The 72089-nt window shown below is 39.7% G+C and overlaps 2 protein-coding genes across 2 annotated transcripts in view; both read left to right on the top strand.

Annotated features, from left to right (window-relative positions):
* The window catches only part of EAF1 (ELL associated factor 1), a 49892-nt gene extending 43167 nt beyond the window's left edge, over positions 1 to 6725 (top strand). The window contains exon 6 of the mRNA XM_053714280.1: positions 1015 to 6725. Within this exon, the coding sequence (XP_053570255.1) occupies positions 1015 to 1061 (47 nt within the window). The 3' untranslated portion in view covers positions 1062 to 6725. The remainder of the gene's footprint in view (positions 1 to 1014) is intronic.
* Positions 6726 to 23252: 16527 nt separating this feature from the next.
* On the top strand, positions 23253 to 40598 carry LOC128659371 (receptor-transporting protein 4). Its single transcript, XM_053713026.1, has 2 exons — positions 23253 to 23502; positions 39477 to 40598. Exons 1-2 carry the CDS (start codon positions 23360 to 23362, stop codon positions 40480 to 40482), a joined length of 1149 nt encoding a protein of 382 aa, XP_053569001.1. The 5' UTR covers positions 23253 to 23359; the 3' UTR covers positions 40483 to 40598.
* Positions 40599 to 72089: the final 31491 nt, after the last annotated feature.

Here is a 72089-nt window from a genome sequence, read left to right as displayed (position 1 = left end):
ATAAGTAAGGATGAAATCCGTGGACTCGTCATATCTTGTAAAAGAAAAGGAAATTTATGCTTACCTGATAAATTTTATTTCTTTTACGATATGACGAGTCCACGGCCCACCCTGTCATTTTCTAAGACAGGTCTTTATTTTTGTTAAACTTCAGTCACCTCTGCACCTTGGCTTTTCCTTTCTCTTCCTAACTTCGGTCGAATGACTGGAGTGGGAGGGAAGGGAGGAGCTATATATACAGCTCTGCTGTGGTGCTCTTTTCCTCCTCCTGCTGACCAGGAGGCGTAATCCCATAAGTAAGGATGAAATCCGCGGACTTGTCATATTGTAAAAGAAATAAATTTATCAGGTAAGCATAAATTTCCTTTTTAAACAAAGAAAGAGATGCCAACAGATGCAGTTTGTTGGGCAGTTCTGAAAACAATCAGCACCTTACATTATTGTTTGCTTTAAAGGGACATAAAGCAGGTTGAGATCTATGCATATCCTAAAAGGGCTAATTAATTAAAAATAGTTTGCATAAAATAATTGTTTAAAAATTGCTGGCAAGAATTTTCAAATAATTTTCAAAAATAAGGAAAGTGAATTACATAGCTTAATTGCCTGGAGCAGCCAACTCCACCCCTCTTATCAGTGTTTAGACACAGGCCTTGTATTTCAACTGAGTTCACAGCTTCTAGGCATGCTCCAAGAGATAATCCCTATGCATTTTTGCATTCTACCAAAACAACAATATATATAGATACAGCCATAGAAAGAAATGTGTGGGGGGAGTTAGAGCTTTACAATTCAGAAACTAAAAAGAAAGGGTTAATGGTGAGGCACTGCAGTGTACATTTGCAGGTAATAAAAGTACATATTATTATATTTTGTCTCTATCCCAACTTGTTTTATGTCCCTTTAATTCAGTAGCAAGTGTTGCAACAGTTGCTATACATTTTTAAATGTCAGAATGTTCAACGCAGAATGTGCAATATTTATTGACTGTTTTTGTTCTTTTCTGTTTTGCTTTAGGAAATGATCTGCAGTTAAGCGAATCGGGCAGTGACAGCGATGACTGAAAATGTGGACCTTTTAAATATATTTTTTTTTAGCCAATGTATATAAAAGCACAGTGCACTCAGATCTACCACTGGTGAAGCGGAATTGGGAATGAGGTGCCTGCAGTAATACATTGACGCCTTGCTAACATGCACTTCAATAACATGCAATCTTTAATGGACATCTAAACAAAGCTATTGAACTGTAGATATTCTGTGATCATTGCAGTCTATAATTCCAGCTTACACCAAACACAGTACAGTAGTAGCATGTATATCCATAATTTAACATACAGCATAACAACATGTTAATGATAAAGGAAATCAGTTTCTTCATGCAGTTTTATAGAAATGAATTCAAGTAGGTTTTCTTTATACAGTCTAGTGATTACTAAGCATGCTCTATATCTTTAAATTACAATGTTAATGTGTCTGTTTAATAAACATAGACATTTGTATAGCATTCTAGGAAGAAAGTCCAGTAAACTACAAGGTTGATGTTTTCATAAAACTTCAAGAGAGCATGTTTGTATTTTAAGACCTGCAGCAACTAAACTTAACTCCAAGTAGACCTGATTCTCAAATATGCAAAGTCTGCCAGTTAATTTGTGGGGGGGGGGGTGTTGTCTACTGGTTACCTAAGATTTTTTTTTTACTTCTTGTATAATTTAGTTTACCACCCTCTCAAAGATTTTCCCAAATTAAGCTTGTGGCAGAATAAATATTAACCATTCATCTAACATACCTTCATTGATAAAAGAAAATCTTATGAAAATAACAGTACATTTATATTAACCCCATACTTTATTGTTAAAATAATAAGTCAAGCTTTTAAAATGCAGAAATTGTCAGCATTACTTAAGCCTTAAGTATGAATATCCTTCTGTGGAACTTATGATAGTATCATATATCAGTATAATACACGTGTAACTTATGCTTATAGTTAGTAGTACATGTATGTGCTGATGCAGGAGGTAGCACAATTTAAAAACACTTGTCACAAAATATATCTACCAAACAAAAAAAATCATACATATTAAGAGAGGATTTGTCTTTATTTTCAGCTTTCTGGTGTCTCTAAGTGTGCTCTGTGTTATTGTATATCTCACTAATATGTTGCATGTGGCGTGTCTATCTGCACAACACACTGTATATGTGTCAGTATCATAGAATACACACGTGTGTGTGACCACTGTAGGCTTTGTTCAGTATCTGAGTCTAGTCAGCAATCTAGTGCTTATGAAACAGACCTTAAAGGGACAGTATACACTCATTTTCATATAACTGCATGTAATAGACACTACTATAAAGAACAAGATGCACAGATACTGATATAAAAATCCAGTATAAAACTGTTTAAAAACTTACTTAGAATCTCACAGTTTAGCTCTGTTGAAAAGGTAGTTGGAAAGCCCCGTTTGCATATGAAAAGACCCTTTACACAAACAGGAGCAAGCTGGAGAAGAGAGCTGACGGTATTCACATAAAACTTTGGGGCTTGGTTAGGAGTCTGAAAATCAGAGCAATGTTATTTAAAAATAAGCAAAACTATACATTTTTTTTAAAAAAAAACAACTTTATGGGCTATATAAATAGATCATCTGCAAAACATTTATGCAAAGAAAAAATGAGTGTATAATGTTCCTTTAACAGTGAGTTCTGTAAAGGTAGATACAGGTGCATGAGGCCAGTATATGTAGGTATATGACTGCATTTCAATTGTGTAGAATTGCAGTTTGTTTTGCTAATTTTCATGTTTCTATGTACAAACATTTTTGGTTATTTTATTTATTTCTACTATGTTAGAAGCGCTTTTGTACAGTTTAAAGTGGTAGGATAGGATAACAGCACTTTACCGTGAAGCTTAATAGGAAGCGTACTAAGTGGGTTCAGCTCAGCATTTTTTATTTCCTTGGTTGTGTAGTGCTCTTGTTTACACCCCTATTTATATTTTGAAAGCATTTTATCTATACCATATCAATTTCTGTAAAATAGGTTTCTGTAAATGTGGTTTGTAATTGTAAATTGTAATCATTTTTAATTCTCAAGTAAATAGATCATTAAAACATTTTGAAAGGGGCATAACTCTCGTGTTTTTAGTATGTATGAAGATAAGCATGGTTTTATTGTTTTATTCTATTTTTTTAAGTCTGTAAATATTAAAGGGACAGTAAATACATGGAGATTTATTTTACCCATTTCCTTCTCATTTGGGTCTGAAAATTGTGGATTTTCCTTTTCTCAGAACTGGAAATGCACATTGCAAACTTCTTAAGGCTTGCCTTGCTATATATATTTCCCTAATTGGCTTTAGCAGATAAAAAATGCAAAACAATACACTTTATGCTAACATAGTGATTGTAGCTAGTCTTGTTGTCTGCAGAAGCAAGTCCAGATTGGCACCTCCAAATAAGGCAATTAAAGTAAATAACTGAAGTAAACGGGACATTAATGTCTCATATTTACTGTTCCATTAAAGGGCCATTATATTTGAAAAATGGCATGCTCTAATTCCTTAGAGCATGTAAATTTATAACTAGTGACCCTGCACCCCTGTACATTTAGCTCCCAGAAAGGGGTTTTAGAAGTACCTCTCAGAATTTGCAGAAAACTACAGGTACCGAGGGGGAAATTGACGCTGATCCAGTCAGCAGCACTATTCACACGCCCTAGCTATGTAACTAGCGCTGCTGATGTATCAGTGGCTGTTTCCGCTTGAGCCTGCAGTACTTCTTTTAACCTCTCTTTATGGGGGTTAAACACATAGAGGTGCAGGATCACTAGTCTTAATATTAGTGCTCTCTCAAATTAGAGTATGCATTTTTAAAACTATAATGGTCCTTTTAAGTGCTTGTGTTATACCTGAGTAAAAGTATCTTTTGAAAACCCTAGAAAGTCCTTCTGTTAAATCCATATGGTCCTATTCAAGCAGTCACTTACACAATTCACAGCAAACCAGTTGAATTTAAAACAGATATCAGTAATTCTAGACGATCTTGTAAAATTACAAACCATTTCACTAAATACACACTTCATACTAATTAATTGCTTATGATTTTCCTTTACACACACTTATTACACAGTTTTGAACCATAGCCACAATGTGTAGAATAAGATAAACAAGCATTAATTGTTTAATTTCATCTCCAGACCCACATAATATTTAATAGTGTGTAATAGCCTTTTGTATGACTTTAATAAACACATGTCCAGGCCCAGATTGAGCACCAGGCATCCCAGGCAAATGCCGGTGGGCTTGGGGCCGGTTACTTTAGCACCGCAGCACAACAAAAAAATAGCCCTTCTTTGGAAGTCGGTCCGGCCCTGAAGATACATATCCTTCCACGCCTGCCTCCTCTCTCTCCCTCAAGAGAGAGGAATCTGACTTTCACCTTCCTGCAGGTTGCAGCTGCCATTCTTAGGCCCGGCACCAGCCAAGCACCATGGTAATGCCCCATGGTAACTAAAATTATTTGAGATATTCATGTTCACAGTAAAGCATTTTACTTGTTACTGGAATAAATTTAGAAAAACCTCAAAGCAATAATAAGAGTGAATGTGGCAGCACAATAATCGCCATAGCAAAAACATCACAAGACTAGGGGGCCTATTTGACAAGGTGCGGACGGACAAGATCCGATATTGTGGATCATGTACGTCGCAAATCGATAAATGCCGACAGCGTACGCTGTCAGCATTTATCATTGCACCAGCAGTTCTTGTGAACTGCTGGTGCAATGCCGCCCCTTGCAGATTTGCGGCCAATCTGCCACTAGCAAGGGGTGTCAATCAACCTGATCGTATTGGATCGGGTTGATTTCTTGCAAGTTCTGTCCGCCTCCTCAGAGCAGATAAACAGGTTATGGAGTAGCGGTCTTTAGAACATGATAAATATGCCCCCAAAGTGGTACGCAGCCTCTAGACACGCGTGCAGAAGCTTTGGTTCCTTTCCTGACAAGTGCATTAAATTTACAAAAGAACAATTATATAATTAGAATGTAATTATAATTAATGAAATAAAATATTGAATAGAAAGAAGATTAATATATTTGCCACATATAACAACCTCAATCATACGAAGTAAGTATATCACTTCAGAGAAATTATCCAACCTGTCATTTTTCTTTGTCAGTCTGGGTCTTGTGCCTTCTTGGTAGCCGGACCGGCCCTGAATATACATATTCCTCTGTGCATGCATATGAGTGTGTTTATATTTGTAGTGTGCATGCATATGAGTGTGTGTATGTGTAGTGTGCATACATATGAGTGTGTTTATATATGTAGTGGGCATGCATGAGTGTGTGTATGTGTGGTCTGCATGCATATGAGTGTATATATGTCTATTGTGCCTGCATATGAGTGTGTTTTATATGTGTAGTGTGCTTGCATATGAGTGTGTTTATATGTGTAGTGTGCATGCATATGAGTGTTTGTATGTGGGTGTGTGGTGTGCGTGCATATGAATGTGTGCATGTGGTGTGCATGCATATGAGTTTGTATATGTGTAGTGTATGTGTGGCGTGTGTGCATATTAGTGTGTGTATGTGTGGCATGCATGCATATGAGTGTGTATGTGTGAAGTGCGTGTATGTGGGGTGTGAATACATATGTGTATGTGTGGTGTGTGTGTGTGCATATGAGTGTGTGTGTACATATTATTGTATGTATGTGGGAGTATGTGTGGCTTGCGTGCATATGAGTGGGGGTGGTTTGCTTTGCCTTAAAATTCCAAGGCCTATTTTTGGTTCCAGTCCAGCCCTGACACATAATTCCCACATACTGCAGTTCAAGGGGGATATTTATCAAAGGTCTGGCGGACCTGATCCGACAGTGCGGATCAGGTCCGTCATACCTCGCTGAATGCAGAGAGCAATACGCTCTCCGTATTCAGCAGCTCACAAGAGCTGCTGGTGCAACGCCGCCCCCTGCAGATTCACGGCCGAATAGGGGGTGTCAATCAACCCGATTGTACTCGATCGGGTTGAATTGTGACAATGTCTGTCCGCCTCCTCAGAGCAGGCGGACAGGGTTATGGAGCAGCTGTCTTTAGACCGCTGCTTCATAACTGCTGTTTCTGGCGAGCCTGCAGGCTCGCCATAAACACGGGCCCTCAAGCTCCATCTGGAGCTTGATAAATATGCCCCCAAGGGTAAACTCTGCATTTGCTTATTATGATTGGCTGTTTAAGGATTTTCAAAGATGCCTTTACTCAGAAATTCCAGATTATTTACTTTACAATACTTATTTTATGAAAATAAATGTTTTCATATTGAGAAGTCACTGTGTAACTCATATGTTGTTTGTATGATGCAAAAAAATGAGGACCCTTTGATTTGTGACAAGCTTGTAAAAAAAAAAAAACAAGAGGTAATTTAATTTGTCTAAATAGATATATTTTTGCTATATTCTTGTTAATTAACATTATTTTTTCTGTTTCATTGTTGGAACATACTAACGACATGTGACTTTTTGTCAAAGTCAAAATCGTCATGTACAATGTTTTGTAAATTTTATTTAATCTGTTGTTGTTTTTTTTTTTATTTCTTGCTATAATATTTCCTAGGAAGTTTCTGTAATCTCCTGTATAGCCTATAAAATCTAATACAAAGAGGTTTCTTCAGTGTTTGCGGTTTTTGTGTGTTTATTTTATTTAATTTCTAAATAAATCCACTTTACATTTGTCAATGCATCTTATTTTGAATTTGTACACAAACACCTGAGTTGGGCATTGTTGTTTACATTATTGAAACAAAATAGTGAAATGACATGAATGATTTACTGTTCTTTAAAGACATATGCAGGAAAATGTAACTTTTCTTGCAAATTTAAGTTGACCTTTAAAATGGGTGGTCAATTTTCCCGGTTTTATATTCTCTGCTGGAAAAATAAGGCAAATGCCTGTGCAGGAGATAAAAGAACAGGTGGAAGATGGTGGAAATGATAGCGAGCCTGTGATATGTATGAGTTTTACTTTTTTTTTTTTTGATTACTAGTGGGCTGCATCTTACAGGCCAAAATGATTATAATCATATAATATAATTCAGAACTTTGATGTACCCTTATGAATGACTTGTGACATTCAAAACACTTTGAATGACAGGGTTAGCAGCTACAGGGAATGTAATAAAATGTATTTGTTACTCATACTGCTCTCCATATATGCTATGGTAATTGACACGTTGCATGTTGGCAAATTTGCATAGTCCAAAAAGCAAACGTTATCAGAAGAATTGTAAAGAATTTGAATAATAACCCTATATAGGCCAATAAAACCAAGAACCTTACAAATTAAGAAATTCCTCCCAATATAGTTAAGAAGTGGTGACTTAGGTCCCGATTATCAAAAATGTGTCTGCATGTAGAGAAATCACACACAAAATAGCTTTCAAACAAAAATTTGCCTTACTAAATTTATTTGAGGGACCTTGCAATACTGATTAAACATCTTATATATCCCCACCAGAACAGAGAGCTTTAGAGAATCAGACCCTTAGTATTAAGGTATTTTTCCTTCTTAGAGTAGGTATAAATGCTCTTACAAGTTTTCAGGGCTGCCTCATTCCTAAATATATTCCTGTCTGCTTCAGTTGTATTCCTATCTATTTGGAATTAGGTAGAGACAGAGTGCAGCTTTAAATAGTTTATTTTGTACAAATGAAGACTACACCTACTTCTGTCAAGTTTGTCTATGGGGATGTGTATTGGAGTTTACAAATTGTTTTGCCTGAATAACTCTGAAAGGGTTAAAGATTATCCTTTCTATAGACAAGATGCTGGGAGGGTCTGTAAGCAGTGCAGAGACTGCAGTTCTAATAGGATACAGGTGTCTGATAATTAGTTAAAACTACTTAAAGGGACAGTATACACTCATTTTCATATAACTGCATGTAATAGACACTACTATAAAGAATAAGATGCACAGATACTGATATAAAAATCCAGTATAAAACTGTTTAAAAACTTACTTAGAAGCTGTCAGTTTGGCTCTGTTGAAAAGGTAGCTGGAAAGCCCACTGCAAGTGGCAAATAAGACACTCCCCCCTCCCCCTTCTTTTGCATATGAAAAGACCCTTTACACAAACAGTAGCAAGCTGGAGAAGGTAGCTGGCAGTATTCACATAAAACTTTGGGGCTTGGTTAGGAGTCTGAAAATCAGAGCAATGTTATTTAAAAATAAGCAAAACTATACATTTATTTAAAAAAAAAAACTTTATAATGTCCCTTTAAGCCATCAGCCTTGCTTTCAGGTTACCACAGACAGGGGAGAGATACTGAACCTGCAGGACATGTGGCTGGGAGCTATAAGCTACCTGGTCTCTGAATAAAAGAGTACTGTTTTGTGGAAAATTACAAATAAAAGTAATTTTGATTCACTTAAAATTCTGTCCTTCTGAAATAAACCCTGCAGTGGCACACTATTACATATGGTGGCAACGGTGGGATTGGTCAGTGCCAAGGTGAGCAGAAGCAGTGATACAGAGGAATCATAATTACCAACAACAGCAGCAGCGGGAATTCATACAGCAGCTGATTTCCCAACAGCAGCAACAACTGGCACAGCAGCTAACGGCACAGCAGCTAACAGCCCAGCAGCAGGTTATGCAGCAGATCACCTCCAGAGTAGCACATGCAGAAAGTGACCCCACTCCTTCTGGTACTGGTAATCATCCATATGATATAACGTTATCAAAAATGGGAATGGAGGATGAGCCAGAAGCCTTTCTAGCTACTTTTGAAAGAGAGGCAAAGGTCCTGCAGTGGCCCAAAGAACAGTGGCCCCACAGCTCACTGGAGAAGCCCAAGCTGCCTACAGAGCTTTTGGAAATGAAGATGCAGTGAATTATGATCTGGTGAATGCAGCCATACTGGACTGTCTTGGAATCTCTGAGAGCACCGATAGACAAAGGTTCAGACAAGAGAAATTTCTGGCAGGGTCTCTCCCCTGAGTTGTGGCCCAAGTTCTGAGGGATTTATGTTGAAGTTGGCTGAAACCAGAGACCAAGTCAGCAACAGAGATTGCAGAGCTGATTATTGTTGAGCAGTTCATCGATATCCTGCCCTCTGGAGAAAAAGAGTGGGTATGTTGTCACCAAGTTTCCAATATTTCTGAGGTGGTAAAGTTAAAGGGACACTGAACCCAAACATTTTCTTTTGTGATTCAGATAGAGCATACAATTTGAAGCAACTTTCTAATTTACTCCGTTTATCAAATTTTCTTCATTCTCTTGGTATTTTTATTTGAAATGCAAAAATGTAAGTTTAGATGCCGGACCATTTTTGGTGAACAACCTGGGTTGTTCTTGCTGATTGGTGGATAAATTCATCCACCAATAAAAAAGTGCTGTCCAGAGTGCTGAACCAAAAAAACAGATTAGATTACTTATTTTTCAAATAAAGATAGCAAGAGAACAAAGAAACATTGATAATAGGAGTAAATAAGAAAGTTGCTCAAAATTGCATTCTCTATCTGAATCACGAAAGAAAAAAATTGGGTTCAGTGTCCCTTTAATGGAAAATTATTTGTCTGCAAAAGAGTCTTGTTCTAGCAATTTAAAAAAAAAGGGGTTATGAGCAGGGACTGTCTAATACCAGGGCCAAAGTTGCCTACCGCTCAGGAGCTTGCTTAATTTTTTGCCTGGGAGGTATTCCGTTTACATGGATTACCCAAGGAGATAGTGTCGGACCGGGGTAGCCAGTTTGTCTCTAGATTTTGGCATTCCTTTTGTGCTCAAATGGGGATCCAGCTTTCCTTCTCCTTGGCATATCACCCTCAATCCAATGGGGCTGCGGAATGGTCTAATCAAGCTCTGGAACAGTTCCTCCATTGCTATGTCTCAGATCACCACAATAATTGGTCTGAACTGTTACCTTGGGCAGAGTTTGCTCGTAATAGTGCTATTAATGATTCCTCCAAGTTATCACCGTTCATGGCGAATTATGGGTTTCAACCATCCTTGTTGCCCGATTCATTCATGTCTCAGGGTATTCCCTGAGACATGAATGAACTCCGTTCCATGTGGGTGCAGATTCAGGATTGCCTTCATCGTTCTATGCAGTGTCAAAAGTTCCAGGCTGATCGTAGGCATCTGCCCGCGCCTTCCTACCAGGTTGGTGAGAGAGTTTGGCTGTCCTCCCGCAACTTCAACCTTCGTGTGCCTTCCAATAAACTGGCTCCCCGTTATGTTGGTCCTTTTAGAATACTCTGACAGGTCAATCCTGTGGCCTACGCTCTTGACCTTCCTCCTGCAATGCGCATCTCCATGTCTCCCTCTTGAAACCATTGGTTTGTAATCGGTTTACCACTGTGTTGCCTCGTCCCCGTCCTATCTTTGTTGACAACCATAAGGAGTATGAGGTCAGCAGCATTATTGACTCTTGTATGTCCAGGGGCCGCAGACAGTATTTGGTTCACTGGAGGGGCTACGGTCCGGAGGAGCGTTCATGGGTTCCCTCCTCTGCTGTTCATGCTCCCGCCCTCCTACGTGCCTTCCTCAATAAGCCTTTTGTCCTCCCGTGGAGGAGGGGTCGTTGAGGGGAGGGTACTGTCAGGGTTTTTTCCCTGTTTTGTTTGCCATGTGCTGCTGACAGCCATTTTACTAACCACTCTTGCTGACTCTGGTGTATACTGTGTGATGCTGCTCATTTCCTGCACTTCCTTTTATGGCCAGACTGGTGTACATCATCCGTGTGAGACAGGATGCAGTCTTAGAATTGTGATGTCCTCACTTATTATTTAAAGGGCCTCTATTCAGTATGCATTTCCCTTGTGTTGTCTCAGACCTGTTTGTGAGAGCTCCTGTGTATTACCTGGCTGTCTGAAGTCCCTCCTGGTTCCTGAACCCTGGCTTGTTCCTGACTCTGCTGTTCTCCTTGTTCCTGATTCCGGCTCATCTGACTACTCGCTTTGGCTCCTGACTCGGCTCATCTGACTACCATCTCTGGTTTTGGTTCCTGGCTTGTTTTTTGACTTGTGGACTTTTTATTATTTTTTTGCTATTAATAAAGGTGTGATTATTTTTGCACTTCTCGTCTCAGTCTGATTCCTGGCATCCTGACACCACCTTCTGCAGGACCCCGACCTCCTCTTCTGCCCAGCTGGCATAGTCTGCAGTGCCATCTGCATCCAAACAGTGGGCGGCGGCTTGGTAACATCCAGCAGGAGTCCTTGCCCACTGAGCCGGACATGCCCGTTGGATGTGGCCCGTCTGTCCGCACCCATAGCACCCCTGGAGGAAACTGGGCCTGGAGGGGTAGATAGGTGCCGGTCAGGTCTGGAGGCACTGAGTAGGTGCCGGAGGGCCGGCAGGGGTTGGAGAGGAGCGAGTCACTGGTCGGGGCTTATGGTTGGTCTGACGCCGGGCATCCAAGTACTGATCAGCCAGGATGGCTGCTTGGTCTGCTGTTTTGAGCCCCTTATCTTTAACCCAGTCCCGTACCTCTGCTGGGGAGTGGTTGTAGAAGTGCTCCAACAAAATGAGCTGGGTAGCTTCATTCAGGGTAGTTAGGTGGCAGCCTCTGAACCAAGAGTCAGAGGACTGGGTGAACTGGTGGGTCCACTCTGTGAATGGCTGCCCCTCTTGCCTCTTTAGTTCCCGGAACTTCAGCTGGTGAGCCTCCAGCGGGAGACCATAACGATGCGCTACTTCACCCGGTCATAGTTCTTTTGGTCTCCTGGGGGCACAGTTTTGAAAGCCTCCAGGGCCTGTCCAGAAAGCTTTCCAAGCAGGAGGGGGACTCAGTCAGCATTGGCAACACCCTGCAACTCACACTGGGTCTTGAACACTTGGGGGTAGCTTCTTTGGTCGGGGAGGTGGGTCCAGGTGGTCCGCCATAGCTCCCCCCATAGACTTATGGACCTCCAACATCCAGACCCGAGTGGTATCTGTGATTAACTGAGTGATAACCTCCTCAGGTGGGGCAGTCTCGTAGAGGGATAGCCACCACTGGAGCTCTCTCTGGAGTTCAGACATCAAGGTCTCTCTGGTTGATGCCTCGATGGGCCGTTCTGTGTCCTGGCTGCTACCAGCTTCACTAACTGGCTCGCTAGCCCGATTACCTTCCATGAGTTCGGCTATGATTGCTGATTTTGATTGTTTTTATACACAAACTGGTCAAGATAAAGAGCCTTATCAGATCCCCAGATCTCCCACCATTCCCACCCCTTCAGACAGGCTGGCGCCCCCATAGTGTCCATTGTCCCATAGATTCCCAGCAGTACAGTGGTGGCTATTCCGGGGTGATCTTTGGAAAGCCCTCGGTCTCCAGATGCTACAGTCCAAAAAGCGACGTGATCTATGGCTGGGGGCTGATCAAATGTACACTGGGAAGGTGAAATAGGAGTTGTAGGGGTGTCCAGAACCCCCAGTTTCCAAGGGAGCTCTCCTCCGGCTATCACTCCACCTCTTGCCCTCCCTAGGGAGTACCCATCCCCAAAAGAGCAGAGCTCTGGGGTGAAGGGCTGCTGAAGCAACCTGGTGTAAATGTCAGTGGGTATTTAGGGAGGCACGGCCAGCTGGTAGTTTCAGGAGCCCCGCCAGCCAGAAAAGGGTTAGGAGGTCAGAGATCAGCTGTTCTGGGAGGGTGTAAAGCACACAAAATAAACAAAACCAAGCATCTGGGAGATTGCCAAAGCTCTCCAAAGTCCAAATCTGGTGAAAAAAGGTGAGGGGCTAGATAGTAGGGGGTGGAGGTTTAACCTTGGCAGCCTGGTATTCGTGACACTGCTTCCTCAACAAATGATACCAAGAGATAGAAGCAAATTTTATAATAGAAGTAAATTTGAAAGTTGTTTAAAATGGTATGCTCTTTCTAAATCATGAAAGAAAAATGTTGGGTTTCATGTCCCTTTAAGGCCTAATAAATGGTAACCATCAATAATCACCTAATCAACCCCCCATACAGGTATGGGGGGTAGTGGTTAGGAGATTAAGGCCTAAAAATACTAAAATATAATCATCTAATCAACCCCCATACAGTTATGGGGGGTGGTAAGGAGATTAAGGCCTAAACCGCCAACCGCCAACCTCCCAACGCAAACTAGAACTAAACTAACACCTAACCCTCCCCCACTAAACTAACCCCCCCTCTAATCTAAACCCACCTCTAAACTAACCCCACAAAGAAAAATATCATTATACCTAACACTCAACTACATGCCCCATAAAATAACATCCCCAATAAAAAAAAACCCTAACACTAAAATAAATTATAATAGCCCTTAAATTTTTATAGGGTATTGCCCTAAAATGATCTTAGCTCTTTTGCGGGGCACCCCTCCTACATTAAAGAAACCCCCCCACCCCCAACAATAACAAATTCTAACTGTAAAAAAACTAGCCTATAAAATAAAATTAAAATAGCAAACCCTATCTAACCCCAAAAGTGTTACTCACAGTTGAAGAAGACTCCGGCTCCTCTAGAACCGACATTGGGCCCTCTTCATCTAAGGTTCAGGTACGGGGGGGGGGGCTGAACCTTAGATGAAGAGGGCCCAATGTGGCCTCTTCTGCAACCTCCGCTCCTCAATCTTCTTCAACGCCGGAGCCCTCTTCATCCAGGCACCGGGTGCCCATCTTGGCGGCAAAGGCGGACTTCTGCGGCCTCTTCCGCCCCCTCCACTCTGCAATCTTCTGTTCTTCGGGTCTCTTCAGGGAGCCCTGGTCTTCATGCGGTCGCCGCCGCACACTGAAATCCCGAAAGGACAGAACCCCAATATATAGGGGTACCACTTACTTACGATTGGCTGATTTTAAATCAAATAGCAATAACTTTTTTTTAAATTTTAATCATCCGGGGGGCGGAGCCAGCAGCAGCAATGGAAGCTGTGTAATCTCTGAGCTCCGGGACCCAGTTCCATATATCAGCTCAAAACTACTCGCAAAGCCCTAGATTCCACTAAATAACATGCCCTCATAAATGCTCTATAGATCGGGAGTCAGGAGACACCATTTTTAAGCAGACCCAGCGGGCTTACTCTCGTCTTAAAACCTCACCGCATCTCTACCCGATAACGCACTAACTTTTACCCGGCTCGGAGCCAACCTTGAATCCGGGACTTCACTACGTTTCCTGACCATCTTGAGGAATCCTTCCTCTCTCTGATCGCTGACCCGGACTGCCCTTAGCTGTAACTACAGTGTCTCCTACCTACTCCTGGGCCCCACCGCCATTACTGGGAGCGAACCGCACACGCAGCATAGAGACCGCAGCTGCACTATAAGAAGCCGGAGGTCACTTCTTTTACAGGTAAGGAGAGGGGATAGAACGGTGCCCTACACCACCCGGGCCCTAACTAGTGACAGGGGGAGCGAGTGCAGACAGGCACACTCATAGTGGAGACCAGCCGCTTATCCAGAGGCCTGCTGTACGGGGCCTAAAGATTTTAGCCTGCACAGTTAACCACGTGGCAGAATCACCACGCGGCAGTGTACCAACTAACACTACTCAGACCCCAGAGGTACTTGGGCTCTGCACCTGGCCCTTATTTCATCCCACTTTATTGGACATCATCATACTAACAACAGATCTGGTTCAGGCCTTTCCCTTTTTCTCTTCTAACCATAACTGCATAGGAAAGGGTATCTGTAACATTCTTTTACAACTTCCCCCTGCACAATGAATGCAAAACGCACTTCGAAACTGAATAAACCCCCTAAGATGCACAACCACAGAGACAGCATGGTCGCTCAGTTTTTCTCGCCCCCTGCCTCAAAAGTGGGTGACAGTACTGAACCTGCCAAGTCGCCAAAAAAGAAATTACAGTCTTCGCAAGTACAAGAAGATGACACTGAGGAGAGCACACCTGTCCCCAACACCATCCTCTCTACCCTAGCATCCAAACAGGATATAGCGGATATCATTCGCTCGTGTATCAGGGAAGAGATAGCAGAAATAAAGCAAGACCTTCACTCAGTGGGCAATAGAGTGGAGGCCTTGGAAGAATTCACGGACCACCTTCAAGTGGAAATCAATACAACTCAGGATTCAACAAACCATCACACAGCTCTTATAGCAGATCTCTTCGACAAAATCGAGGATCTGGAGAATAGGAGCCGCCGGAAAAATCTCAGAATCAGAGGTGTTCCTGAGTCGGTATTACCTAAAGACTTTCCAATCTATCTCCCAGCTTTATTCGCACATCTCAGAAACACCACTCCCTCCACAGATATCCCTTGGGTTCGAGCCCACAGAGCCCTTAGACCGAAACCCCCTGACACTGCCCCCCCAAGGGACATCATCATGAAGTTTAGAGAGTTCAACGAAAAGGAGGAACTCCTAAACCTCTCTCGTAGGCACCAGCCTGTTAAATTCAGGGGGGTTGTTCTCCAATTTTTTCAAGACCTCTCCCAACGAACATTGCAAAGGAGGAGAGATCTGGCTCCTGTAACATCCCTTCTCAGACAGAAGAAAATCCTCTACAGATGGGGATTCCCCTTTCATCTCTATGTTCTTCATGGAAATAGAAAGTTAATTTGCAGAACCCTAGAAGATGTCAACGCCTTTTGCCAGGCCTTGGAATTGGACCCTCCAGAAGAACTCTCTCCAGAGAACTCTCACGAACCCCCTAGAAAGAAATCTACAGGACCTGTCATGAGAGACTGGCAGCGTATTCCCCCCAAACCTCAGTCTAAGCCGCAGGCCAAGCCCCCCGGCTTGCTCTCTAAAGTCACAACTTAATCAATTATTTTGTATCTTAGCTATCCCTACGAGCTGATCATTCTACTAGAGACTTTGCCCGGTGCTACAGCTTGGTCGCTGGGTAATGTATAGCCACATTGGCCATAAACCTTTTACTGTTAAACGACTTCTGATCTAGAAATAAGTAAATTTAGGAATTTAGGAATTATTGTATTGTACTGTTAGAAATATTTTACCAATGTAATTGAGCATTAGTCATCCCTAAATGTATATCACTTGCTATGGAATGGGTTATAATCCCTCCCTCTTAACACTAAAAGTTTAATGCTTGCATTAGTATCTAGATTTTTTATGAGAAAATGTATGTTTTGTTTTATGTTCTTATTCATGTTTTTTTTGCTATGCGACAGAGATACAGACCCTAGGGCATACTTAACACAACCTTCTTTCTATACTCTACAACCACACATGCATGCCTATCATTTATTGCAGTCATCTAATCACGGACACCCGTCACACCAGCACCATGGAAGGCCACACTAAAACTCTCACTTTACTGAGTCAGAATACCAAAGGCTTGAATTCTGCACAAAAACGCTCACTAGCCATGAGAGACCTACGTAGGAAAGGGGGTGATATTCTTTTCCTCCAAGAGACTCACTTTTTAAAAAATAAGGAACCTAATTATTTTGGAGGTTTCTATACTCAAAGCTTTCACAGCTCTTTTGACCACAAAAGGCACGGCGTAAGCATCCTAATCAGCAGACAGATCCCTTTTACTCACATCCACACCTACACTGACTCTGAAGGCAGGTTTTTATGTGTAACTGGCACCCTGTTTGGCTCCCCGGTGACACTGGTCAATCTTTATGCTCCCAACACCAGACAGCTCCCCTTTTTCAGGAAAAGTTTCGCCAAGATTCTAGACCACACAATAGGTGCACTATATCTAGGGGGAGACTTCAATCTCCCCATTCAACCACATTTAGATTCCTCGAACCCTCGACCCACAACTCCTAAACACACAATCAAGCAACTATGGAAACTTATGCTAGACCAAACTCTATTTGACATTTGGAGATTCGTCCACCCTGAGAAGAGGGACTATACCTTTTTCTCTGCCCCTCATAGTTCATATAGTAGAATTGATTACCTCTTTACTAATCAAAGAGGCCTTTCCAATGTACTATCCTCCAGGCTTTCACATACCGTTTGGTCAGACCACTCGGCTGTACTAACAACACTCAAATGGCCATCAGCACCTGGTGGCAATTTTCAGTGGAAACTAGACGAGAAACTATTAGATTCCCCAACTCTAGTTCCTAACTTAGAAAAGCTTCTACAGGAGTATTTCAGATTTAATTCCTTACCGGAAACAGATCCTTTCGTTGTCTGGGAGGCTCATAAATGTTTTATCAGGGGGGAATTAATTAAACAACATGCACAAGCTAGAAAGAAAGCACGGCAGGTATACAAAATATCCACTGACCTACTAGCCAAACTTGAATACGACCATAAGCGAAATCCTTCCTCCCCCCAACTATTAGCAGACTTAATGAAAGCCAGGAAAACTGTACATGACTTACAACTTAGTGAAGCTAATGCACTGGCCTTACTGACTAAACAAAAATTCTACTTTGAAAGCAATAGAGCAGGAAAACTCCTAGCACGCTCCTTAAAACTGAAAAAACTTAAAACCTTCATCCATGAAATTAAATCTCCAACGAACCAAACTGTCAATACCACTTCTGAAATACTTTCCCAATTTGAGGCATACTACTCTAATCTTTACAACCTCTCTAACCCTGACCGCCCCCCGGACCCCAGTAATGCCATAAACAACTACCTTCTAAACACCCCTTTACCACAACTCTCTGATGCACAAGCGACAGAACTGGACGAACCTTTCTCAATGACAGAGCTCACAACCACCCTTAAAGACTTGCCATCAGGCAAAAGCCCTGGCCCTGACGGTCTCTCGGTCGCTTATTATAAAAAGTTCGCACCCACTCTGCTTCCACACCTCTGTACCTTATTTAACTTAGTTGACCAGGAACACCCCTTTCTCCCCCCTATGCTGGAAGCACACATTTCAGTGATCCCTAAGACCGGAAAACCCGCAGATAGCCCATCTAATTTTCGCCCCATTTCACTACTAAACGTAGACGTTAAGCTTTACGCTAAACTCATAGCTAATAGACTTAATAAGTTCCTCCCCCAACTAATTCACACAAATCAAGTAGGTTTTGTCCCCAAAAGAGAGGCGCGAGACAATACCATCAAAATCCTAAACTTAATCGAATACACGCAGTCACAAAACATTCCTTCTATCTTCCTTGCCATCGATGCCGAGAAGGCCTTTGATAGGCTGGATTGGTTGTTCCTTAGGTCAACGCTCACTCGTTTTGGCCTGAGCAACAAACTCATTGAGAAAATATTTGCCCTATACCATATGCCGAAAGCCCGTATTAAGTTAAACGATTCCCTGTCAAATGCATTCCCAATAACAAATGGAACGAGACAGGGTTGCCCTCTCTCCCCCATATTGTTTATTCTGGCCATGGAGGTTCTTGCCTCCAGGATCAGGAATGATGAAAAAGTCCACGGTATTTATATAGCAGATACCCACTACAAACTAACACTCTACGCGGACGATATTTTATTCTCACTGACTTCCCCCCCACAATCTCTAGAGGCCCTTTTACCGGCTTTGGGCATTTACAGTACTCTCTCCAATTTCAAAATAAATAAGCAGAAATCAGAGTTTCTAGGTATTGGCATCTCAGACCAGACAGCCCAACAGATCACTAATCACTACCAATTCCGATTCCAACCTTCTTCCATAAATTACCTAGGGGTAAAACTAACGACCTCAAAAGAAGCTCTACACCAACTAAACCACCAACACCTTTTTGACTCCATCAGAACAGACATGAGAGCCTGGCGCAACAAATTCCTCTCCTGGCTTGGTAGAGTCCAAGCATTCAAAATGAGCATCCTGCCTCGCTTTTTATATATGTTCCAAGCCCTACCCATACAACCCCCCTTACATTACATTCGTAGTGTGCAATCTTTCGTTAACGGCTTTATTTGGGCAAATAAACGCCCTCGAATCTCTAAAACCACCCTTTATAGGAAAAGGGATGAGGGGGGACTGGGAGTACCCAACCTTTTATTTTACTCACAGGCAGCACAACTGACCAGAATAGTCGACTGGTGCAAAAACAGTACTGATAAAGAATGGGTCAAGCTTGAGCATGATCTATCTACTTCTCGAAGTCTTGGGTCAGTTTGCTGGACATACAGGCAACATAGGACACTACCTTCTCTTACACCCTCGTTAGTGACTGATACACTCTCCACTTGGGACCACCTTATAGGTTCACAAAAAGGCATATCGACCATACCCTCACCACTTACCCCCCTTCTACACAACAAAGATTTTCCTCCACTACTTCAAAAACGGACCCAGGACCGGTACACACTATCAGCGGGTTTGCCCTGCCATCTTGTTCTAGAAAGAGGCACCATCATTCAGAAAACCGCCCTTGCGGACAGGAACATTAGCTTTTTTGATAGATGGTTCGAATATTTACAATTAGCACACTTTCTCTCCCACCATAAAGACAAACATAACCTGGTAAGAAACCTAAATCCATTCGAAACACTATGCCACTCCACATTATTAGCGCAGGGCACTCTCTCTAAGATATATAAAATACTAATTACTCTACACTCCAAAAACCTTCCATCATATACAAAAGCATGGGAAGTCGAGCTAGGCCATGAGATCCCCTCTGAGACGTGGGACATTATATTTCAACAAATGGGGAAGGCCCCCTCCTCAATGGGAATCACTGAAACGAACATAAAACTCTTAGAAAGATGGTACCTTTACCCCAGCAGACTCGCTAAGATTTACCCTCACACAGACCCACTATGTTGGAGAGATTGCAAACAAGTTGGTACACTCCTCCACATCTGGTGGGATTGCCCCACACTTCAGCCTTTCTGGTTGGACACCCATAGAGAAATCCAAAAGGTACTCAATACATCTATCCCCTTCAATCCTTTGACGCTATTATTTAACAAACCCCCTAAGATCAAATGCAAATACCGACAGGTCTTATTGTACATCATGCTTAGTGGGGCCAAGCAACTGATCCCTAGACTGTGGAAACAGCGACACATTCCTACTCAAAAAGACTGGGTACATAATGTCACTCTTCTCCTTTCCCTGGAAAGGTTTCACTATCAGAAAACAAAAAGGATGGATTTTTACTGCGCCATGTCCTTTTATTGGGAAACATACACTCTCACACTTTCTAGACCCCCGCCACAACTACCTAATAATTCCTAGTCACCCCGACACCTTATACAGCCACATCATCTCCCGTAACACATCTCAAAACTAGGACACATCTGACTCATCTGGAAACTCACCCTGGAGCCATACTTCCTCCGCGCTGGTTTGCTAGACCTTATACCCTATCACTTAACTAACTCCTTGATGACTGTAACTTACCTCTCACGTATATCAACATCAGTGAGACCTTTCTATCTTTTACATAGATCTCTGTCGCATTGCTTTGCTCTGTTTAAATGTTAATGTGGAAGTTTCATCCACATGTGTTATCTTATAAAAAAGAAAAATCCACAAGCTACTATGTCCAAGACCAGAACTTTATGTGGGACTCAACAAATGCATGGATCCTTGGACTTACATACAATGGTCATTACTGGTCTTGCTCTTTGTATATTTCACTTTCATTGTTTTTTCTTTTTTGTCTATGTTATACCACGCCGGAGTGTTTCCATGGCAATTGTAAAATTATTATTTATACCAATAAAGCTTGTTGGAAAAAAAAAAAAAAAAAAAAAAAAAAAAAAAGGACCACAAGACTTCCAAGTAAAAAAAAAAAAAAAAAAAATTTAATCATCCAATAGAAAAGGATAATTGGTAACTTAGTTGGGGTTAATTTAGAGGGGGGATTTAGTTTAGGGGGGTTAGATGTTAGGTAGAAGAGGGTTAGATTTAGTTTTGGGTTTGGCTGTTTAGGTTTGTTTTGTTTTTTTACTTAGATTTTTTTAATATTTCTAACTTAGGGGGCTTAGTTTAGATGGGGGTTAGTTTGTATCTGAGGTTTATGGCAGCATAGGGGTTAATAGTTGATTGTGGTAGGTATAGGGAAGCATAGGGGTTAATATATAGTTGATTGCGGTGGGTATATGGCAGCATAGGGGTTAATAGTTGATTGTGGTGGGTATATAGCAGCAAAGGCGGGTTAATAGTTAATTGCGGTAGGTATAGGGAAGCATAGAGGTTAATAGATAGTTGATTGCGGTGGGTATATGGCAGCATAGGGGTAATAGTTGATTGCTGTGGGTATATGGCAGCAAAGGCGGGTTAATAGTTGATTGCGGTAGGTATATGGCAGCATAGAGGTTAATAGATAGTTGATTGCGGTGGGTATATAGCAGCATAGGGGTTAATAGTTGATTGCGGTGGGTTTATGGCAGCAAAGGCGGGTTAATAGTTAATTGTGGTAGGTATAGGGAAGCATAGGGGTTAATAGTTGATTACAGTGGCTATATGGCAGCATAGGCGGGTTAATAGTTGATTGCGGTAGGTATATGGCAGCATAGAGGTTAATAGATAGTTGATTGCGGTGGGTATATGGCAGCATAGGGGTTAATAGTTGATTGCGGTGGGTATATGGCAGTAAAAGCGGGTTAATAGTTTATTGCGGTAGGTATAGGGAAGCATAGGGGTTAATAGATAGTTGATTGCGGTGGGTATATGGCAGCATAGGGGTTAATAGTTGATTGCAGTGGCTATATGGCAGCATAGGCGGGTTAATAGTTGATTGCGGTAGGTATATGGCAGCATAGGGTTTAATAGTTGATTGCGGTGGGTATATGGCAGCATAGGGGTTAATAGTTGATTGCGGTGGGTAAATAGCAGCATAGGGGTTAATAGTTGATTGCGGTGGGTATATGGCAGCAAAGGCGGGTTAATAGTTCATTGCGGTGGGTATATGGCAGCATAGGGGTTAATAGATAGTTGATTGCGCTGGGTATATGGCAGCATAGGGGTTAATAGTTGATTGCGGCGAGTATATGGCGGGATAGGGGTTTACAGTTAGCGACCTACGGGTTAATAGTTTATTGCGGTGAGTATGTGGCGGCATAGGGGTTAATAGATAGTTGATTGCGGTGGGTATATAGCAGCATAGGGGTTAATAGTTTATTGAGGTGGGTATATGACGGCATAGGGGTTAATAGATAGTTGATTGGGGTGGGTATATGGCAGCATAGGAGTTCATTATTAGTTGATTCGGTGGGTATATGGCCGCATAGAGGTTTATAGTTAGCGACATAAGGGGTCAATAGTTGATTTGTGTGGGTATATGTCAGGATAGGGGTTAATAGTTGAATGCGGCAGGTATATGGCGGCATAGGGTTTTATAGTTAGCGACATAGGAGTTAATAGTTAGTTGATTTCGGTGGGTATGTGGCAGCATAGGGGTTAATAGATAGTTGATTGCAGTTGGTATATGGCGGCATAGGGGTTAATAGTTAGTTGAATGCAGCGGGTATATGGTGGCATAGGGTTTTATAGTTGGTGACATAGGAGTTAATAATTAGTTGATTGCGGTTGGTATATGGTGGCCTGGGGGTTTATAGATAGTTTATTGCGGTGGGTATGTGACAGCATAGGGGTCAATAGATAGATCCTTGCATTGGGTATGTGGTGCGATAGGGGTTAATAGATAGCGACTTGTGGTAGGTATGTGGCGGTTTAGATCTTTATTAGTTTACTGTTTGTAATCATGGGGCTCTTCGGTTTAGGGGTATTCGGATTAGTGGTTAGACAGCCAGCAGTTTTATTATATGGATCCTTTATTATACATCGCAAATATCGTCGGCGATGCTGGGTGTTGCCTAAGCCAGCATTTCTCGACCAATGACGTGTATAGTAAACTCCTCTCGGCGATGCTGCTATGTCGGGAGCTTTGAATTTTCCGACAAGCTCGCTAGACATAGCGGCGGATCCCTTTGAATATTTTGCCGCCTCGTAGCACTTACGATCATTGGGGCCTTAATGAGAATTTGGATTGTGATCAGAAAAGACTGGCTATATTTAACAAAAACTGTAACAATTCTTTTTAATTTTGTCGACATTGAAAAACAGCAGATAAGCAGCCATTAACATGACAATAATTATCAAACCATATATTATGCTCAATCCCATAATGAAAGCATTTTATTACTGCACTATTGCTTAAATATAATATATTAGATCATTTTCTCTGTGTACTTTTATGTCTATTTAATAATATTATAGAAGACTGATCCTCCCAGCTAATGATGTAATCCATTAGCTACCAGCAAAGGCTTCAACATAAGGGTAAAAAGCCTTCCATTATCTCACTATGTACTTCTTTCATTGCCAAATTAAACATTAGGCTTTTGTTGTGGCCCCTCCTTTTCCTGGGGACTACTTGCTTACAGTTTCGTTTCTTCTAATCTGGCTACTCTGATATTTTGCAAAAAAAGACAAGCTCACTTAGTACTGCTCTCACATTTGTTCCCCTGACTCTTGCCTAACAAGCCAATCCTGTCACTTCTGGGCTACAAAGAAGACAATGACCTGTCCCTAGATACACAGCAGAGACAGGATGGATGAGACTTCTTGGAGAGATGAATTTGACAGTAAGATTGAGGAAATACAAGTACCACATAAGTGGAACCTCTCTGTGGATTCTCATCTCAAGCAGGAGAAGCAAGGATGGCTGCTATATACACAATGTACATTTGCCAGGTAATATATGCTGCAAAGTATGTATCCTTATAATATATGTATCATCACATAATAAACTTGTATTCCTGTTTACTTATGTTCTGAAAGGTAATTTACTAGCTGTAAAACAGTGGGTTAGATTCACTAACAGCCTCTGGTTTGCCTAGCTTTTCTTTTCAGTCTGATAATACATGTCCTATGTTATTCTATGAAGACTATTCACTAAAGCTCTCTCATCTCTCTATTCTTTAGTGAATGGGTTACATTGAATAATTTCAAAACTGTTGAGGACAGAGAGACAAGGAAAACTGTTGCTGAACCTGCTCCCAGTGATTTTAATCCAGGGTCTGTGGACACAAAAGTAGGTCACAAACATAAGGGTTAGAGGTGACAAGGGAGGTATTTGTAAAAAGTAACATTATATATTAAATATTACAAATACATGGTATTGTAGTATAATAATGCACTTAAAATTATATTGAAAGCAGAAATGTCCCATCATGCATATGGAAAAATGCATAAATATAAAATGGTTTACTAAAAGCAGTTTACAGTTTTTACTTGACGGCTGATACTACAGTATACCTGGTAACTGTCTGATAGGAGCAACTTCCATAGCTGCATTTATAGACAAGGCCACACATTGAAAAGCATAACAACAAAAACTACAAGAAAATCTTCTTAAAATAAGGTTGCCAACTTTTCTTGAAAAATATAAGGGAGACTTCAGAATCGACAAAATTGCATGCAAGAAATAAACAAACTATACAGCAGCTACTGGTGAAAAAAAGGAGCTAGCTGCTGATTGGTGCCTACACACATTTCTCTCTTGTGATTGGTTAACTAGATGTGATTTGCTAGCTGCCAGTAGTGCAATGCTGTTTCTTCAGCAAAGGATAACAAAATAATGAAGCAAATTTGATAACAGAACTAAATTGGAAAGTTGTTTAAAATTGTATGTTCTATCCAAATGGTAAAACAAAACAAAAATGTGTGGGGTTTCCTGGTCCTTTAATGTCCCTTTAATCTTTAAAGAGGGGTCCTGATATGAACCTTGATAAATATGGTTATCAGATAGTTGCAAAATTTCATCAAAATAATATAATCTGTAATAACAGTGGCTCCTCCCTTGCCCACAGGTTTCAATATAATAAATGTGTTCTCCTTTAATGACTTTAAACATTCAGAGTCATGGTGAGTAAAGTTACATTCACCCCATAAACAATGAATGGCATTATTGTGTGACATCTCACCATGGGGGTGGGGCAGATCAGAAGCGGCACCTTGCTTGGCAACTAGCAAGTAACTATGCTTAGTTGTCTGGCTTCTGCTCAGAGGCATAACTAGAAACCACAGGGCCCAGGTGCAAGAATCTAACAAGAGCCCCTCCAAAAAATATGTGAATTTGATACATATCTTTTTTTTTTTTACATTTAACACAGAAAAAATAATTGTGAATCAGATTTCATGTCTGCAAAAAGGGGCTAACCTGTGCCCACAGTCTATGAGATGGTCTGACCCCCTTTTGCTGTATATAGTGACACTGTTTGACCCACCAGTACTGTATATAGTGAGTTAGTGACACAGAGGGATATTTATCAAGCTGTCAACCGCAAATACGCTGGAATTCCGCAGCGTAATTGTGGCGAGCCTGATTCGCTCCATTTATCAAAGCCTACAGGCCGGCAAAAGTTTAAATTTGTGACGTAACATACAATCCGCCGATCTCAATCCGACAAAGATCGATGCTTATGTCATTACAGATGTTCTGAATACAAATTTGGCACTATCTGACACCTTTTGTCATTTATCAAATGTCTAACAGGTACGCTCGCCACTATTCCGGCCCAGCATACCTGCTTTTCAATCTGCCACCCTGGAGGCTGCAGATGCCATAGGAATCAATGGGAGTCTGAAAGCAGTGAATGCTTATGTTTGATGCTGCCAGATATTTCTATGGTATAATAAAAATTACGTTTACACCTAACACCCTAACATAAGCTACGAGTTTAAACACCCCTAATCTGCCGCCCGACATCGCCGCCACCTACATAATGTTATTAACCCCTATCCTGCCGCTCCTGGAGCCCACCGCAACTAAATAAATGTACTAACCCCTATTGCGCCGCTCCCCAACACTGCCGCAACAAAATAAATGTATTAACCCATATCCCGCCGCTACAGGAGCCCACCGCAACTAAATAAATGTATTAACCCGTATCCCTCTGCTCCCGGAGCCCACCACAACTCTAATAAATGTATTAACCCCTATCCCGCCGCTCCTGAACCCCGCCGCCACCTACATAATGTTATTAACCCCTATTCCTCCGCTCCTGGACCCCTCCGCAACTAAATAAATGTATTAACACCTAAACCCCTGACCACCCACATCACTACCACTTACTAAACCTATTAACCCTTAAACTGTCAGCCCCCCACATTGCCATAAACTAAATTAAGCTATTAACCCCTAAACCTAACAACCCGCTAATTTTACATTAAATATTACCTCATCCCTATCTTATAATAAATGTAATCTTACCTTAAACTATTAATTAACCTAGCCTAACTATTATACTCAAATTACATTGCACTATATTAAACAATTAATTAATCTATCCTAACTATTATATGAAAATTACATTAAACTAACAATTCAAATAACTATATTACATATTTAAAATCCTAACCCTACTCAAGTTATTTAAATCTACAATTAAAAATTACTAAGTTACAAAAAAATAACAACTAAGTTACACAAAATAAAAAACACTAAGTTACACAAAATAAAAAACACTAAGTTACACAAAATAAAAAATAAATGATCAAATTACACCTAATAGTCCTATCAAAATAAAAAAGCCCCCCCAAAATAAAAAAAAACCCTAGCCTACAATAAACTATCAATGGCCCTTAAAAGGGCCTTTTGCGGGGCATTGCCCCAAAGAAATCAGTTCTTTTACCTGTAAAATAAAATACAAACTCCTAACCTAAAATTAAAACCCACCCAATAAACCCTTAAAAAAACACTAACCCCCGAAGATCCACTTACAGTTTTCGAAGACCGGACATCCATCCTCATCCAAGTGGCAGAAGTCCTCAGCGAAGCTGGCAGAAGTCTTCATCCAAGCAGGCAGAAGTCTTCATCCAAGCCGGCATCTTCTATCTTCATCCATCCGGCATGGAGTGGCTCCATCTTCAAGACATCCAGCACGGAGCAACCTCTTCTTCCGACGACTCTTGCAGAATGAAGTTTCCCTTTAAATGACGTCATCCAAGATGGCGTTCCTTACATTCCGATTGGATGATAGAATTTTATCAGCCAATAGGAATTAAGGTGGAAAAAATCATATTGGCTGTTGCAATCAGCCAATAGGATTGAGCTTTCATCCTATTGGCTGATCCAATCAGCCAATAGGATTGAACTCGCATTCTATTGGCTATTCCAATCAGCCAATAGAATGTGAGCTCAATCCTATTGGCTGATCCTATCAAGTACGCTGTCAAGTACATCAAGTACGCTGGGTATAGCAATGTTTCTTTGTGTTAATCAAGCATAAGCAAGCAGCTCCACATAAGCAATCCACTGTGCAACGGTAATGTGTGTGATAATCTGACAGTTCAGAACTATGTCCGCCAGCAAGCACAGTTCTCTCTTTTAAAGCAACAATATAATCCCTAACATATAACAATATGGCAAGTACAAAATTAATCTATATACTATATACTGTACATTTGGTGTTCTCACCTACATGCGCAAGTCCACATGAGCACTTGATAACATATACTACGTACTGGGAATTACATGTGAAGTGACCTCTTATGGGTAACCATTTACCAGATCTTGGGTGGGTCACAGTACTTCTATATTGGATTGAGTGACATTGTGCACAATTGTTACATGGGAATGTACCCATAGAAGTGTTAAAGATAGGATAAAACAACCCAAAGCAGCAATAGGTAAATTAGATCCACAATCCCCTGTAGCCCATCATTTTACATTGTTGGGACACAATAGGAGCCAACTTAAATTCCAAGTAGTAGACAGTGTAGCTCCCTTAAGGGGAAAACAGGCAAAAAATGCTTTTTGAAAAAGAAGAGGAGTGGATAAAAAAACTTGATTTCATGATCCCTCATAGATTGAATAGGGACATTTCTTGGGGACCCTTCCTATAAAGATTTCACTTGTTTTTTCTTTTTTTTTTTGAAGCTTCCAAAATGTTTGTATATATAATTATTTTTATCATCATCAGTTATTTGTAAAGCACCAACAGATTCTGCAGCGCTATAATAATAGCAAAGTAAAAATTTTGGGAGACAAGACAAAAGGATAGAGGGCCCTGCCAAGAGTTTCACTGCTGTATCAGCTCTCATGAAGGTGGTCTACAAAGCAGCTGGGATTGTATGCTTACATGCTAAGGGGGTTCAAGGGGATAACTAAAGGAGGAGAGGAACTATGATAAGAAAATGTTAGTGTATATTAGATGCATCCCTGAACAGCAGAGTCTTTAAGGAGTGCTTGAAAGTTTGAAAACTAGGAGAGAGTCTTGTGTAGCGAGAAGAGAGTTCCACAAACTAGGTGCCAATCTAGAGAAGTCTTGCAGATGGGAATGGAGGAGGTAACGAGAGGAAGAGAGAATAAGTTCATGAGCAGAGTGAAGGGGGTGCGTCTGGAGATAGTATCTGGAGATGAGATTGGAGATATATGGGGTGCAGTGTTATTGAGAGCTTTGAAAGTTAGAGTCAGGATTTTGTGTTTTATTCTGGAGGTTAGAGGAAGCCAGTGAAGGAACTGGCAGAGAGGTGCAGCAGATGAGGAGCGGCGTGTTAGGAAGATCAGCTCGGTAGAGGCATTTATTATGTATTGTAAGGGAGACAGACGGCAGCTAGGGAGGCCAAAGAGGATGGAGTTGCAATAATCAAGGTGGTAAATGAGAGAGTGGATTAAAGTCTTAGAGCTAAATTATGAGTGGAGAGCAAATTAGCTGCACTCCCGCTCTCGTGTTAACTTTATTAGACATTGAAAGTAAAAAGTTTGTGCATGAACACTTACCCGACACACGCAAAAAGCCAAACTTCACATATTGCAACTGCATTAACATTTTTCCCTATAGACTTCATTGGTGCACGGAAAGTGGGGGAAAAAACCCGTACACCCTTACTAGTGCGCTAACCTGATCGTGTTTACTCAAGTGCGCTAACCAGACAAGAAATATAAATATTTCACATTCCAATGTTCTTCATATTGAATAATATGTTATACTTGTTTCTTAAAGTGAAGGTAAACTTACCATGTTTGTGATCCACAGTAATATTGTTCTCCAAAATACAATATAAGTTTCATTCATCGTTTTTTTATAAATTTCCCTCTAAACAAAGTTATAGCCGTAATCCATATATTTATTTTTATCACCTAAATCAGCCCGTATTTCTTTTTCTCCCTAGGTCACGTTTTTTATATAACCTATTGAAATTCTTGCCGTTAGGCGACGGCCAAACTACGTCACCCGCCCACATCTTAGCCTGCGCATGCTCAAGAATTTTTCATGACGAAAATTGTGTCTGGAGCACACTCCTGTTTGGCGCATGCGCATTGGATTGCTTAGTCAAGAAACAGCATCTGCTGTCACGGACGGCTCCAAAAGTACTAAAAAGCTGTTCCCGTTCACAAATAACTTAGTACTCAATGAACACATTATTGTTATTCATTGAGTACTATGTTTCTAGCGCATTGGAGACACCGGTATCGCCGTGAAGCGCATGCTCGGTAAACTGAGAAACCGCCGATTCGTGCATGCGCATTAGAGAGTATTTTCGTGACCGCGCATTAGAGATACGTATAGAGGGGGTGGGACCGCTCTATATGTCACATAACAGCAATATGGGAAGTAAACAATGGGAGGAATTTGCCCTGTAACGGTAGAAAAAACATAATGAATTCATTTTTTTAACAAATGATTAAAAAAAATTAGCGATCATAGTAAACTTATTATATTGTAAGCATTGATGAATTCTAGGGGTATTAACTTTACCTTCACTTTAAATACATATGACTATATTATGTGTGATGTTTTTTGGTAAGATATGTATCTATATACACACACACACACACACACACATATATAGATAGATAGATAGATAGATAGATAGATAGATAGATAGATAGATAGATAGATAGATAGATATACAGGGAGTGCAGAATTATTAGGCAAGTTGTATTTTTGAGGATTAATTTTATTATTGAACAACAACCATGTTCTCAATGAACCCAAAAAACTCATTAATATCAAAGCTGAATAGTTTTGGAAGTAGTTTTTAGTTTGTTTTTAGTTATAGCTATTTTAGGGGGATATCTGTGTGTGCAGGTGACTATTACTGTGCATAATTATTAGGCAACTTAACAAAAAACAAATATATACCCATTTCAATTATTTATTTTTACCAGTGAAACCAATATAACATCTCAACATTCACAAATATACATTTCTGGCATTCAAAAACAAAACAAAAACAAATCAGTGACAATATAGCCACCTTTCTTTGCAAGGACACTCAAAAGCCTGCCATCCATGGATTCTGTCAGTGTTTTGATCTGTTCACCATCAACATTGCGTGCAGCAGCAACCACAGCCTCCCAGACACTGTTCAGAGAGGTGTACTGTTTTCCCTCCTTGTAAATCTCACATTTGATGATGGACCACAGGTTCTCAATGGGGTTCAGATCAGGTGAACAAGGAGGCCATGTCATTAGATTTTCTTCTTTTATACCCTTTCTTGCCAGCCACGCTGTGGAGTACTTGGACGCGTGTGATGGAGCATTGTCCTGCATGAAAATCATGTTTTTCTTGAAGGATGCAGACTTCTTCCTGTACCACTGCTTGAAGAAGGTGTCTTCCAGAAACTGGCAGTAGGACTGGGAGTTGAGCTTGACTCCATCCTCAACCCGAAAAGGCCCCACAAGCTCATCTTTGATGATACCAGCCCAAACCAGTACTCCACCTCCACCTTGCTGGCGTCTGAGTCGGACTGGAGCTCTCTGCCCTTTACCAATCCAGCCACGGGCCCATCCATCTGGCCCATCAAGACTCACTCTCATTTCATCAGTCCATAAAACCTTAGAAAAATCAGTCTTGAGATATTTCTTGGCCCAGTCTTGACGTTTCAGCTTGTGTGTCTTGTTCAGTGGTGGTCGTCTTTCAGCCTTTCTTACCTTGGCCATGTCTCTGAGTATTGCACACCTTGTGCTTTTGGGCACTCCAGTGATGTTGCAGCTCTGAAATATGGCCAAACTGGTGGCAAGTGGCATCTTGGCAGCTGCACGCTTGACTTTTCTCAGTTCATGGGCAGTTATTTTGCACCTTGGTTTTTCCACACGCTTCTTGCGACCCTGTTGACTATTTTGAATGAAACGCTTGATTGTTCGATGATCACGCTTCAGAAGCTTTGCAATTTTAAGAGTGCTGCATCCCTCTGCAAGATATCTCACTATTTTTGACTTTTCTGAGCCTGTCAAGTCCTTCTTTTGATCCATTTTGCCAAAGGAAAGGAAGTTGCCTAATAATTATGCACACCTGATATAGGGTGTTGATGTCATTAGACCACACCCCTTCTCATTACAGAGATTCACATCACCTAATATGCTTAATTGGTAGCAGGCTTTCGAGCCTATACAGCTTGGAGTAAGACAACATGCATAAAGAGGATGATGTGGTCAAAATACTCATTTGCCTAATAATTCTGCACACAGTGTACAGTAGATAGGAATATAATAGATAGGAATATCTACTTTAAAATACTTAGAACATATTCCCCTATATGAAGAACATTGGAATGATAAATATTTACACTACATTCACAGTTCAACAATTTATTATATATGAATATTACATAAATATTATTTTTCATGTTTTCAGCTGCTTGACTGCAAAGGGCTCAAATGCACACACACACGCACACACATATATATATATATATATATATATAAATGCATATGTTTTTATGTGTTTATATGTGTATATATGTCTAACTACAAAATACATATGTACACACATATAAACATATATATCTATATAGATATAGATATACATTCATAAACATTTTTAGACATGTGTATGTATGTATCTCTATGTTAAAGCCCTTTGCAGGCCTTTTTTCCTGAGACCTCATATCTTTGAGCCCTTATAACTTTTTTAGGCAATTTTTAAAAATAATTTGTACTATACAGTACACTGTATTTTTGATGTTTTTTGTGCAACCTTTTAGTTGAGCGTAACAGTTAACTAGAGCTCTGAAGTCGCACCAACCTGGCTCACATTAAATTCAATTGCTCTCAAGCAAACGCATTTACTTTCAACTCGTAATACGCATGCTACTTTTGTGGCGCGCAAAGAGCCGCAATGTACCCCTTATTGCTCGAGTACAACAGTTAGCACACCACTCGTAATATGGCCCTTAGTAGTGTCTTGTGTAAGGAAGTGGCAAATTGTTTTTAAGGTGGAAGCAGCAGGAATTGGCCAAGGACTGGATGTGGGGAGTGAAAGATAGATCTGAGTCAAGTGTGACCCCAAGACATTGGGCATTTGTGTTGGGGTAATGATGTTATTATCAACAGTTATAGAAAGTTGGGGGTAGAGATTTTGGAAGAGAGAGGGATAATAAGGAACTCAGTTTTGCAGAGATTTAGTGTAAAGGGACAGTCTAATAAAAATGAAACTTTTGTTATTCAGATAGGGCATGCCATTTTAAACAACTTTCCAAATAAATTTTATCATCAAACTTGCTTTGTTCTCTTGTTATTGTTTGTGGAAATTGCTACCTAGGTAGGCTCATATTTCTAAGCCCTTTATTGCCGCCTCTTATCTCAGGGCATTTTGACAGGTTTTTTTTTTACAGCTAAACAGCATTAGTTCATGAATGCCATATTGATAACATTGTGCTCAATCCCGTGGAATTACCTAGGAGTCAGCACTGAATGGCTCAAATGTAAGTCTGTCAAAAGTACTGAAATAAGGGGGCAGTCTGCAGAGGCTTAGATACAAGGTAATCACAGAGGTAAAAAAGTATATTAATATAACCTTATTGGTTGTGCAAAACTGGGGAATGAGTAATAGGGGATTATCTATCTTTTTAAACAATAAATATTTTCAAGTTGACTGTCTCTTTAAGGTAGTAAGAGGATGAAAGCCCCAGCTCATGGCAAAGATAACGACTATATAGGCGTTCCATGGGAGTAACCTTTATAACAATGTGGAATCTGCAAGTATGTTCTAAACAATAAACAAAGTGGTGAGATGAACAGTTGTAAGAAATATGCTGCCCTTACTGTGAAACTTTGTATATATCCATTACACTTGTACTTTTTTAGACTAATTATATTTGAATATTTGTTGGCTACACTGGTTTGACTACATTAATCTAAAAGCAATTCTTAATCAGGGTTTTGGGATACCAAGGGGGTAACAATCCTCAGCTCACAAATAATTCAGGCCAGGGTGAAAGGGTCTAGATTTTTTTATGGCCTTGTGCTTTGAGCAAACCGTTTACACACTTATTATATTTACTATATGCACTTATTAGGTCATATTATAGCAAAACGTTTGTTAACCACTGCACTATGTATACTAAACTTTAGATGATTGGTGAAATGCTTTCCTCAACACATCATACCAGGCTTTCTCTCTTGGAAATGCTTTTAGAAATATCTTTAGGTTTTGACAACCTATTGCATGGCAGTAAATTATGCTTACTAACCCAATCATTTATTAATAAACCAAAATGGATTTTACCACCTAGGAGCAGCTTCTTTTAGCCCAATAACGCTTCTCACAGAGAAGACCTTTCCTTAAGTATATCAGTCTGATCTTGCAAACAAGGTCAGTCCAGCCCAGAAATACCAGGCAATCCCTCTCTGAACAAGGAACCTGGCAACCTCAGAAGATTTATTTTTGCCTTCATTGGGCCTCATCAGTGAAAGTTATACTCTGTGAAAAGCTTTACTGGGCTAAAAAGAAGTTGCACCCAAGTGGTAAATCGCCATAGAACAAGCTAACAAGTTATTGAGCTATAATGTATGTATGTGGTAGGTAAATAGTAAAGCAAATAGCTTTTGTGTAGCAAATAGTTATATTAGCTTTAGTATTCAGGAAAATATTTTTGCACATTTATCCTAGGATTTTTTCAGCTAGTAGAGCTACTTTCCCGTGAGGCCTGGGTGCCTATTTGTGAGCAGGAGACACTTTTCTGGGCTGCCTGCTTTTAGCACCACAACTTCTTCCCCCACCCCAGCACTCTGACTGTCCCTCCCAGTGGAGACTTCATCATAGGAAAAGAAGAAGTAAAATAGAGGTGGTTGGCCCTTTAGCAAATTAAGGGGACATGAAACACAACATTTTTCTTATATGATTCAGATAGATTGTACATTTTTAAGCAACTTTCCAATTTACTTCTGCTATCAATTTTGCTTCATTCTCATGGTATCCTTTATTGACGAAGCAGCAATACACTACTGGGAGTTAGCTAAACACATCATTAAGCCAATGAAAATGGGTATACAAGTGCAGCCACCAATCAGCAGCTATCTCTAAGCTCCCGAACCTACATAGGTATGCTTTTCAACAAAGAATACCAAGAATATTAAGCAAATTAGATAAGTGAAGGAAATTAGAAAGTCTAAATCACATACTTATACAATATGTATAAATGTATAATGAAATCAATTGCAGAATTTTCCTGAACATTGTATTAGTATTCTATACCTGGGACTGACAAAAAAAACAATGCCAGCCGACATGCACACAGACAAGACACAGGAAAGGGGAAGAAAAAAAACAAAAAAACACTGCCTTGCACCCCTCGGGGGTCCACATAGCCCCCCATCCAAAGATTTCAGTGAGATATTAGATTTCATTCATCCACTACTGAGGGAGCACACCTTTTAGGATCATAAGCATAAAGCTTAAAGAGTTCTGTAATGGGGAGATAAATTGAATCTGGGTTGTCAAAGGCCAAGCTACTATTACTTTTAGCCACTTAGTAAAGTAAGCTCTAAGATGTTTTTCAACAAGTAGTTTGTTATCCTGCAATTAAATCGTCATTTGTAGCTTCAAAGTATTTACAAATTCAGATATAGTAGGGAGTAGGACATCGGAGGACTTCTATTTCTTAAATATTAAAATTTGTGCCGCCAAGATGGTCATATTTATTAACGTTTAATCACCACTTAATGAATTCTCATAGAACAGAAAGAATATATGATAGAAGGTGAGTTAAATTGTATTTTAGAGAGTTTTATTCAACCAACAATTAATTTTTCCCAAATATTGTCTGATTTTCGGGCACAGCCACAGACAGTGTAAAATGTCAGCTTTCTCTACTTTACATTTGAAACATCTGCAATATTGATTATTTTTAGCCCCTTTATTAATTCGGGTGTGAGATAATAGTTATCCATTAATTTCAATTGGGCCTCCCTCCAGATAATTATTACTGTTTCAGACTCAGATAGATTTATACTCTTTAATATATCCTGAGTTTGAATATCTACAAAATATCTCCCTAAACCTGCCCTGAGTTTGATTACATGTTTCTGACCAAGCTTTATGTATAACGCTTTATACCAGTATGAAATAGATCTTATACCTGCTATGTAAGTTTTAATTCCTGCATCTATCTCTTGTAATTAGACATGTGCATGGCGAAAAAATTCGGTTCAGTTCGGATCGATTCGTAATTTTTCAAAATTTGGTTCGGATCGATTCGAATTCGGAAAATTTAAAATCGATTCGTTTCGGATTTGTTTCGGATTCATTCGGATTTGAAGAAATTCGGCTGGATTCGGTTCGATTCGGTTCGTAAATTCGGCAATTCGGTAAGTGTTAGGTGTGATTAGACTAGTATTATACTGTATATTAGGTGTAAACCTAACATACTGTATAATACTAGTGTAATCCAATGGCCAACCGAATTTACGAATTAATTCGATTAGATTCGAATCGGAAAATTCGGCAAAATTTGAATTCGGAAATTCGGTTCGATCCGAATCGCCGAATTTGCCGAATTTGCAGAATTTGCTGAATTTCCAAATCGAACCGAATCGCACATGTCTACTTGTAATCTCTATTCAAGGCCTATTAGTTGAGACACCTGTATGAGATAACTCCTTGCTTGTAAATACGCAAAAAATTTTTTTGAAGGAAGCAGATATTTCGTTGTTAACTCTGCAAAAGTAAACAGTGACTGATTAGCAGGTTTTATCATTTGTGAAAAATACTTTAACCCCTCCTTATGCCAGTCTCTAAAAACTGCATTATACAGACCAGGCGTGAAATCTGGGATTCCTATAATTGGCAGGTAACGTGATGCGTGAAAGTCAAGACCTAGTATCTTACAATATTTCTGCCAAGCCAGGATAATATTTGAAAAGGTCAACATTTTGCTAATATTACTAGGTAATTTACAGTATGGATAATGAAGAACCGCCTTCAAACTGAATGGCGCTATTAAATCAGATTCTAAGTCATGATATGTAATATATTCTGCCTCTGTTACCAATCTATGCCATATTTAATCATTGATATCCAATTGTAGTATCTTATATTTGGAAATGAGAATCCACCATATTTTCTGAGTTCAGATAATGGCATCTACTTATCAAGCCGTCAACTTACTTGCATTCCACGGCACCAATACGCTTGCCTAAGATCGCCTAACTTCGCTGCCACAGACCTGAATACGCTCTCCAAAGTTACCAAAAACGCTGTCATTTTACAGGCAAGTTTGTATTTATTTTAACTAGGTAGAATAGTTATTAAATAGTTATTAACTATTTACTAACTACCTAGCTAAAATAAATACAAAAGTATCTGTAAAATAAAACCTAACCTAAGTTACAATTACACCTAACACTACACTATAATTAAATAAATTAACTACATTAAATACAATAACCAAAATTAAATTAAATTATCTAAAGTACAAAAAACAAACAAACATTACATTACAGAAAATAATAAACAATTTACAGAAATTTAAACTAATTACACCTAATCTAATAGCCCTATCAAAATAAAAAAAGCCCCCCAAAATAAAAAAAACCCTAGCCTAAACTAAACTACCAATAGCCCTTAAAAGGGCCTTTTGTGGGGCATTGCCCCAAAGTAATCAGCTCTTTTACCTGTAAAAAAAAAATACAAACAACCCCCCCCAATAGTTAAACCCACCACCCACACAACCAACCCCCCCAAAAAAATACTAACTAAAAAAGCCTAAGCTCCCCATTGCCCTGAAAAGGGCATTTGGATTGGGCATTGCCCTTAAAAGGGCAGTTAGCTCTTTTGCAGCCCAAACCCTAACCTAAAAATAAAACCCACCCAATACACCCTTAACAAAAACCTAACACTAACCCCCAGACTTACCGGGAGACGTCTTCATCCAAGCTGGGCAGAAGTGGTCCTCCAGACGGGCAGAAGTCTTCATCCAAGCCGGGCAGAAGTGGTCCTCCAGATGGCAGATTTCTTCATCCAGACGGCATCTTCTATCTTCATCCATCCGGCGCGGAGCGGGTCCATCTTCAAGACATCCGACGTGGAGCATCCTCTTCGGCTGACGACTACCCAACGAATGAAGGTTCCTTTAAGTGATGTCATCCAAGATGGCGTCCCTTAGATTCCAATTGGCTGATAGAATTCTATCAGCCAATCGGAATTAAGGTAGAAAAAATCTACCTAGTCCTATTGGCTGATTGGAACAGCCAAATAGGATTGAGCTCGCATTCTATTGGCTGTTCCAATCAGCCAATAGGATTGAAGTTCAATCCTATTGGCTGATTGCATCAGCCAATAGGATTTTTTCTACCTTAATTCCGATTGGCTGATTTCTATCAGCCAATCGTAATCTAAGGGACGCCATCTTGGATGACGTCACTTAAAGGAACCTTCATTTGTCAGGTAGTCGTCGGCCGAAGAGGATACTCCGTGTCGGATATCTTGAAGATGGACCCGCTCCGCGCCGGATGGATGAAGATAGAAGATGCCATCTGGATGAAGACTTCTGTCGTCTGGAGGACCACTTCTGCCCGGCTTGGATGAAGACTTTTGCCCGTCTGGAGGACCACTTCTGCCCGGCTTGAATGAAGACGCCTCCCGGTAAGTCGATCTTCAGGGGGTTAGTGTTAGGTTTTTTTAAGGGTGTATTGGGTGGGTTTTATTTTTAGGTTAGGGTTTGGGCTGCAAAAGAGCTAACTGCCCTTTTAAGGGCAATGCCCATCCAAATGCCCTTTTCAGGGCAATGGGGAGCTTAGATTTTTTTAGTTAGTATTATTTTGGGAGGGTTGGTTGTGTGGGTGGTGGGTTTTACTGTTGGGGGGGTTGTTTATATTTTTTTACAGGTAAAAGAGCTGATTACTTTGGGGAAATGCCCAGCAAAAGGCTCTTTTAAGGGCTATTGGTAGTTTAGTTTAGGCTAGGGTTTTTTTATTTTGGGGGGGCTTTAATTTTGGTTATTGTATTTAATGTAGTTAATTTATTTAATTATAGTGTAGTGTTAGGTGTAATTGTAACTTAGGTTAGGTTTTATTTTACAAGTACTTTTGTATTTATTTTAGCTAGGTAGTTAGTAAATAGTTAATAACTATTTAGTAACTATTCTACATAGTTAAAATAAATACAAACTTACCTATAAAATAAAAATAAACCCTAAGCTAGATACAATGAAACTATTAGTTATATTGTAGCTATCTTAGGGTTTATTTTATAGGTAAGTATTTAGTTTTAAATAGGAATAATGTAGTTAATGATAGGAATGTTTATTTAAATTAGATTTAAGTTAGGGGGTGTTAGGGTTATACTTAGGTTTAGGGGTTAATAAATTTAATATAGTGGTGGCGACGTTGGGGACGGCAGATTAGGGGTTAATAACATAATGTAGGTGGCGGCGGTGTAGGGGGCGGCAGATTAGGGGTTAATAAGTATAATGTAGGTGGCAGTGGTGTAGGGGTGGCAGATTAGGGGTGTTTAGACTCGGGGTACATGTTAGGGTGTTAGGTGTAAACGTAACTTTATTCTCCCATAGGAATCAATGGGATATTGGGCAGCAGCGAACATGAACTTTGCTGCTTTCAGACTCCCATCGATTCCTATGGCATCCGCCGCCTCCAGGGTGGCGGATTAAAAACCAGGTACGCTGGGCCAGAATAGATTTGTTAACTAGCAAAAGTAGTCAGATTGTGCCGAATTTGCATTTGGAACATCTGTAATGACATAAGCATCGATCTGTGTCGGACTGAGTCCAGCGGATTGTATGTTACGTCACAAAATTCTACTTTTGCCGGTCTGTAGGGTTTGATATCTAAGGGGAATCAGGCTTGCCACAATTACTCTGCGGAATTCCACCGTATTTGCGGTTGGCGGCTTGATAATTAGATGCCATAGTCTCTAATAGAAACGGTGTTGAAGGGCATTTATCGTAACAAACATGGCGGATCTGTTCTTTATTCTATGCATATAGCTTTGTCTCTATCATTTTTTTATTTCAATTAATAAACTTAGAACTCAGAAACGAATGATAATTTTTGACCACACAAAAAATATCTATCAGATAATAACATTTATTTTCATGCCAAATTTCATAAAGATTATTCATAAAGATAAATGCAGCATTTGTTTTTGCTGTAGTTCAGGTTAATCTCTTCAATGTTAAGAGACATGGAAAATATGTACTTCTATCTCAATACTTCATAACTCCAAAAAATACTAAACCAATTTACTGTTTTTGCTTTTTTGTTGTAAGAATATGGAGTCTAAGATTGTGCACACATAACGGCTACATTTAAAAATGTATTTGCATAATAAAATGAATTAATGTTCTACTATGATGCTTTTATCTCCCTGCATATATTTCCAAGAAACCTATTTAATTTAGAAGTTTTGTAGCAATATAACAAAAGAAATACAAAACAAAAATAATGAATTTTTATTTTATTATTATTATTTACAATTAAGGTTCACCTGCTCACATTGTAGGCGTTGGTGGAACTCGGCAGAAGTTCATATCTTGTTTGCTATAAAGCTAGATGGAAATGGCATTGTGAAAATGAGGATCTTCAGGCAGGAGTGTAAACGATGCAACAATTCAGTGATGGAGAAACCTGAGATCACCTATGAGAACCTCAAAAGGGTCATCAGCAATCTAGTTAACAGAATCAAAAGCAAAATTTATAGGCAGAGCAATGGAAATGAAGATTTAAAGTCTGTGATCTACAGTGATAAAATAGAAGGTCCTCATGACAAGGCACACTGTGAGGCATGTAAGCACCAAGTTTGTCAATGGCAGATTATAGATGAGGAGCAACAAAGTCCATCAGACCTTCAGGAACCCTCAACTGATTGGCCAAGACCACCTGCAGTTATTCCATTGCCTCCGCCACCTCATCTAGACACAGCAAGTTTTTCACCACCAACACCTCGGCGACCATCAGTAATACCATTACCTCCACCAGCAAAGCCATCTACACCAAGTCTGTCACCTCCAACAGCTCAACGATCTTCAGTAATTCCATTACCCCCACCAACTCAACCATCCTCACCAAGTCTATCACCACCAACACCTAGGCGTCCATCAGTTATTCCATTGCCTCCACCACCTCATCTAGACACAGCAAGTTTTTCACCACCAACACCTAGGCGTCCATCAGTTATTCCTTTACCCCCACCAACACTGTCATCTTCAACAGTTCTGTTACCATCAACCACAAAACCACCTTTGGTAATTCCTTTACCCCCTCCAGTTAAACAAGACTCTGCAGTCTTATTATCCCCAATAACTCAGCTACCCTTAGTAATTTCATTACCACCAACTACCAAATCACAATCAGTTATGCCATTAACTCCACCAAGTGAAACACCATCGGTTGTTTCATTGCCACCACCAACTCAAAAATCCCCAGAAAACAATACATCTGAAGATACATTGGTTCTTGGTACAGGAATAGAGGGTTTATTTATATAAGTATAATTTTGGGATAGGGGACTTCAAACATATTTATTTCAAAGTTTTAATTTTCAAAAATCTGTTCATAAGTAAGAGCTTTTAAATATGTATTAAAGTTGTCCTTATCACCCTAAGGTAGGTGTATCCCATGCTCTAGTTATGCACACACGGGCATTTGCTGTTAGTTTCAATATATACAAACATTTAACCTTTTTATGCAAAAATATATTTGCGACATGTTCCTTTAAATAATGAATGTGTTTGTTATCATTTTAAAATGTATTCATGTTTAACATGGAACTGAATGTTTCATTTAACTATGGAGCAACAATTGTTATTGGATCATAGAGCTAAAAGCATGGGCATGACCAGCAACACATGTTTTTGGATCATAGAGCTAAGAGCAAGGGCATGACCAATGACAAATGTTATTGGACCACAGAGCTAAGAGCAAGGGCATGACCAATGAAAAATGTTAGGACATTAGCAGCAACAAATGTTATTGGATTATAGAGCTAATAACAAGGACATGACCAGCAACAAATATTATATGACCATAGTGCTCAAAATGCATGGCCAGCAAAACATGTTATTGGATCATAGAGCTAAAAGCAAGGACATTACCAGCAACAAATGCTATTGGATTATAGAGCTAATAACAAGGACATGACCAGCAACGAATATTATATGACTATAGAGCTCAAAATGCATGGCCAGCAAAACATGTTTTTGGATCATAGAGCTAAGAGCAAGGGCATGACCAGCAACAAATGTTAATGGATCATAGAGCTAATAGCAAGGGCATGACCAGCAACAAATGTTATTGGATCATAGAGCTAAGAACAAGGGCATGGGCCGCAACAGGTTACTGGATAGTAGAGCTAATAGCAAGGACATGACCAGCAACAAATGTTATTGGATTATAGAGCTAAGAGAAAGGGCATGGGTAGCAACAGGTTACTGGATAGTAGAGCTAAGAGCAAGGACATGACCAGCAACAAATGTTATTGGATCATAGAGCTAAGTGCAAGGGCATGGGCAGCAACAGGTTACTGGATAGTATAGCTAAGAGCAAGGCCATGACCAGCAAAACATGTTTTTGGATCATAGAGCTAAGAGCAAGGGCATGACCAGCAACAAATGTTATTGGATCATAGAGCTAAGAGCAAGGGTATGACCAGCAACAAAACTTATTGGATCATAGAGCTAAGAGCAAGGGGATGACCAGCAACAAATGTTATTGGATCATAGAGCTAAAAGCAAGGGGATGACCAGCACACATTTACAATAGAATTTATTAAAGAGTTTTTCTTTTTTGAAAAATAGACATTCCTGAGCTGCAATAACATTTTTTCTGTGTGAGTTGTGCCTGTCAGCTAATGAGTAGTAGAGTCTCTGAGCTCAGTTGTACATAATCATATACTTCCTGTTAGTCTCACATTCAATTTAAAGAACTTTTACTTTTTTCATGTTCCTATCCTGTATATAAATGGGAAAATAACTGCACTGTGCACTGTAGTTACTGGCTGTGTGCTTCATGCATTTGTGTCAACATATGTGAGAAAAAAAATAGTAGGGAATTTAAACAAACAATGACATGAGAAAGAGTCAAATAAGAAAGTGGAAGGGGAATTAAATGGGGGTGTGCGGAATAAAGTATAAGTCTGTAGAAATACCCTAATAACCTTCAAGGGGTACTGTACTGTACTGTAAAACAGTTTTTCCCTTAATCTGTTTCCAATTACTTGTTATACCAGATGCAGTGTATTACATGTATAGGAAATGCCTCCTTTAGCATTTTTTGTTGTATAAAATAGCTGCTTTTACTTATTGGAACCACAACCCATTTAAATGGACTGATCTTGCATAAATTACAGCTATTTTTATCTTATCTCTCTATACATAAATGCCAATTGAAAAGAAACATTTTAATATCTATCTCTCCCAACCGCCACTGGGCTGCTCCTGCTGCCTCTTGTTTACATAATTTTTGAAAAATATAGCAGTATTTATATTTTCAGATATATATATATTTCAAATCATAAAGTAACATAGAAACATAAAATTTGACAGTAGATAAGAAACAAAAGGTCCATCAAGTCTACCCATATTACATGTAAGTGTTTTCTTAGGATAGCCCTATGCATATCCCAGGCAATTTTTTAGTTCTTTTACACTTCCTGTGTTTACCACCTCTATTGGAAGTAAATGTAAATTAGCGGTTTTTAAACAATCTAATACCCTCCAGTAGGTAAAATGAATAAGTGGGGACACTTTAAAAGGGATAGAAGAATCACAGTACAATGTCCCTTTAATAGTTAACTTTTTGACTACAGTTTCTTCTACACTTCTAAAATATATTGGGCCAGATTACAAGTGGAGCAGTATTTAATGCTCCCGCTTGAGTGCTAACTCCACTGGAAGTAAGCTTTTTGCGCGCGTCAGGTAGCGCTTGTATTACAAGCTGAAATTAAAGAGTTTTTCCGCTCATGTGCTATGCTAACCCGATGCATGCAAAAAGCTGATCCTTGCACCACTGGTGAAGCATACAAAGCTAAAGAGGTCTCATGTGAACACAAGCAAATGGAATTGCATATGACGCCGCAATCATGGAGCTACAAAACTTCCATACAAAGAGGAACAGAGGGAAAGGAGAGGGACTGAAGGTTCAGACAAGCTGACACCAATATAACCTTCTCTACTCAGTTAAAGTAAGACTCATGAATATATTTGGAAACCCAATACCATTGTCTGGGGAACCAAATAAATCTTTGGTAAATTGATCCTCCAACCGTGTTATTGAAGAAACAACAACAATCTGTTGGTGTGAGATTCTGCTAAAGGAAAAGATGGAGCTTAAACCAAGATATCGTCCAGGTAAGGAAACACTGCAATAACCTGAGATCTGATCACCAACAATAGGGCACCCAGAACCTTTGTGAAAATTCTTTGAACTGGGACATGAAGATAAGCATACTTTAAATCTATTGTGAAAAAAACTGACCTTGCTGAACAAAAGGCAGAATAGTCCAAATAGTTTCCCTTTTGAATGAGGGAATTTTTACAAATTTGTTCATAGCTTTCAGATTCAGGACTGGTCTGTAAGTACCTTCCTTCTTTGGAATAATGAAGAGATTTGAATAAAATATCCGCCCCCTGTTCCTGTAAAGGAACTGGCACAATCACTCCCATAGTTTCCAGATCTGAAACTGACTGAAAAAAGCCATGAGCCTTTAAGGGATTCCTTGGAACATTGGACAAAAAAAACCTTCCTCTGGGAGTCTTTGTTCTGAATCCTTTTGAAAAACTTTGGGAAACTATATTCAGAACCCAGGGAACTGAAACAGACTGTGTCAGGGTGCCAGGAATCAGACTGAGATGAGAAGTGCAAGAGTCAAAACCGGAGCTTGTAGTCAGACAAGCGGAGTCAGGAACCAAAGCGAATAGTCAGAAGGGCCTAGGAGAACAGCAAAGTAGTCAGGAACAAGCCAGGGTTCAGGAACCAGAAGAGACGCTAGAGTAGCCAGGTAATACACAGGAACTGGAACTGGAACACAGGAACTCACAAACAGGTCTGAGACAACGCAAGGGCAAAGCATACTGAACAGAGGCCCTTTAAATAATAAGTGATAACATGACAGTTCTGAGACTCCAACCTGTCTCACACGGATGATGTACAACAGTCTGACCATAAGAGGGCATGCAGGAAATGAGCAGCATCACACACTCTGCACCAGATTCAGCAAGAAAAGGTGAGCAAAATGGCTGCCAGCATCACATGGCAAACAAAGCAGGGAAAAAACTCTTACAGACTGGAACCAAGCCTCCTGAAAAAGGCATAACTTGCCCCCGACCAGAGCTTCTGGATCAGGGACCGTGTATCTTCATGCAGTCTTGGTAGTAGAGATAGGTTTCACAGCCTGTTTGACTTGTTTCAGTTAGAACTAGGCCTCTAGACTGAGCCAGAAGTGCCTTGCTTCTGAGTAGAGGAGACAACTTTCGGTTTCTTAGTCTGACGAAAGGAATGAAAATGATTGGAAGCTTTAGACTTTACTTTAGACTTCTTGTATTGAGGAAGAACAGCCACTTTACCTCCAGTAACTGTAGAAATAATAGAATCTAAATCAGAAGCAAACAATTTCTTTCCCTAAAAAGAAAGAGATAAAAGTCTGGATTTGGACACCATGTCAGCAGACTAAGATTTAAGACATAAGGCTCTTCTAGCAAGGACTGCCAAGGACATGCTTTTAGCAGTGATTTTCATTGTATCAAATACAGCATCACAAATAAAGGAATTGGCATTTTTAAGTAAACCCAAAATATCTTCACTAGCAGAGTCAATAGAAAACTGTTCTGAAAGACTAGGTAACCAGTAAGATGAGGCCGAAGCCACATTAGCAATAGCAATAGCCAGCCTAAGCAAATGCTCTGCTTGTAAAAAGCACTTCTATGAAAGGACTCTAACTTCCTATCTAAAGAGTATTTAAAAGAAGTACTATCTTCTAAAGTGATAGAACACTTGGCAAAAGTGGAAATAGCCCCATCAACAGTCTTCTACAATTCAACATTAGCAGCAGGTAAAGGATATAACTTTGTAAACATTGCATAAGGATTAAATGGATTACCTGGTTTAGAACATTCCCTAGATAACATATCAGAAACAGCTTCATGGATAAGAAAAACCTCAGGGAGCTTAGCAACAGTCTTAAAAACTGAATTTGAACAATTACAAGGCTTACCCTCAGAAACTTTAGAATCTTTAACCCCCAAAGTAAGTAAGACCTCTTCCAAGAGAAAACAAATGTGTTCAGTTAGAAGCAGCATTAGGTTGGTCTGAATGCATCAACATAGATAAACATGAGTCACATAAATAAGCTGGACTAACAAAATTAGCTTCTTTACAATAAACACACTTAATAACAGTAAGAAGATGTTCAGGGGACTCTGCTTCTAAGGTATCAGAATCCATTATAGCATTGAGCAAAGCAAAGCCAAAAATAATTATAAACCCTTTAAAAAAGCTCTTGAGGAATCAAAATAACTTACTCCATCCTAAAGTAGCTTAAAAGGACTTACAAGTATAAGGCACGCTAAGCCAAACTGCAAAACAAAGTAGGAGACAAATAAACATCACATCTGAAGGCCTGATAATGCTCAGAGGAATTGAATAACGTGCGAAAAAACTGTCAGTTAAGAAGGGGATTACACATTTGCATTCAAAACATAGAAAAATAATAAAGTAAAACAAAAAACATATTTGATCTTTGTCAAAGAAAAAATGGGCATCTGTGTAAAGAATACATTTTAGTATGGTAGCATAAAATGTAAAACAACTATTTGACACAAAAAAAGAAAGCTATGATTAAATGTATATACTTGGAGAAAACTGTGATAAATGTGTGAAATTTAAAGTCCAGTAAATTATTCAGTTAAGGATTTTGATTGGACAGGAACTCTTATGTGTAAGCAAAAATTAAAACTTGATAAGGGTAAGATTATCCTTTAAACACTGTTACTTGGTTTAAGAAAATGTATTGATACACTTGCTTATAAAAACAGTAGATAAAAACAATAATGCACACCTTGTGTAAGTATCCCCAAAATAATATCAATGAAGTCAGATAACTGCTAATTTAATCTTCTGTTGTAATGTCAGAAAAAAAAGAAAAAAAAGAAAATCAGTTTTGACAAACTAACTGTTCTTGTCAGGAAAAAGATGAACTACTCACAATGTGCATTTCACTTGTAGCTTTTCAGTGTTTTGCTTTGATGCTCACATAAAACAACAAGGTGCTATGACATCAATTTAGTACCTTTTAGAATCTCACAATGTATAGATAATTACTACAGTGTTAGTGTCTTGTGATGTCACAATGTATAGATAATTACTACAGTGTCAGTGTCTTGTGATGGTCTCCAAATATTGTATCCATGCTGTAGGTGTTCTGGGTGATAAAATGCATTGCTCAACATTTTTTCTGCAAGATAATGTGAGAATCCTCCACTAGAGCAGTTGCAGGAAATAGGATCAACGCTTACACAGGTTTTTTTTATTTTATCTTTTAAATAAACTCATGTTTTGTTTAACAAAGAAACCCATTCACATCACTATAAGGAGAGTTTGTAGATGTCACACCACACAAAAGGTTAAAGCACCAGTTTCAGGGTTTCCATATTTCCCCAGAGCCAGGGCACCTACCTAATATGTTTCCTCCCGTCAAAGCTTTATATATGCATGTAATTGTTTTTTCATACATTCCATGAGAATATATGAATTTTTCTTTCAAATCCTAGCGTAATGCTATAAACATTTTTGCACTGTGTGCACTGAAAACAATGTAATTTGATTTGTATTAAGCGTAATATTCAAGTTTTAAAACATGCCGGTTGCCCCCCTCTGAACTTTGCCCTCCATTGCAAACTTTTACCTAACAGAGAGCTCTCATTATTTGTATGGGAGACATCTCACCATTTGCAGGGACATACCTTTTTTTAATAGATTTACATGAGAAAACCACGTCTATGCTTGCAAACTTTATAGCATCTAGAAAATGAGAAAGATGCACTAATACAAATCTCCCATAGGGGGCGCTTCCTGACCAGTACTATAACAATTGAATATACATAATATACAAAAAAAAAAACAGTATGAGAAAAAAAAAACAATATAAGAAAAATAAAAGTCCAAAATATCCAAAATGGAGGCAGCACTCTGTCAAACGATGGTCGAATCCTGGTCAGAGATGATCTGAAAAAGGAAGAAAATAGAGGTGCCACAATGGCCTAGTACCACCAAATCAAGTGACAATAAAGATAAGACAAATTGTTACTCACAACCATGATGCACCCAATGGTGCTATGGGGACAGGCTGGAACTTCAAAGTAGTCCAGCTCACTGGATGGAAACAAATTTAAGTCCAAAGCAGGAAGGTTCCAAAAGGGTTACCACCAACACCTATATAGGAATATAAAGCAAACTACCATGGCCTAGTACAGTATGGTAAGGCAGAGTTGTAAGATATGGTTACACTTACAAGATGGAGAGCACCTCCAGGTGCAATACAGACAGACTGGGACTTCTCAGCTGCCCAGCAGACTGAACTCCACTGCCAAACAGGTAACACTCCAAGACCCAAGGTGTAGGGTGATAAAATCCAAACAACAGCAAGTGTATATAATAAAAACAATGTCTTTATTTTAAAGCAACGTGTTTCTCAGCCTCTATAGGGCTGTTTCCTAAGGCTATGATATTGCTGCAGTGTATTATGTCCACTAGACATCGCTAAATGCTGACAGCATACACTGTCAGCATTTAACATTGCATGAGCAGTTCTGGGGAACTGCTTGTGCAATGCCGCTCCCTGCAGATTTGCGGCCAATCAGCCGCTAGCAAGGGGTGTCAATCAACCCGATCGTATAGGATCAGGCGGATTGATGTCCGCAGCCTCAGAGGCAGCAGACCAGTTTAGGAGCAGCGGTCTTAAGACCGCTGCTTCATAATTGCTGTTTCCGGCGAGCCTGAAGGCTCGCGTGGAAACGGGCATCGGGTGCTATTCGGCCCTTGATAAAGCTGCCCCATACAATGCATTGAATATAAATTAGGCAGTGTTTCAGAAAAATCTTGATAAATAAACCAACTAATATATAAGCAAAAAAGTTGTGATATAAAATCACTAAGGAGTAGGGTTGCCAGGTGTCCTCCATAAAAATACAGAACACCCAAGAAAAAACTGCGGGGGGGGGGGTCTAGTTTGTGGTGAAATTTACTGGAAAAAAAAAAAAAATATATATATATATATATATATATGTATATGTACACATACAGTATAAACACAGTGTATATGTATATATATATATATATATATATATATATATATATATATATATATATATATATCCACATGTAAAAAGCACTCACCGGGTCTTTAAACAGAATAGCAGTTTAATGTATGTGACGTTTCGGGGTTGCCCCCGTCCTCAGACAATTTTTACAGACAGTATAACAACTCACCCTTCCGGAAGTCCAACAGCTGCGTAGTACGCAACTACGTCATCAGTTGTAATGGCAACCGGACGCCACTCGGCAGTTCTATGTGAACTTAAAAACAAAATACCCGAAGTGTGCAAATAGACATATTACATGATATCCTCGGCATAACATTATGTACGTAATAAAGAAATAAGCTATTACCGCTAAGCAGGCAAGACATGATATGGTGCGATCTTAAGTAAACAGATTAGCTATGCTCAATAGGCAGTATAAGCGTGGGGATACATCTATATCCTAACTATGCAAACACCTATGCATAAATGATTCACAAGTCCAAAAATAAGTCCCTGTTAGAACCAGTACACTGCACATCTATGTATAAAAAACAATGTACTAACAACTGTAGACTGATTTAATTACAGTACCCAAATTGTGTATATATATATATATATATATATATATATATATATATATATATATATAGGGGGAAAGCAAAAAAATGGAACTACATAAAAACCGGATCATAAGGAATATAATTAATTTACTAATCATAGGCTAAACCTAGGAGTACAACTAGACACTGCTGAATTACATTTAGAGGTCCAGCAAAGGTAATCTATACAGTCAAATACATATGTAAATTAATGATCCCAGAAAAATTAATAACAACATATTACAAATGAAAATTATTAATTAATAAATACATAGTTGCAGCAAGTGTACAGAGCAGCTACAAGGATGGAAGCAATGCATTCAAAACCATTAAAAAACTGATGATAAAGCCTATGTAGTACCAAAAAGCAGGTATAGAACTTACATGAAACTAAATCCATAAGGGACCCAATCCCTGTGACAATTTTTATCAATCAGCAGCAGAATATACAAGATTACACATCATTACTCAATCCAAAACATGAAAAAAGGGGGGAGAGAGAAGAAGAAGAACAGGCAGGCAGGATGTATAAAATGCATGTTATACTAAATGCATATCATAAAAAATAATGCCAATCAAGATTGACATTCAAGCCCTGGGGGGCCATAGTGCGCAAGTTAAAAATCCATCTTGATTCCCGCTGCAGAAGCAATTTCGCTCTGTCACCTCCTCTGGAAAGCGGGGGCACATGGTCAATAATAATGTACTTTAAGTCAGAAACTGAGTGTTTAGCCATGGCAAAATGCCTAGCTACTGGCTGGTCAGAATATCCACGATCAATAGCCGTTCTTATGGCTGATCTGTGGTTGGCCATTCTAGTACGGAGATCATCCACTGTCTTCCCAACGTAAAACAAACCGCATACACAGTGTAATAAATACACTATGTACTTGGTTGTGCAAGTTACTCCATGTTTAATAGTGAATCTCTTGTTCTTAAATTGGTGTCTGAATTCTCTCCCAGTTGTCAGGCCGCCACAAGTCGTACACCCTAGGCAGCGAAAACATCCCGGTTTGGCATGGAGCCATGTCTCTTTCTGTCAGGACTGCTCTCCAAGTTCACATCTCTGCCACTCTTACACCTGTGCCTTTAAGAATTACCTGTTTCATTTAACTCCACCCTATTTATAGCTCACCCAGGCCCTATCTACTTTGCTTAGTATTGATGCATTACAGCCTCTAGATACCTAGCCGTTAGCACTCTCTGAACGCTGTTCTCTACCTAGTGCTAAGTTTTGTATTCCGGACTGAGGATCCTGTTTATTTCCTCCTTGCTACCTACACCAAGCTCTGTCTTCCTACCATCCAACTCCGCTCATCTCAGTGCCTTAGGATCTCCGTGTCTACCTGCACGCTTCTCACCTCTCAGCTTGGGCTGCACTTTCTCTCACACTGCAGCTGAGTTACACTGAAGCCGGGCGCCCCCTCTGCCGGAGCGGTGACGTCATCCGCCTGCTGCTCACTCCTCCAGTACAGAGCGCTGCAACTTAAGCCGGCTCCAGTCTCTCACACCGCATGTAAGTGCCAAACCACCAGACCTAAGCTACCCTGCATGAATCTTACCGCAGGTACTTTAACCAAGTTAAAACTTTTGCTTTACTCTGACATGCAATTACGCTGACTCTCCCTACATGCAAAATCTTGAAAATATTAAATACTTCTCATATCTGTCTAGTTTAAGTTTGGCTATCAGTTTATCTCCTCAAGTGGTTTTACTTAGGTCTGAGCTTACTTATGCTCATATTGCTGTATTGGATCCAAATAGCACGTAAAGTTTATTATTTGTTATTTTTAACTTGCATATTCAGCACTATGGGATTAACTGGCATTACTTTTCCCTCCTGCAATTATTTGGTGCTTATACAAAGCACAGGTGGCAGACATAGGGTTAAGTAGCCCTAAATCCTTCAACAGTAATTTACAGCTTGGTGATACACGTCTGCTGCTGCTTTCCCTGGTAGCACTGTGCAGTACTCAGTATCTTTTTGCTACACTCAAACATCTATTAGTTGATCTCAGCAAATTGTGGTCCTAATCCTGATTAGTTCTTGTCTATGTTTATAGATATCAGACTAAGGACTCGGACAGAATACTAAGCCCTCTGAACCATGGACCCAGCAGAGATCAACGCAAATATGCAAGCTTTAAAGCAAAGGCTTGATTTAGTAACAGATGGCCTTAATACCTTAAAATTAGAGAACGACACCCTCAAAGCTTATATTACAGATGTAGTGGATAAAAGGGTTCCCGTGGTTGAACCCCAGGTTAGCCCTCCCGAGAAGTTTTATGGTGACAGGTCAGTCTACAGGGAGTTTAAAAATGCATGCCTATTATTGTTTGCACTTAAACCACATACTTACCCCAACGATAGGGTCAGAGTTCTCACCACCATTTCCTATTTAAGGGGTGAACCCCGTAACTGGGCAAACTCATTTTTTGAGAACAATAATGATGTTTTGAATTCTTTAGAAAACTTCTTTGCAGCTATGGGTCAGCTCTATGAAGACCCATATAAACAGCTTACAGCTGAGAATGCAATGCGCAGTCTCAGACAAAGGAAAAGGGTTGTAGAGGACTACATTACCGAGTTCAAAAAATGGGCAAAAGATTCCCAATGGAACGGCTTGTCCCTCAGGAATCAGTTCAGGTTAGGGCTCTCTGATGGGATTAAGGATGAGCTATCACGGTCAGATCTGCCTCCTACCCTAGAAGAGCTTATGACTTTGACCATTACCATAGATAGACGCCTTAGAGAAAGGCATCAGGAAAGATCCGCACATGACCAATACCAAAAGAAACCTGTAACCACTACTCACAGTATTACATCATCAAAGGTTTCTATTGAACCCATGGATATTGGTTTTATAAAAGGCCCACTAACCCCTCAGGAAAAGCTCAGAAGACGCTCTAACAACCTGTGTCTCTACTGCGCATGTGAGGACCATACAGTAAAAGATTGTCCATCCCTTCTGAAGCAAAACAAGGGTAAGACCTTTCATAATTATTACTGCTGTACAACACAGGATACCAATGCCTTGTATCTAAAACTACCCCTTCTTTTACAGTGGGATCAATCACATCTCCCCGCTTCCGCGATAATTGATTCCGGTGCTACCGCTTCCTATATAGACATAGGTTTCACCGAAGTAAATAAAATACCCTTAATGCAAAAAAGGTCTCCTGTCTTTTTGAGAGGTATAGATGGCAAAACTATAAGCACAGGACCAGTGAAATATCATACCATCCCTCTACTCGTAACAACACATGATCACCACAGGGAATACATCTCATTTGACGTTATTTCTTCACCTCTCTCTCCTGTTATACTTGGTGTTCAATGGTTACACACTCATAACCCACACATTAATTGGTTTACTTCCTCAGTCTTATTTAACTCTGATTACTGTGTCAAAACCTGTTTTCCAACTCCCCTTTTACACACTTCTGAACTTCCTCCTGACTTTACCTTACCAGAAGTGTACCAAGACTTTGCAGACGTATTTAGTAAAAAAGAAGCAGACAGCCTACCTCCTCATAGGAAATATGACTGCCCATTGAAATCTACCCAGGTTCCGAGGTTCCTTGTGGGCACATATTCCCCCTTTCTAATCCAGAACTCTCACACCTAAAAACTTATCTTGACGAAAACACCAAGAAGGGTTTCATTCGACCCTCAACTTCCCCAGCAGCGGCAGGTATATTTTTTGTTAAAAATAAAGACGGGTCTCTCAGACCTATAGTTGATTACCGTCAATTAAATAAGATCACTGTCAAGAATAGCTACCCACTACCCCTAATCCCTGAACTTATAGAGAGACTAGAGGGAGCTAAATACTTTACAAAACTTGACCTTAGGGGTGCATATAACCTCGTCCGAATTAGAGCTGGGGACGAATGGCTGACGGCGTTTCGGACCCGCTATGGCTTGTTCGAGTACGTCGTCATGCCATTCGGGTTATGCAATGCCCCCGCAACTTTCCAGCACCTCATCAATGATATATTCAGAGACATCCTAGACATATTCATTGTTGTATACTTGGATGACATTTTAATTTATTCCAAAACCTTTGAACAACATGTCTCCCATGTTAGACAAGTTCTGTCTAGGCTCAGAAATAATTTCTTGTATGCCAAAGGTGAGAAGTGTATATTCAACTCTCAATCAATTTCGTTTCTAGGATATGAAATTTCCCCCTCAGGTATACGCATGGAGAACAACAAGATAAATGCTGTTCTAGATTGGCCTATTCCAAAGACACGACGTCAGGTACAGTCCTTCATGGGATTTGCTAACTTTTATAGAAAATTTATAAAAGACTTCTCTAAGTTAGCAATCCCATTGACCAGACTCACAAAAGCCAATATACCTTTTAAATGGACAGAAGAGGCACAGAAAGCATTCGATTTGTTCAAACAAAAATTCACCTGGTCCTTGATCACCGGAGGTGCTCCTTGAAGGGGGGATCCTGTCAGGACTGCTCTCCAAGTTCACATCTCTGCCACTCTTACACCTGTGCCTTTAAGAATTACCTGTTTCATTTAACTCCACCCTATTTATAGCTCACCCAGGCCCTATCTACTTTGCTTAGTATTGATGCATTACAGCCTCTAGATACCTAGCCGTTAGCACTCTCTGAACGCTGTTCTCTACCTAGTGCTAAGTTTTGTATTCCGGACTGAGGATCCTGTTTATTTCCTCCTTGCTACCTACACCAAGCTCTGTCTTCCTACCATCCAACTCCGCTCATCTCAGTGCCTTAGGATCTCCGTGTCTACCTGCACGCTTCTCACCTCTCAGCTTGGGCTGCACTTTCTCTCACACTGCAGCTGAGTTACACTGAAGCCGGGCGCCCCCTCTGCCGGAGCGGTGACGTCATCCGCCTGCTGCTCACTCCTCCAGTACACAGAGCTGCAACTTAAGCCGGCTCCAGTCTCTCACACTGCATGTAAGTGCCAAACCACCAGACCTAAGCTACCCTGCATGAATCTTACCGCAGGTACTTTAACCAAGTTAAAACTTTTGCTTTACTCTGACATGCAATTACGCTGACTCTCCCTACATGCAAAATCTTGAAAATATTAAATACTTCTCATATCTGTCTAGTTTAAGTTTGGCTATCAGTTTATCTCCTCAAGTGGTTTTACTTAGGTCTGAGCTTACTTATGCTCATATTGCTGTATTGGATCCAAATAGCACGTAAAGTTTATTATTTGTTATTTTTAACTTGCATATTCAGCACTATGGGATTAACTGGCATTACTTTTCCCTCCTGCAATTATTTGGTGCTTATACAAAGCACAGGTGGCAGACATAGGGTTAAGTAGCCCTAAATCCTTCAACAGTAATTTACAGCTTGGTGATACACGTCTGCTGCTGCTTTCCCTGGTAGCACTGTGCAGTACTCAGTATCTTTTTGCTACACTCAAACATCTATTAGTTGATCTCAGCAAATTGTGGTCCTAATCCTGATTAGTTCTTGTCTATGTTTATAGATATCAGACTAAGGACTCTGACACTTTCATATAACAGCTCCTGGGGTCAGTCTTAATGAGCTGGTCCCTTAATGACCTAGACCTCCGAAAGCAAATTTTAGGTGGTGGTGACCCATAGAATGGAAGTTCCTTATCAGTTGCAATCAAAGACCAGTTCTTGCATATATTTTCAGTAACTGCTGGTTTGTCAATATCGAAGGTGGTAAGGAATGTCATCCTGTTATCCCCATCTTTGGCATCTCTGGCGGTTAGTAGATCCTCCTGTTTCTTCTTAAGTACGTCTACTTTTCTTGTTTCCAAGTCACATTTGTTATAGCCCCTTTGGACAAATTTCATCTCCATCTCGTGCATCTGTTGCTCCCGGAGAGTGGCATCTGTATTATTTCTTGCCGTTCTTTTAAACTGTGAGGTGGGTAAAGCACTTTAAGGGCCAGAGGATGACAGCTGTGGGCATGCAACAGGGAGTTGCGGTCCGTCTCCTTACTATCTAATGTAGTTAGTAAATGTCCCGCTCTCTTAAAGATCCTCAGATCTAAGAAGTCCACACTGCCGTTGTTATACACCAGTTTGAATTTAATGGTGGGATGAGCCTCATTCAAGTGTGCAAACCAAGTTAATAAATCCTCCTCCGTTCCATCCCATAGCAGAAAGAGGTCATCTATGTATCTTTTATACTCAGTAACCCTTGAGTCACAGTACAGTGTTGTACCTACCGTTTCGAACTCGGCCATGAATAAGTTGGCATATGTGGGTGCCACATTCAACCCCATGGCCGTTCCTGCAATTTGCAGGAAGAATTCTCTTTGGAAACGGAAGTAGTTCATTTCCAAACAAGCTGATAGAAGTTCTTGAATCACTTCAACAGGTGGACCTACATATGGGTAACGTGCCAGTTGTCTGCATACAGCCATGATACCCTCATTATGAGGTATCACTGTGTACAAGCTGGTCACGTCCATAGTGACCAGCAATGTACTGTCCTTGACATCAGTGATATGGTTCAGTGTCTTAATCATTGAGCTGGAGTCCAGAAGAAAGGAATCCATGTTCCTGACAAGAGGCTGTAGTATGTTATCAAGAAAGATGGCTATCGGCTGTAGCAGGGAGCCTATAGCAGACACTATTGGTCTCCCCGGCAGAGCCACCATGCTCTTCTGGATCTTAGGAAGCGTATAGATTACTGGGATTCTTGGATGTTGCACTGTCATATATATATATATATATATATGCATCCTTGTCTATACAATTAGCCTCATGCATGTTGTAGAGCATAATGTCGAGTTTCTTTTTATATATGTTGGTTGGATCCCCTCTCAGCTTCTTGTAGGCGTCTTGATCTGTCAACTGTCGCATAACTTCAGCCCGATAGTCCACATAATTCTGGATGACAATCGCGCCTCCTTTATCCGCTTCCCTCAGAACTATGGACGTATCTTCTTGTAGGCTCAGCAGCGCTCCTCTTTCATCCTTAGTAAGGTTATGTCTGTATTGTCCCCTTCGATAGTGTGGATTGGATGTATCCTGTTGTACTATTCTCGAGAAGGTTTTGATAGAAGGGTTGTAGCTTATAGGGTCAAAGCTACTTTTCCCTTTCAGGGTCTTTCTGGGTTGGTCTGGAAGATCACTGAAGTGTTCCTTTAGTCTCAGGTTTCTGGTAAATTTTTGGATGTCAATAAAAAGATCAAATTCATCACATTTGGCTGTAGGTATAAACGACAAACCTTTGTTAAGAACACTTCTCTCGTTCATAGTTAGTATGTGGTTGCTTAAGTTGACAACTAGGTCATCATGGACCGGCCTCTCCTGGGGGGTCTGGGTGGTCGATTTGAAACCCCCCCTGCCTGGTATGGCTCCTCGTCCTTCCCCGTTTTTTTAACTCGTAGTTATACCCCCTCTATATCCTGTTTGTGATGGTATAGGGGTCGAGGAAATAGCATTGGTGTCCGAGTCCGAGCTATTGCCGGAACTATCCACAGTGCCAAGTGGTCTTCTTCTGTTATACCTCTGACGCCACAATCTATTTGAGTGGTATTGGGCCCTTTCCTTCGGGCCTAGTTGCCATCTGTAGAAATTTTTACTTTTTTAATCATTCGTTACGTCCTCCAGTTTACGGTTCTTGAATGCGATCAATTCATTCTCATATTTCTCAATGTCCTCCTTTAGCTTACTCAGACAGTTTTGCTTCTTCTCAGCCTCAAGTGTTGGTAGATACTGCCCCTCATATTTAGATATGTCCGCCTTATTTTGTTCTAGAAGTCTAGAAACCTCCTGGATCACCAGTAGTACTAGGTCCAGGGAACATTTATTCAATATGTTACACCACTTTAGGCAGAAATCCGGATTGTTCCTGCCTATGGTCAGAACATTTCTAATACGAAAACCCCTCGGGATAAACTTTTTACGATGATACTCCGATAGGTATGCTCCATGCAGAGCATAATCAATTTCCTTTCTTTTGATTTTAACAAGTTTTTCATAGCTGCTGATTGATAAAAATTGTCACAGGGATTGGGTCCCTTATGGATTTAGTTTTCATGTAAGTTCTATCCCTGCTTTTTGGTACTACATAGGCTTTATCATCAGTTTTTTAATGGTTTTTAATGCATTGCTTCCATCCTTGTAGCTGCTCTGTATACTTGCTGCAACTATGTATTTATTAATTAATTCATTTTTTCAATTTTTTTCATTTTCATTTGTAATATGTTGTTATTAATTTTTCTGGGATCACTTGATTTACATATGTATTTGACTGTATAGTTTACCTTTGCTGGACCTCTAAATGTAATTCAGCAGTGTCTAGTTGTACCCCTAGGTTTAGCCTATGATTAGTAAATTAATTATATTCCTTATGATCCGGTTTTTATGTAGTTCCATTTTTTATGTAGTTCCATTTTTTGCTTTCCCCCTATATATATATATACACGATTTGGGTACTGTAATTAAATCAGTCTACAGTTGTTAGTACATCATTTTTTATACATAGATGTGCAGTGTACTGGTTGCAATCATGTGTTTATGCTCGCATTTTTCATGAGATAGGTGCTGACACCTAGGTGCTGGTCTTGTGAATCATTTATGCATAGGTGTTTGCATAGTTAGGATATAGATGTATCCCCACGCTTATATTGCCTATTGAGCATAGCTAATCTGTTTACTTAAGATAGCACCATATCATGTCTTGCCTGCTTAGCGGTAATAGCTTGTTTCTTTATTACGTAGTTACGAGCTGAAGTTGCTGGCTCTGACTGAGTGAATTCACACTCAAAGTCAAACAGCAGCATGTGTAGACAGCGCAGCCCGTGGATCTTATTGCTGTCGTGAAGTCACGCGCGTGATCACGTAATGTCCGACAGTCTTGCACGGCACAGGCACATCAAGATGTAAGCGCGAAGTCCTCCTGCTGCAGCCTGCAGCTGCTACAGCTGAAACTGAGAACAGGTTTGGAAACCAGTAATTATACAGCATATCTCAGAATCAAAAGCTGCTATGACTGATTTTAAATCATCATTTGTTTAAACGTAAAATTAGATCTTAGCAGGGCCTGCATGTGCTCTGAGCTGTGAAAAAACAATTGGGTGGACCAAACACGCACATACTGCTCATGTATCTGACATGCATTCTGGGCAGCATGATCTTTACATGAGCAGAGCATATAAATTCAGCCTTCAATTTACAAGCTTGTCCTGGATTGGTTACTTTGGCCTGCTGTCCCTTAATCTTTGGCTTTACTCAAATATCAAACTTTGTCTCAGACTGCCAACATCCCATCAACATTCCAACTCTGGCTACCAGGGCCTGGATTTAACTGGTTATGGGTCAAATGGGTGTTTATATAGCGTCATCATCCTGTGCTTTGATGACAATATCGGCTTATATACACATCCAGCTGTTTTTCGCAACCTAGGTCGTCATAGTACATGTGCAGGGAGCCAGTTGGATCCCTTTCTCACTGTGTGCCACCCCAAAAGCCCCATGAACCAATCAAGGAGGCTGTATTATTAACAACATGTAAGTGGCTAAATAAAACGTTGATCTTTGAAGTGAAAACGACCTTGTTCCTTAAAGGGTTAAAGAAGACCTATTGAGAGGTGTGCATGTGTGCCTTTTATGGTAATGCTGCATTTTGTATGGCTGTAGAGAATTTACACTGTTAAAACTGCAAATCTACTTACAATGTTGTATTTCTTTAGAGCTTTGACAATTCTATACTCCAATAGCAGATGTCCACACTGTCCTGGATCCTCTTGGATTGTCATGGTTTGGGAGGCAGGGCCCGTTTCCTACTCGCAGTTTCTCGCAATCCCAATTCACACTCAAAAGTCAAACTGCTGGCGTCATGTCATGCACGTGATCACATGACGTTCAACAGTCTCGCATGGCACAGGCACATCAGGATGTAATCGTGGAGTCCTCATGCTGCAGCTACAGCTGAGACTAGGGCTAGAACTTACTTGCCAGTGGAACTTACTTGTTCAAAAAGCATCTTAGCTACCTTTGTCCATTTTTTTGGAAATAATATTACCGGGCAGTAACCTGAAATACCGGACAGTCCGGTCTAATACTATACATCTGGCAACCATACTAAGGAGTGCCTCCAAATGTTAAACACTGTATCATACCTCCCAACATTTCAAAATTGAAAAGAGGGATAGACTCCCCCCCCCCACCACCACCACCACCAAGGCAAAAGTGTGATATGTGGTGGGCAGGAGCAGGGATGGTGCCTAACAAAATAATAAGACCAAAGTAATATAAATAAAATATCTTTTAATTCTTTTAGGACGCAAATAAAACACAAGCTCAAACCACTGGTATAGCTATGTGAGCTCTGTATTTAATTAGCCTTTGCAGAGACAGTGCTAAATATTTTTATCTTAATTGGACATTAAATAATAGATTTTTTTAAACTGCTCTCTGCATTCCCCATTAATATTCTAGATTCTGGCATTTAAAGTCAGCAAAAATGCACAGTAACACAAGCTACACATATACATGTACACACACTTAAATACACAGAAACACACACTACATAGCATACACTTACACATGCAGATATACACACACTACATAGCATACACTTATACATGTAGATACACACACTCACACACACTACATAGCATACACTTATACATGTAGATACACACACTCACACACACTACATAGCATACACTTAAAACATGCAGATACACACAAACACACTACATAGCATACACTTATGCATGCAGATACACACACTACATAGCATACACTTAAAACACACTACATAGCATAAACTTGAATATGCAGATACACACACACATTACATAGCTTACACTTATACATGCAGATACACACACTACATATCTTACACTTATGCATGCAGACAAACACACACACACACACTACATAGCTTACACTTATACATGCACATGCAGATACACAAACACACTTATACATACAGATATACACACACACACTACATAGCTTACACTTATACATGCAGATACACTCACACATTACATAGCATACACTTATACATGCAGATACTCACACAAACACTTATACATACGGAAACACACACACACACACTACATCATATATGGGTATCTTAAAACAATATAAAATTCAAACGATACAGTGTTAAAAGCTGGTGGGTATGCACAGTCTGTACTCCCAGATATGCAACGCGTTTCTCAGCAGTTACGCTGTTTCCTCAGGCATAACAAACCCTATACTGATGCACTTATTTAAATGCTATCCAATCAGATTCTGAGAGCACAGGTGTAATGAACATGTCATCTAATCACTAACAGTCTTTAGCTGTAGTGTCAAACAGTCAGTTTCAAAACAATGTTAGATCTAAAATATGTCTACATTATATAATACTATCAATCAATCCCAACTGATTAATCCTTGTATACAAAGCTATTTCACAGATAAAATCATATGTACATATATTCTATTGGAATTGCGATGAAAAACGCTTATGATTTAACAGAATAAAATAAATAACCGACACATCACATATGATAGATCAAAAGTAGATGACACATTAATGCTAACATTACAAAAGTTATTGTATACAGTGTATAGACAAAATAATACAATTTAACAGCTTTGTTGAATAATACAATGTAAAAATTCAGTTGAAGCTGTCAGAAACTGCCAGAAATAACCCACAACCTAAAATATTATAACTAATAATAAAAATGAATAATGTGTGGACTTCAAATGAGTAATGTACGAAAATGCCTATAAGTGTGCACAAACTGCTATTCACAATTCTAATACCATATGTGTCTTACCTAAAATGTCTATTGACAGTAAAAACTCTATGCAGGTGGATCTCTAAACATGTGTGAGCTTATTGCTCAATTAATATGAGTAAGTGCCTATAAGTGTGTGCAGAAACTGCTAAATGTGTGTGCACAAACTGCTGTTCACAATTCAAATTCTAATTCCATAAGTGTCTTTACCAAAATTATCTATTAGGAACTCCATGAGGGTGGATCTTTAATCGTGTGTGAGCTTATAAGCGTCAATCTAACATGTATGTACATTGGATATCTGAATGTGTCCCAGCTGAACCAACTTTCAGGATCAGGTATAGTCCTACTCTTTTTAGAACCACTTGTTCCAGATCTCAAAGGACTTTTCAGCATAGCAGTTAAACACCCAAAATTGCTGATAAATAGAATCCCCCAAAGCAAGCGTCCCTGTCAGTTACTCAATAGCGTCCACAAGCCGCCTGAAGTGCTTCGAATGTGCAGAGATGCAAGTGTCATGAAATGTGTGTGCAGCCTAACGTATTTTGTGGGGCTCCTCCCTGCCCACTCTCTGTCCCTCAGCTTTTAAATAGGTTTTGAACTGGGCCTATCAGTAAAGGAACAGCCTCAATGTCCATATGTACAAATTTAGAGGAATCGTTTGAAAACTTCTCCACATGATTATGCCTCAGCTTGAATAACCGTTTAGAATGGATATAGCACACTATGGGCTAGGGATTATAAGTGAAGCACAATATTTGTGCTCCACTTAGTAATACCAGTGAACACAAATGTGCGCTGGTATTACAAGGTAGGTGCAATGTGAACGCGATCAGGTTTGCGCGAGAGTGGGGTGTTTCTCCATTAACCTCTATGGGGAATACATGAATGCGTACACAATATTCTAACTTCGGATTTGTGCACTCGTCAGGTTACCACTAGAGCAAAAACAGTTTACTTTCAACTCATGATATGAACGCAACCTGAAGAGTGCAAAAATCTTACTTCTGGGGGATGCTTCCGGGCAGCAACCAAGATGGCCGACATACTTGAAGCTGTGTGGACCCACTGATAATTTTGCTGCATATCAGTGATTGGGGCCTCCATCCATGCTAAAGAACTGCATCCCTACACTTATCTAACTCTGTGGAACAGATTGGTGTGCTTGGGTGGCTCTACTGCCTGCTTTGAAGTACCGGAACGGTGGGCCTGCGGCAATGGCAACGAGATGTCTGAGGCCTCCACCTAACCCCCCCGGGTGAATCCGGGTAAGAACAGCCGATGTGAGCTGTCAACTGGGGAAGTCATACTAATTAAAGGACACTAAATAATTGGGTCTCCTCTCGGATACTTCAGACCTGAAGATTGTATTTACGGACATAGAGTGTTTGCAACCTTAACACGAAGTGATCATAATGGCGTCTTCCTGCCATAGTGAGAGGATCATAGCTGCAGTGGACCGGTGGGAGAGAGAAACACAAACGATTATAGCGACACACTTTGCTAGCCTCCAGCGGAACCTGCTTGATTTACTGGGTCCACACCTGCAAGGTACCGTACCACTGAAAGATCCCAGCATAGTGAAAGCCTCTCATGAGATGAAGAAGGGGGAGTTAGGAGAACCGGTGCTAGCTCCGCTCTATTTGGAAGACACGCTGAGGCAGAAAAAGAAAGATACCGCACAGCCCACCAAAGCACCTGATGCTCCATTGGTCTTACCTTCGCCGCTTGACTGACTAATTTGGGAAATTGTACACTTTGTTAAGGTTCTTTGTTAATATGAAATGTAGATAGCTAACTATACCGCCATAGCCTACAATGTTCCAACCGTAAATGGGGTACAGCTGACTCCTAGCTGCCATAATCTGGTACTCCCGGGCTGTCTGCGGTCGAGACGACAAGGGAGTAGTTAAATTTTCTTTTCATGGGATTTTCATTGTAGCTGCATTTCCCACAGACATTATCTTTTATAGAATATTACAGATTTGGGGTTCCTGTATAGCATGCCTAGTTCAAACTCTCTCACCTGCCTTAAAGCTTAGTGGTTGATCTTCGTTATACCCACAATTGATATTAGCAGCAGTGTAACTCACAGGTTGCTTAGTACCAAATTTTTTTATTTTTTAAAGATGTGTATCTGAGGTGAGACTCACCATTTACTATTAGTTAATTGTTAATTATAATTTTCCCTACATTGATGACTTCCCCTTTAGAGTCCAAGAGTGGCCCATCTTATTCTTCACTACCCCCCTATAGTAGCAATAACTCTATCATCGGTCCAAAAGTGGCCGCTTTTATTTTATTGGGGGTTACATAGAATTACTCGTTAATGATCTATCCAACTAAGCTATACATAACTCAGATATACGAGTATATTTCACTTATATATATAGTTTGAGGTCCAAGAGTGACCGTGTTGACCATTAGAGCACCTCCCTAAGTCTTTCAATCTACATGGGTCCATGAGTGGCCTGTTGAAACAATGGAGGTGCAACCTTTCTTTATATAAATATAAAATGAGGTTTCATTTATTCAGTTTAGTAATAGCCAATTGCATTGAGATGTCTTGTTGTGTAAACCAATTTAAGATGTGTCTAATGTATTACCTACTGAACTCTTTATCATTGTTATTTTTATGTACAACCTCAATAAAAAATTGTTAAAAAAAAATCTTACTTCTAACGCAAATAACGGTCAAGCGGGAGCATTAATTTGTGATTCACTTGTTATCTTGCCAATAATAAGATATCACACCTTTGATTCTTTTTATTTAAATGAATGCATAAAACAATCTATACAGCCTATCTAAGATTTAGAAATCACATCATTAATTCAGAACTGTGCTTTTATGACTTTTTTGGTGATAATTTAAATATAATTGGTGACATCAAATACAACATTTAAAGTGATCCCATCCATGGCATAACTCATTGTATAACATAAATCCTTAATTACACCACACACAACCTTTATTTGTTATACAATTTATAGTACATAGCCTATTGTAAATGTCCTTTTGGGTACCTATGGACAGGCCATGATTTTGTATAGTGTTGGTTGATGAAGAGGTCTCAAGTGAAACCTGGCAAAGGCAACTGCATCGGAGGCAGCAACCATCATCTTATAATTTCCATGAACTGAACTACAGTAGGAAGGGGAGTTAGATGTTGGCAAGCCTACATCTATTGCAGTTTGAGCCTGTGCTCTTCTGTAAGAGATAATCCCATAGAAACCTTGGGAAAGTTGTTCAGAGTTTTTAGATCCAGAATAGACTGAAAAGTGTCTTCCTAAATGAGATCTAAGAACAGACTGGAGTAGAACTCCTTTACCTGTTTAGAGGAATTGGAGCAATAACTCCCATGCCATCAAGATCCACTACACATGAGAATAAGGCCTTGATAGGGATGTTTGACATGCAAGTCAGAAAGAATCTTTTTCCAGGGAGGCTTGAATCAAAAGCTGACATAGCAGCTTGCACACAAGTTACGTTGACATCTGGTCAAAACAGCTGAAGGGCCTGTTATGAAAATCTTCAAGCTTCCTATATATGGGATCTTTGAAAGATATAATGTCTGCTAGGGGAATAGTAGTACACCTCACCAGGAGAAAGGGGACTCTGTCCACCTTTGGTATGGTGTCCCATACCTCTCAGGTAGCAGCAGGTAAAGTAAACATGGTTGTGAATTTATCTGAAGGAACAAAGGGAGTGCCTAATTTATTCTATTTCTTAAATACCAAATCACCAGTAACATCAGGAATTGGGAAGGAGGTAGGCTTTTTCTTTGGTGGGATCCTCAGTTATCCCTGAAGTACACATTACTTTCCTTCACAAGGCATTAATATGCTGCAGCTTGAAATTAAAGGACACATCTTCCCCTTCAGCACGCAGTGGAGGGTCCTGAAAATCAATCAATGAGCCCTAATCTGAGTAGCTATGAGTTTGCCATCAACTTAGATCTCATAGGGGAACTAGACAGATCACTAAATATAGGAGAAAACGTGTCTATAGGGCTAGCCACTGCAGCTGGTACCTGCCTGCACTTCGGTGAAGGAGACAAAGCTTCCCGCTAATTGTGAAACAGTAGAGTGGATATAATTAGTAAGGGAAGGGGTAAAATGAGCAGCATTGCTAGATTAACCCCCAGGAAGCACAGCAGCCCCTAAACTACTCGGAGTAAGCAGACATCTCATGTTTATAATCTGCAATATGCTCAGCACAAGTGTCATACAACTGAGTAAGTGGGCATATTTTGACAGTTTTGCACACAGAAGGAAGGCAATGCTGCCTTTAAACAGTAATGTTGGCACTTTTAAATATTTTGCAGGCAATCGCGACATCACGTCAGTTCCCTTTTGAATATATCGCTGCCTCACAGTACTTTTGATCATTTTGGCCTCGGTGAGCTCCATGTGCCCTGGCGAAATATTTTCGGTGTTTCGACTCACGGAGGTTTCTAACTTGGAAACAATTTCTCCCAGAATTGTATGGAGAGGCACGCACCTCACAGATGATGTTGCATGGACAGACTAGCAGAAGTTATCTACATATGCTTCTCGGGGGCCCTGTTGAGACAAGGAGACCATGCGGCAGGATTTTTAGAAGCACTTAGCGTGCTACTTCACATTGGGCTAACTCTCCAGGTCAGCTAGCCTCTTTATAAATGGATTGCCAAACTCAATTTTGGGAGACAGCTTCTGATTAAAAGACCTCCAGAAATGGGTAAGCTGTTACTCGTGGCACCGTAGCACAGAGTGCTAAGTTTACCGCTAAATCTGAAAACCCCAATAAATACTACAAAACTAATGTTTTTTAATTGATATACTATTTTACATAATGGTAGCTGTGGATTTTTAGCAATGAGAAGTGACACGAAGCTCTTAAAGGGACAGTCTAGGCCAAAATAAACTTTCATGATTCAGATAGAGCATGTAATTTTAAACAATTTTCCAATTTACTTTTATCACCAATTTTGCTTTGTTCTCTTGGTATTCTTAGTTGAAAGCTTAACCTAGGAGGTTCATATGCTAATGTCTTAGACCTTGAAGCCCACCTCTTTCAGATTGCATTTTAACAGTTTTTCACCACTAGAGGGTGTTAGTTCACGTATTTCATATAGATAACACTGTGCTCGTGCACGAGAAGTTATCTGTGAGCAGGCACTGATTGGCTAGACTGCAAGTCTGTCAAAAGAACTGAAAAGGGGCAGTTTGCAGAGGCTTAGATACAAGATAATCACAGAGGTTAAAAGTAAATTATTATAACTGTGTTGGTTATGCAAAACTGGGGAATGGGTAATAAAGGGATTATCTATCTTTTAAAACAATAAAAATTCTGGTGTCCCTTTAACAACCACAAAGACTGCTGCTTATAATTGGCTTATTTAAAGGGACATGATACCCAAATGTTTAAACACTTGAAAGTGATGTAGCATAGCTGTAAAAAGCTGACTAGAAAATATCACCTGAAAATCTCTATGTAAATAAGAAAGATATTTTACCTCAAATTGTCCTAAGTATTCACATCCCATTGTAAAGGACGTTAAGCAGCAAATCAGTATGCCTGTCCTGGGACCTGCAAGGGAATGTGCCTCATGCACACTCATGTTATTTTCCTATTCAGTTTAAGGAAGTTTACTATGAAATCTCATGAGAGTAAAGTAAAATATCTTCCTTATATACATAGAGATGTTCAGGTGATATTTTCCTCTCAGCTTTTTACAGTTATGCTGCATCACTTTCAAGTGATTTAGCATATAAGTATTATATCCCTTTAAGATGTGAATGTTGAATACTTATGACTTTCATGTACACTCAATATGCTGTCAGTATATTTGATCGCCTGGGAATCAAGCAGCATTTCCTTTTTTTATCACTTACTGGCTTCAATATTTTTGACATTATCCCCTAAGAAATTGGGAAAACAAGACAAGTCCACGAAACAACTTTAAAGTAAAAGTTATGAGACTGGCTAGACAACATAAAGTGATTACTTTCCAAGAACAAAAAAACATAAATTTATGCTTACCCGATAAATTAATTTCTTTCATGTTGAGACTAGTCCACAATCCATTACTCCTGGGAATTACTCTTCCTTACCACTAAGAGGAGGCAAAGATTTCCAAACCCCAAGAACTCTACAAAACCTCTCCCTTACTTACTAGAAAGTAGTCTGACGTATAGCCAAGCAAAACATCTAGGAAAAGTAATAAGAACAAAAAAGGAACAGGGAAAAAATAGAATAACAGGGGGTTTCGTGGACCCTTACCACCATGAAAGAAATTAATTTATCAGGTAAGCATAAATTATGTTTTCTTTTATATCAAGTGGTGAGAGTCCACGATCCATTACTCATGGGAAACTGATACCCAAGCTGTGAAACCCATGAGTAATAAGGGTAGGACAAGCATGGTATACAATCTAATTTAGGGCCAGATTACGAGTGGAGCATTAACATTTGTGCGCAAGCGATAAGGGGTTTATTGCAGGTACAAGTGCTTGTAGGGAGACGCCGTGCCATAGCCCAGCCGGGGACGATCAAAAAATGCTGGCAAACAAAAGACAGCCAGAGTACTTTGTAATACAAACAGACTGTATGGCGCAAACAAATTCCTCTATAAACCAGCGTGGTGCACATCCAATGGAAAGGCCGAGCCAGCCGTATAGATCAGAAAGTAGAGGAATAGACGGCACTCCGGATCAAAATAAAACAAATCTTTATGTATCATACATATAAAATCAGCAGCAGCACTCAGACGAATACAGCATGGAGAGAGGGGAGGCTCCTGACACGTTTCATGCCCGTAGGCACTTAGTCATAGGATAGCCCCGTATGTACCGTCACTGCTACATATGGTGAGCTCATCCAATCACTAAACAACAACCATGGCAACAAACACCAACATAGCAGAGGCAGTATTTTAAAATTTACATAAAACAACCATGTCAATTAAAACCAGAGTATCTTAACTTTATAAAAGAATGAACAAATTCTAAAACAATCAAATATTAATCGACAGCAGAAAGTGTCAGCCTACATATAAACTTAGTGCAAAATCAAAAAATGTGCTAAGTTATCACTTCACACTGCGTGTGCAAACTACTTACTTTCTAAAGAAAGAATGATTATAAAGAAAACAGATATATATTGAGCAAAAATCAATCATAAAATGTAAATAAAAATTAAAGAATGAAAATAAATAAATATTATATATCTTAGGATGTGCTATGAATTTGTTTAAGACGAGTTTTAGTGATAAGATTGTTTAAATAATACTATTTTTAATCTACAAAATAACTAATATCCCACTCTTTGTTAAGACCTAATGGTACCCTTGTTTTCAGCTTCCAAATCCAGCAAAGCTTTTTTTTTTGGATAAAATGTTATATCTGTTACCACCTCTTAATGGAGGTTTAGCAATATCAATTACTTTAACCTTGAATTTGGGCTTGTTGGAAAAATGGATACCATTATAATGTCTTGCCACACTAGAGTCTTTGTTATAATTCTTAATGTCTCTCCTATGTTCACCAATTCTTGATCTCAGACTCTGGGTTGTTTGACCCACATATTGGTCATTACAGAAGTCACACTCTAAAAGATACACTACAAAGCTAGTGCCACAATTAGCATAATGATTAATTTCAAAGCTATCTTTTGTTGAAGTACTCTGACAGATTGCCTCACAGGTATTACAATTTCTTGATAGACACTTGAACGTGCCCTTTCTATATAACCAATTTCCCTGGTTTGTATTATTATTGCTAGTGACCATGCTAGGAGATAGTGTATTAGTTTAAGTCAGAGCTTTTCAAGATACAAAATTTACATTATCAGCTATAGTTGATAGGAACTCATTGCCTTTGAGAAATGATACATTTCTCCTAATAATGGAACAAACCTCTTGATATTGTAAAGAGAACTCAGTAGAAAAAAACACTGTATCATTGTTAAAACCACTATCCCTTCTTTTTTATTGCAGGTGTTTGCGCTCGTCGGGCTTATTGCTTGTATTACGAGCTGAAAGTAAACACAATCGTATAAGCACAATTGCGATTTACACTAGAATGATTACCTCATCCTCAAAGCTCTGGTTAACTGTTTTACAAAATAAAAGTGTCAAAAACGCATCAAAAAATACATTACAAAATTCAGTTCCACTCAAAATAACACCATCTAATACAAATTATTTTAAAAAATGCTGCACACAAAAGTTATAAAGGCTCAAAGATTTAAGATCTCAGGTGTTAGAAGAAAAAAAAAGCAGACAAAGCGCTTTAACATTGAGATGCATGCATGTACATCTCTAAAGATGTATGTGTGTGTGTGTATATATATATATATATATATATATATGTATATATATGTATTTACAGACATATATACAAATATAAACAAATAAATACATATGTACACATATATAGACATATATAGAAGTGCATAGGAGCCATTTGCGGTTAAGTAGTTGAAAACATGTAAAATCATATTTATGCAATATTCATATTTAATAAAGTGTTATACTGTGTATTTACTGCACATATTTCAAATTCCAATGTTTTGCACATAGCAAAATGTTTAAGTATTAAAATATATATATATATATATATATATATATATATATATATATATATATATACCTATATATAATTATATATATATATATAAATATATATTGTACAAAAATAACATCATATATATATAGAAATATGTATTTATAAATAAATAGAATATATGTTTTTATGTGAAGAACATTGGAATGTGAAATATTTATATTTTCATGTCAGGTTAGTGCTTATAAGAATATGTGATCGGGTTTGTGCGCGAGTTGGGGTTTTTTTTTTCCATTTTTTTGGCTCCATTGACTTCTATGGGGGAATACATGAAAGTGCACACAATATTCTAACGGCTAGATTTGGAGTTTTGTCGGTAATGACCCGAAAAACTAACGCCGGCTTTTTTCTGGCCGCACCATAAAAATAACTCTGGTATTGAGAGTCCACATAAAGGCTGCGTTAGGCTCCAAAAAAGGAGCGTAGAGCATTTTTAATGCAGCTTCAACTCTCGATACCAGAGTTGCTTACGGACGCGGCCAGCCTCAAAAACGTGCTCGTGCACGATTCCCCCATAGGAAACAATGGGGCTGTTTGAGCTGAAAAAAAAACAAACACCTGCAAAAAAGCCGCGTTCAGCTCCTAACGCAGCCCAATTGTTTGCTATGTGGTAACCCTTCCTACGTCTGCACTTAACACTCTAACATGTACCCCGAGTCTAAACACCCCTAACCTTACACTTATTAACCCCTAATCTGCCGCCCCCGCTATCGCTGACCCCTGCATATTATTATTAACTCCTAATCTGCCGCTCCGTAAACCGCCGCTACTTACATTATCCCTATGTACCCCTAATCTGCTGCCCTAACATTGCCGACCCCTATATTATATTTATTAACCCCTAATCTGCCCCCCACAACGTCGCCTCCACCTGCCTACACTTATTAACCCCTAATCTGCTGACCGGACCTGAGCGCTACTATAATAAAGTTATTAACCCCTAATCCGCCTCACTAACCCTATCATAAATAGTATTAACCCCTAATCTGCCCTCCCTAACATCGCCGACACCTAACTTCAAACATTAACCCCTAATCTGCCGACTGGAGCTCACCGCTATTCTAATAAATGGATTAACCCCTAAAGCTAAATCTAACCCTAACACTAACACCCCCCTAAGTTAAATATAATTTAAATCTAACAAAATTAATTAACTCTTATTAAATAAATTATTCCTATTTAAAGCTAAATACTTACCTGTAAAATAAATCCTAATATAGCTACAATATAAATTATAATTATATTATAGCTATTTTAGGATTTATATTTATTTTACAGGTAACTTTGTATTTATTTTAACCAGGTACAATAGCTATTAAATAGTTAAGAACTATTTAATAGCTAAAATAGTTAAAATAATTACAAATTTACCTGTAAAATAAATCCTAACCTAAGTTACAATTAAACCTAACACTAGACTATCAATAAATTAATTAAATAAACTACCTACAATTACCTACAATTAACCTAACACTACACTATCAATAAATTAATTAAATACAATTGCTACAAATAAATACAATTAAATAAACTAGCTAAAGTACAAAAAAAAAAAAGAACTAAGTTACAAAAAATAAAAAAATATTTACAAACATAAGAAAAATATTACAACAATTTTAAACTAATTACACCTACTCTAAGCCCCCTAATAAAATAACAAAGCCCCCCAAAATAAAAAAATGCCCTACCCTATTCTAAATTACTAAAGTTCAAAGCTCTTTTACCTTACCAGCCCTGAACAGGGCCCTTTGCGGGGCATGCCCCAAGAAATACAGCTCTTTTGCCTGTAAAAAAAAAAATACAATACCCAAGCCCCCCAACATTACAACCCACCACCCACATACCCCTAATCTAACCCAAACCCCCCTTAAATAAACACTAAGCCCCTGAAGATCATCCTACCTTGTCTTCACCTCACCGGGTATCACACCGATCCGTCCAGAAGAGCTCCTCCGATGTCCTGATCCAAGCCCAAGCGGGGGGCTGAAGAGGTCCATGATCCGGCTGAAGTCTTCATCCAAGCGGGGCAGAAGAGGTCTTCCATCCGATTGAAGTCTTCATCCAAGCGGCATCCATCCGGAGCGAAGCGGCAGCATCCTGAAGACCTCCACCGCGGAACATCCATCCTGGCCGACGACTGAACGACGAATGACGGTTCCTTTAAATGACGTCATCCAAGATGGCGTCCCTCGAATTCCGATTGGCTGATAGGATTCTATCAGCCAATCGGAATTAAGGTAGGAATATTCTGATTGGCTGATGGAATCAGCCAATCAGAATCAAGTTCAATCCGATTGGCTGATCCAATCAGCCAATCAGATTGAGCTTGCATTCTATTGGCTGTTCCGATCAGCCAATAGAATGCGAGCTCAATCTGATTGGCTGATTGGATCAGCCAATCGGATTGAACTTGATTCTGATTGGCTGATTCCATCAGCCAATCAGAATATTCCTACCTTAATTCCGATTGGCTGATAGAATCCTATCAGCCAATCGGAATTCGAGGGACGCCATCTTGGATGACGTCATTTAAAGGAACCGTCATTCGTCGTTCAGTCGTCGGCCAGGATGGATGTTCCGCGGTGGAGGTCTTCAGGATGCTGCCGCTTCGCTCCGGATGGATGCCGCTTGGATGAAGACTTCAATCGGATGGAAGACCTCTTCTGGCCCGCTTGGATGAAGACTTCAGCCGGATCATGGACCTCTTCAGCCCCCCGCTTGGGCTTGGATCAGGACATCGGAGGAGCTCTTCTGGACGGATCGGTGTGATACCCGGTGAGGTGAAGACAAGGTAGGATGATCTTCAGGGGCTTAGTGTTAGGTTTATTTAAGGGGGGTTTGGGTTAGATTAGGGGTAT

The sequence above is a fragment of the Bombina bombina genome, chromosome 5 (genome assembly GCF_027579735.1).
Source record: "Bombina bombina isolate aBomBom1 chromosome 5, aBomBom1.pri, whole genome shotgun sequence".
NCBI lineage: Eukaryota > Metazoa > Chordata > Amphibia > Anura > Bombinatoridae > Bombina > Bombina bombina.
This window is presented reverse-complemented; position numbering and strand designations above follow the sequence as displayed.

What these genes read in the sequence shown, in the direction of transcription:
- LOC128659371 (XM_053713026.1), top strand. Translation starts at nt 23,360, where the DNA reads ATGGATGAGACTTCTTGGAGAGATGAATTTGACAGTAAGATTGAGGAA. An exon ending in ACACAATGTACATTTGCCAG is followed by an intron (nt 23,503 to 39,476) that starts GTAATATATGCT and finishes TTTACAATTAAG; the next exon opens with GTTCACCTGCTCACATTGTA.